Source organism: Scyliorhinus canicula, chromosome 14 (genome assembly GCF_902713615.1).
Source record: "Scyliorhinus canicula chromosome 14, sScyCan1.1, whole genome shotgun sequence".
Taxonomy (NCBI): Eukaryota; Metazoa; Chordata; class Chondrichthyes; order Carcharhiniformes; family Scyliorhinidae; genus Scyliorhinus; species Scyliorhinus canicula.
The window spans coordinates 145,594,137-145,666,225 of record NC_052159.1 but is presented as its reverse complement, the minus strand read 5'-3'; the positions used below and the strand labels follow the sequence as shown (position 1 = coordinate 145,666,225).

Below are 72,089 nucleotides of genomic sequence, written 5' to 3'. Positions count from 1 at the left end.
TGGGCGGGATTTTCCCCTACCCGGCTGGGCAGGGGGGATCCCGGTGCCGAGAACCCTGGAGGCCACCCGCACCTTCAGGGGCTAGGCCCGCCCCGGAGTGGTTTGCGCCCCGCCGGCTGGCGGGGTAGGGGCTTGGCGCCATGCCAACAGGCGACGAAGGGCCTCCGCCGGCCGGCGCAAGTTGCCACATGTGCGGGAGCGCTGGCGTGTGCTGGTGTCATCCCGACGCACACGCAGGAGGGTTCGACTCCGCCATGGCGCCGTCGGTCATGTTGGAGGACCACAGCGGCCGATGCGGTGGGATAGAGTACCGCCACGGCACAGGCCCGCCCGCGGATTGGTGGGCCCCAATCGTGGGCCAGGCCACTCTGGGGGCACCTCCCGGGGCCAGATCTCCCCGCGCCCCCCCGAGAACCCCGGAGGCCACCTGCACCGCCAGGTCCCACCGGTAAGGACCTACTATAATTTAAACCGGCGGGACTGACAATAAAACAGGCAGCCACTTGGCCCATCGTGGGCTGGAGAATCGCCGGGGGGAGGGGAGGGGGGGAGGGGGGGGCTGCCAGCCACCGCCTACTGGCGTGGCGCGATTCACGCCCCTGCCAAATCTCCGGCGCTGGAGAATTGGGCAGCCGGCGGGGGAGTGATTCACACCGCCCCCGGCAATTCACGACCCGGCGGGGGGGTCGGAGAATACTGCCCAATGTCCCCGATGGTGGGGGAGTTCAGAACTAGGGGTCATAGTTGGAGGATAAGGGGTAAACCTTTTCGGACTGAGGTGAGAAATTTCTTCACCAGAGAGTGGTGAATGTGTGGAATTCACGACCACAGGAAGAGTTGAGGCCAAAACGTTGTGTAATTTGAAGAAGGAATTAGATATTGCTCTTGAGGCTAAAGAGATCAAGGGATATGAGGGGAAGGCGGTATTGAACTTGATGATCAGCCATGACCTTCATGAATGGCTTCCACGTGCTTCTATTTTTAAAATAAATTTTGAGTTCCCAATTATTTTTTTCCAGTTGAGGGACAATTTAGTGTGGCCAATCCACCTACCCTGCACAACTTGGGGTTATGGGGGTGAAACCCACGCAGACACGGGGAGAACATGCAAACTCCACATGGACAGTGACCCAGAGCCGGGATTCAAACCCGGGTCCTCAGCGCCGTAGGCGGCAATGCTAACTACTGTACCACCGTGTCGCCCTTTCACTTCTATTTTCTATGTATGTTTCTGTGTAACATAGAAGATTTTCTTCCCTCATCTCTTGTTGGCATGTCAACTTATAGAACATTTTCCTACATTTTCTTTGCAAAATCATCGCTTACATCACTGTAGATGAAATCTTTTAAAAATGCACTTTCAAACGTCAATATTGGTGAACTTGTCAAATGTTCCTGACTCATTGTACTTTGCAAATCATTTTAAACTCTTTTCAATACAGAAAAAGAACATTTCCTTGAAGCATTTTTGACGGGTATTGTAAAAATATTTTCAGCATGCTTTCCACATTTGGAAAGGTTGCCTCCAAACCATCATGTACAAGTCTGTACAAATCAGCTGGTGATCACGAAGCACAGACCTTATTATTATCAATGAAATGAATGAATTGTTTCACTTCATCTTCAAAAGGATTTGTGTCTATGTTCTCCCGGTACAATTCACTTAATTCTTTACTGCAGCTGTTCTTAGCATTTTCATCCAAACTACTGTCAAAGGCACACAAAATAAATCAACAGTTTTCTTCAGAGAATCCCTCCAATTACACCACTATTGTCACAAAAACACTGACAATCTCAATGATGATCTTCTCTTTTCCACTTTAAAATGACTTCATTGTCTCTAGTTTCATCAAAAAATAACTTCCTGCATCTTGTATGCTTCTCATCAGATATATCAGAGGTACCGATGTGTTTTCTTAATGTTAGTGCCTCTGCTTCCACTGAGCCATTTTGAATTTCCATGACAAGCCTTTTAACTCTGGGTAACAATTGTATCGCATTCAATAAATCTGTACCAACATTTTGCACCAATTTGCAAACGGCATCAATTCTTTGAAGTAAATGCTTCTACAAAAGAGTAAAACTACAATATTGTACTTTTCAAACTTCAGATTTTGCTTCGGTTTTCAGATGTGTTTTTTCCGAATTTGATGCTGCTATGTCTAATAAAGTTTCCTTTATATCGTCAAAGTTCATTTACAAAGCCAAAACAGCATCAGCATGAGTGGACAGTCTGCTGTCACAAATTTATTTGACCGTCAAATGTTTTCCATTTGCCTGCTCCAAGCATCGTTGCTTCATATTCCACCGATAGGTGGAAACCGAAGAAAAGGCATACACATTTGGAACAAAGTGAAAAAGATGAACAGTTCCCTCACAGGATTTATCTTCTGCTCAGATGCCAATTACGATCAAGGAGTGACTGGAACGTGGGATGAATAATTAATACACAGTGGCTTGCATTGCTCTGCCTTTCTTGTAGTCCTGAATCATTTCCTGCCATCTTTGCGGCATTATCAGAGATCTGTCCACAACTATTTTTGGTGTCCAAACCTAAATTTGTAATGATTTCCAAAATAGTTGCCACCAGACACTCAGAAGTGTGGGATTTTGGGACATTATCGCACACCTATCGCTGGCCTGGGGGAGGGGGGGAGTGGTTGGGGTGTCATTGTGCACTGTTGCTGGCACGGCTTGGGGAGAGGGTTGAGGGGGGGTGGTTGCTCCATTCTGCTGCCAATGCAAATCTGCTCCTGCCCTGCTCGGCTTGTTGTCTTACGGCTTCAGGGTGTCTCGTGACTGAGGGGACGCAAACCTCAGCAACTTCCCTCGTTGTGGCCGTCTGCCAAGCCTCTCCCTCGCCTCTTGGCCTGGTGCACACCTGCTGGAAATAATCATTACTTTTCCCACTGTTTGTCGTTCATCCAATCAGAGTCTGATTTTATTCTGCATTTGCTGCTGATAGGCTCACTTGCTTGGCTCTATCAGCAGCAAATGCAGACTAATCAGCCCCTGACTGGATGCCCAGCTAACTGTTGACTATGGCCATGTTGGACTGACGCTTACAAGGTCCAGTGTGGGGCCTTGTTGATCTGGGCCCTGTGCCGCGACACAGTGGGTGGGATTCTCCATTTCTGAGACTGAGGGCGCGATTCTCCGCTGCCCACGACGGGTTGGAGAATAGCGGGAGGGCCTTCCCGACATTTTTCCCGACATCCCGCTATTCTCCGCCCCCCCCCCCCCACGGCCGCCCCACGACACGAATCGCTGCTCACCGTTTTTTACGGCGAACAGCGATTCTCCCCAGGCCGATGGCCGAGTTCCCAGGCCTTTACGGCCGTTTTCATGAACGCAAACATACCTGCTCTCACCGTTCGTGAAAACGGCCGCAAAGTGCCGTCCCGGACAACCATGGCACCGATTGGCACGGCCGCACCACGGCCGTGCCAAGGGTGGCATGGGCCTGCGATCGGTGGGCACCGATCGCGGGCAGCGGGTCCGATACCCGTGCACTATTTGCTCCTACGCCGTCCCGCAGGATCAGTCCGCGGGACGGCTGAGGGGCATGACGGCCCGCGCATGTGCGGGTTTGACGCATATGCGTGATGATATCATCCGCACATGCGCGGGTTGGACCTGTCCAACCCGCTCATGCGCAGCTGACGTCATCGTCCTGACCACCCCCCCCCCCACCCCTGCTATTGCCCCCAGCACAGGCAGAACCCATCCCTGCCAGTGGCACAACTGTCAGCAAACTCTGGCTTTGTTGGACACTTTCCCGTAACCTCGCTCTGTCCCTCAGCAGCCACCACGTCGGTTTCACCATTTTTAAGTGAATCACGGCATCGGGAACTCGGTCCATCAGAGGCGGAGAATCGTGGAGGCCCCGGAGAATACTGGGTCGGGCCCCCTAATGATATGCAAAGGGTGTCTCCTGTACGTGCGTTCTGCAACGCATTGACGCCGCTGTCGAGGTGATGGAGAATTGTGAATTTGGCGTCAAATCGGTGCCTGCCGCGATTTTTGGTGCCAGAACCGATTCTCCGCAAGATCGCCATTCCCGATTTCGGGGTCGGCCAACAGAGAATCCACCCAGTTTGTTTCACTGTGAAGCTGCCTCTGTCTTGTACTGCACACTCCAAAATGGCCTTGGTGAAATTCATACAAAAACTGGGGTTGTGCCTTGCAGCCAGTTTCCTCCTGACCTGGCCCGGTGTGAGGATAGATGTTTGAGGAGGGAAAAAGAGGGCGAGGGTGTACATCCTCCACACCGAGCAGGCTCTGTGTGTGCGTGTGTGCGTATGTGTGAAGCTCTCACACTCACTCACAGAAATACTCACTCTCACGCTAACTCACTCTCACACTGCGGAAGCCAGGATAATATTATCGTCGATGGACTAAGGAGAGGTCAGGAAGGCCACAGATATCATCGACTCGAGGGAGGGACTAGTGGCTTGGAGTGGAAAGGCCCTGGCCGGCACCATTATTGAGGGGCTAAGTGAAGATTGGGAGCAGAGGCCAGGCCCACAGACACGAGGGAGGACTTGCAGGTGAAGTCAGGAAAGGAAGGGATTGTGGAGGTAAACTAAACGGAGAGGCATTCAGCGATTCACCTGGCCTTGTGCTCCAGCCAGGCCTGAAGACAAGTGAAGAAAGCATCACCCAAACAGAATAGTCCACAAGATTAAAAAGATAGGAGGGACTGAGGAATCTGTTGCCTCTACTTGGCCAATGATTGATCTGAATAATAGCAATCATTGACCTAGTAGCGTGTCAACTGGGATTGTTTATATTCTAGATTGGTTGCTTTCGACAATGTAGTGCAGACCATCCCAATTGACAAACTACTCGACCAATGAGCTCAAGAGCAAGGGCCTTAGTGTTTTGCACCTTGTGCATGCCCCTCCCCCTGGACCAGTCACGCTGCGCCAATTTAAAGTCCTGATATAATATCATACCATCATTATCTGCTGAAATTCATTCAGTCAAAGGGAAGAAATAATGGACAGTGTTACTCATCCAGTCTGTGTGAGCTCATTCCTAGCTGACCGTACGTGCTTAGGACAATCAGAAGTGATGGGGTTAAAAATGTGCTGGAAACTGTTGTCTAAATCTCCAGCAGCATGCTGTTAGGAGTTGATTGCATTAAGTTAAAATCTATAATCACCTTGACAACCATAGCAATGCCATCATTGTCCTACTTTGACACTGCAGAGGAGCTGGTTTAGCACACTGGGCTAAATTGCTGGCTTTTAAAGCAGACCAAGGCAGGCCAGCAGCACAGTTCAATTCCCGTACCAGCCTCCCCGAACAGGTGCCGGAATGTGGCGACTAGGGGCTTTTCACAGTAACTTCATTGAAGCCTACTCGTGACAATAAGCGATTTTCATTTCGTTTCAGCTGTGGTTGCAGCAATTGGCAGATTACAGTCACAATCTCTTTTGCGACGTGAAGACAGCTGATCCATTTCTCTTCGGCGAAGTTACGCTCAGAAAATTGCTCTTTATGGACCCTTGGAGTAGGTCCCTTCTCCTCCTCCCTCTCCTAGAAGATTGTTCCACTCTGTGTGGCCTCTCTTTATTCTCCCAGTCATGGCATAACAGGCCATTCATGGCTGGAGAAACTTGCTTCAGCACAAGGTTTTAAGTGAACAGAAATATACTTCAGCACCAGATAGCCCACTCAACTTATTCAAACTTAAGTCAACTGTTGAGAGCTCCAAAACACATACGATTGCTCCAGTAACCAGACAACAAGTCACAATTAACCTATAAGTCTATGGTCTTATTAAATAGTGGAGTCAGGAGTCCTTCATTCTGTTTAATATTATGTTCAGCTGCGCGATGTAAGACAAGAGAGTTCCTGGAGTGTGGAGTTTAAAAATGGCAGCACTGGTGCCATGTCAACCTCATTTGCCCGCTCTGCACATTACTGACAGCCGACAGGTCCGTGTGTGCAAACCTCTTTACCAAGGCGGAATCCTGCCCACATTTCGCCAGAAGTTTGCTTGTTCATTTTGGACTCAGAAGAGTACGGCCTATCGAGCCTGCTCCGCCATTCAATATGCTCATGGAGTTTTGAATGTTAGGTGGGCACAGACCATGGAAAATCAGAATGAGTACTACACAACCTGAATCAGCCTCTGGTTCTGTGAACGCAAACCCCATGCCCAACAGGCTTCCCGGGGGGGGGGGCTCAGACGCACTGTCACAATTTATGAGCGCGGTTTCTCAGTAAAGGGCTGCAGCAACTTTTTCGGAGGGGATCACGCAGGTGGTGAGAAAGTGACTTTGACAGGAAGCTGATTTTCCCGATGAGTGCTCCAATGGAATAATTGAGGCAGCAATGAAAGGTTCACCATGGATCGGGTGCAAGTAGGACGTCTATGTTCTGAAGACCCAGAGGCCTCATCAAGAGCAGCTTTCTGCCTCAACTATCCATGTCAACAACTGTGCCCTCAGAAACTATTATCCTTCAGCTGTTTGCTCCTCCAACACTTACATGGAACTTTAAAGACGACAGTATGCTCTGCATGCCTGACCATGCAGGAAACGGCACATTTGCAGGCTAGCGCTTACATCTGAAACTATCATGCCATTTAAATCTTAGTGGGACATCGCATGGCAAATCCTTCTATCCTATCCCAATTAGTGACACATAAGCTGGAACGCCGGGTGAGAACATGTCTTTTGCTGAATGTGATTATGAAAACTTACACCTCAAAATGTTTTGCTTTCCAGGCAAGTAACAAAAGGAGAGCGGACATAAGTTGAAAGGGTGGGAGAACAGAAACCAGAAATTAAAAGACATGCCTTCCCTTTGAGGAAAGCACTTCGGCCATACATGCCAGAATCTGAGAGTGAGCTTCTCAACCCAAGTGTCAGCTTATCTCCGTTTCACAAGAAAATAATATTTACCTCACGGGGTTGGCAAGTCAACAGTAGAAATGAATCCGATCAACTTAAGAGACAATTGGAGCTCACCAGAGTGAATCAGTTGCAAGTATTCAAACAGCTGATCAGACGCCAACCTGTGTCAGGAATGCTGAAGACGAGTTGATGGCTTCTGAGATGCACAGCTGCTTGCTTCTTTGTTTAACGTAACAGCCGCATTGGCTCGAGATTTGGGTGTCTTAACGATGGTGGGCTGTGAGCATACAGCTGCATTCCAACAACAGGAGGCCCAGCAAACCCAAGGGTACAGTTACTGCAGTGCAGGATTCCAGAACCTACACTGGGCCAACCTGTGTTCCTCCAGCATCCTCGCTCGAGTTAAATCAGGACTAACGCGGAAGGAAAAGGGTATGGTGAAAAATTAGATGAGCCTCCAGAAGCAATCCGTGAATATTTAATGCGCACACAGTTACAGAAGGAACATTTCAGCTTGCAAAACAGCTGTTGGACAGTTTCAACTCTCCTTAAATTTAATGGAGCAGGTTTTTTAAGTGCTTTGATTTATTTTTAAAAGGATTTGTGTGAGCTTTTAAATGTTTAGATATATTTCAACACGATTTATCAGCCTTTTTAAATATTTAAGCGGCTTTTTAACAAATTTATCACGCATGTTCAAATATTTAAATATATATATGGTTTCTGAACAAGGTTCGCATCTTTCAAATGTTCATGAATTTTGAATGTGACATTTTAAATGTTTTAGTTCATGACTTTTTAAGATGATTCCGATCAAACTTTTAAAAATGTGCCGAAGTTCATGATTTTTTAAAATGCTTCTGTTCAAATTTATCCGAATTAATCGTTTGTTTGATATGAATCTTTTGCGACAGATAATGCAGCAACTTACTTTTGGTGGATGCTGTGGTCATGGTTTCTATTTGATGGAGCAAGTGATTTGTCCCTATTGTCTGTATGGGAGGATACTGCAGTACCATGGCGTGACGCAACCCTCCCCTCCCATCACTTATCCCCCTGCCCCCACCGCCCCGCTGCTGCCCCCGCCATCACATTCTGTAAGATCATTCCTGAATTCATGGTCAGTGGTAAGCAACCGTGGCATTGAACAGAAGAATTAGGAATGGCCAATTTGGCCTCTCAAGCCTGCTCCGCCATTCAATAAGGGCCAGAATTCTCCAGTCGCTAAGATTCACTTTTCCTGTTGACAGCGCACGCCGGCAAGCAGGTTTCATGGCGGGTAGCAAGGGTGTGCTGTCAGCCATTGTCATGTGGCAGGTGAATAGAATCCCGCCGCCATCGAACGGCGCGCCGCCGAGAAACACGTTGACGTGTTATGTACTCTGGGATAACACAGGCTGCAACCCGATGCAGCTTTGATCAAAAAATACTCCAGACTTTGAAGTAAGTTCAATGTGATTTATTGAACCACTAGCACAGTTCTCTATGAGTTTGACTCTCCTGCTAATCTTGCTATAGTAATTCAGTCTAACTAACCAGTCTGCTCTAAGCCACATGGTGGGTGTGATGCTTCTGATCTGCCTCTGTCCTTCTAAGTGTCGCGTGTGGAAAGAGGCAGAGTATGTGTGTCCTGTCCTTTTATATGGGTTGTGAAGTGCCCCCCCCCCCCCTTGTAGTAATGCCACCTCTGGGTGTCCTGATTACCCATTGGCTGTGTCCTGTTGTAATGACCCATTGGCTGTATGTCTGCATGTCATGACATCTCTGGTGCTCCCTCTAGTGTTTACTTAGTTGTAGTGTATTTACATTAACCCATTGTGTATATACGGTGATGCATATCACCACACATGTGGCGGGGGTCCGGAGAATTCCACTCAACATCAGGGTTGAGTTGATTGTCTGCAACCCCCAACCTTCCCCCGCTCCTATAACACTTGACTCCTTATAGATCAAAAGTCCAACTCAGCCTTCAACCTCCACCACTCGCAGGGGTAGAGAACGCTAAACACTAAAGACTCTCTGATAGCAGAAATCCCTATCATCCTGTTTTTAAGTGGAGGTGATATTGAAGTCCTCCTCTGCATCTGCTCAAAATGATGAGTAAATAGATGTCAAGGGGAAGACAATCGAGAATCCCTCAGCTGGCAGGTGAGAAGTAATTGGTTGAAATATGTGGCATTTGCACATTATTCCATAGAATTTGTTCCCAATTGTTCAGTTTACCTTTCACATTTTTTACATGGAACTGGACTAATCCAGTTCCCTCCTCGCTATCCTCCCAACATGGCAACCTTCATAAAACTCTGCTAGGCTTCATCTCACACACATCAAATCTCATTCATTCATCACTGGCCTACTCTGGTTCCCAGTCCAGCAATGCCTAAAATCTTTTTATGCCACAGCTTGTCAGGTTTTGTCTGATAATTGTAATATTTTTTACTTTGTCAAGAAGTGCAAACCGGGGTTGAACATTATGCCTGTTGAGTTCAGCAGCTAAGCAAATCCTTCACCCAAGTGAGATGCACTCTGGCCAAAATATTTGCCTTATCCATCTGTCTCTGTATTAACCGGGCATTTTCTCAACAGAGATTTTTATGTTGGATTTCTCAGTGAACCTGTCCTGATCGAGTGGACAAGGCAAAATATCAGTATTTTCAGTGATTGCTCTCGGTTCATCATGGGAATGAGTCGTGCTTCTAGCTGTAGCATTAGGATCAGTAACCAGAGGACACAGATTTAAGATAATTGACCAGAGAATAAAAAGTGAATTAGGAGACTTTGGGCTGGATTCTCCGAAATCGCGTTCGGCAACGGGGCGGAGATTCCGTTTTGGCGCACAAAATCGGGACCGGCGCCGGTTTTGCAATTCTTCGCCCCCTGAAAATCGGTGTACTCGTGGAGTATGCCGCACCGAGTATCCACTGCCTCAGGCCATTTCCTGAGGCTTGCCGCGCGATGCTCCATCTCCGACCGGCCGAATTCCCGAAGGTGTGGTTCTAACATGGGTCCCACTGTCCGTGATCCTCGTGTGGTGGCTGCGGACTCAGTCCGGGGGGGGGAGGGATTGGCAGGCAGGGGGGGGCTTCATTCAGGGCTGCAGGCAATGTGTGCCGGCAGTCTGGGGCGTGCGAGCGGCCGATGCGGGGCAATATTTCGTCAGTCCAGGTCCATGGGCTGAGTCCGCCATTGATCACGGTGGAGCCGCTGGAGGCCGCCGCCGTGCGCATGCGCGGCCCCTGACCTGGAAGTGTGGGGGACCGTATCAGCAGCTAGAGCTACGAGCTCTATGATGGCTACCTACTCGCCCCCTACAAAGTGGGGAATCTGTGGCCTTTGACGCCAGTTTTCCTGCCATAAAAGGCTACAGTTTTCCCGACGGCGTGGGGACATAGTCCCAAAAACAGAGAATCACGGTGATTTGTTCTGATTGCAAGTGTACTATCTGAGATGGTGGTGAAAGCAGATTCGAAGAGTACTTTCAAAAAAGAAGTACATAAAAAATTGCAGGGCAAAGATTTGCTGGGGAACTGTCCTGCCATTCTTTGAAAGAGTTCCAGGGGCTGTGTTAAAAGAGAGGGCGGACATGAAAACATCTGATCAGCAAGACTGCACCTCTGGCAGTGCAGCATTCCCTCACTGGAAAGGCCACCTTGGTTATGCACTCAAATCTCTGTAGTGGGACTTGAACCAGCAAAATTCAGAGACAAGAGTTCCCCAACTGAGCCAAGGCTGATAAAGGAGCGTCTGAGTAATTCATTCTTTCCACACAGGTTGCCTTATTCGCTTCTCCTTTCGATTAGGCCTATTCCTGAAAGGGTTGATCACGATTTGTTTCTGTGGAAAAGACTATCTGGCGAGGGCGATGGATTATGAAGGGTAGACGATGGAATTATTATATATTGCTTGGTGCGGTCCCATTGCAATCTATGGGTCTTGTAACATCACGCTCAGAACTTCAGTTGCAGGAAAAGGACTGTTGGAATTTTGAGGTCTCGCAACTCATGTGTTCAACTGATGGATGCTCGTGTGCTCAAATGGCCCTTCAGCAGTTGGAGGATTGTCAGTCTCCTGATTGCAAAATTTATGTATAAGCACAGGGAGTGTGTATCTTTTTTTATTGTTGCTTGAGACATGGGTATACTGGCAAGGCCAGCATTTGTTGCCCATCCCTAATTGCCCTTGAACCTCCTTGTGACTTACACGGCCATCTCAGAGGGGCAGTTAAGGGTCAACCACATAGCCATGGGTCTGGAGTCAGACGTAGGCCAGACCAGGTAAGGATGGCAGATTTCCTTCCCTAAAGGGCATTCGTGAACCAGATGGATTTTTACAACAGTCGAAGATATTTTCATGGTCACTGTGATGAATGGAGCATTTTAGGACGATTGGATTCCAAGCACGAGGGCAATTTAATGGTTAAAAACTTGGGCTTATAGTGTGTTTGACCGCAGTGGTTATTTTGTTTTTAAGAATCCTGGTTTGCAGGGCCTGGGAGCTGATAGGAGCCAGAAGGTGACATTGACCAGAGAAATGTGTTTTTCAGTCTGGGCTAATGCACTGTGGATTGTTTGGGGAAGATCCCTGGGGCAGTTAAGGTGCTTTCAGTCCTTGGAAAGTTAATTTGTTTTTCAGCTTGGGGAGATGATGTCATTGCTGGGTGGAGCTAAAAGATTCAGAGAGACATTTTGAGAAAGCTTTTGGAGAGGAGTTGAAGTCTGATCTGGCAATCCTTGTCTCGATCTCAAGTAAAAGCAGTTTTCTCTCCCAATAAGATTGTTCTAAAATGAGCAAAAATAGCCAAAGCAGAGCAGTCTTGACTGATGACAAGGAAGAGACTGAAACAACCCAGTTGAAGCAACCATTTGAAGATATTCAGCCAGAGTCTGAAAGGGTTCTAACAAGAGCCAAACATCCGGGGCGGGATTCTGTGATCCTGAGGCTAAGTATTAACACCATCGGAAACGCCGTTGCCTTTCCCGACACCATCAACATGGCCTCAGGATCAACAATTTTGGCCCCTACAGGGGTCCAGCACGGCACTGGAGCGGTTCACACTGCTCCAGCTGATGATCCTGGTGCAAACTGGGCGCCGCTGAATTTGCGCGTGCGCAGTGGCACTGACGCCAACATGCGCATGCGTAGTGGCTTCCTTCAACATGCCGGCCCCGACGCAACATGGCGCAGGACTACAGGGGCCGGCGCGGAAGAAAGGAGGCCCCCAGCCAGAGAGGCCGGCCCGCCAATCGGTGGGCCCTATTCGCAGGCCAGGCCACACTGGAGGCCTCCCCTAGGGGTCGGAACCCTCCTCCGCCCCCCCCCCCTCCCCCCACAAGCCGCCCCCCGACCCTTCCACAACAAGTTCCTACCGGCTGAGAGCAGATGTTGGCAGCACAAGCGGGACTCGGCGTTTTTACGATGGCCGCTGGGCCCATATTGGGCCGAGAATCGGCGGGCTCCCAATCGGCGCCGCGCCAACCACGCATGCCGGCGTCGGGCGGCGTGGTGAGATTCGCACCGGTCGCGGTTATTCTCCGGCCCGGCCCTGGGCTGAGAGAATCCCGCCCTGTTTTGAAAGCAAGTGTTACTTTACGTCATGCTATTTTTTAAAGCTGGATTGAGAGCTGTATGTTTCTTTAGTCGTTGTTTAATGGGGAATTGAGTAATATTGTTTAAGGGGTTCTTTTTGGATGTGAAGTTAACGAGTTTAATATTGTATTTGTAATAAAGTTTTGTTTTAAAAACACAAAATCTCTATTTTTTCATACAATAGCTCCTGGAGCGAATCATTCTTTCTGGACAACCTACAAAATAAACTAAAATATTGGGGTTTTGGTCCAGTATCCCAGCTACTGTTGGGGTCTGGTCTGGTTTTGTAATTGTCACCAAGGCTAGCTTTTTAATTCCAGATATTTATTAATTTAATTTAAGTTCCACCAGCTGCCATGGTGGGATTTGAACCCATATTCCCAGAGCATTAGCCTGGGCTCCATAATTCCTAGCCCAGTGACATTAACATTACACCACTGCTGTCTTCCCTGCAGGTCCTTGTCTAGTTTTACTTGGGAGTTAAGAGGAAAATGTTGAGTGAACCATTAATCTTGTGAGGCCGGGAGGTGAGCCTAGCCTCCTGCCCTCTTCCTGGTCTTACCTTCCTGCTGGATGCATTGGTCTCTGGGCAGCCCAGGATTGTGCCTTGCCGGGTCGGTGATCTGTATCTAAACGCTGTTTGATGACCATAACTCACCAGCAGCAATGTAAAGAGGCCTCAAAGGAAAACTCATTAATATAGAATTGAATTAATCACTTACGGCAGTAAAAGGTGCCATTACAAGGCTGGAGGGTTCAATACACAGAAGCCTTCAAGTGAAGAATAAGGAAGGAATGAGAAGAGGACAAATGCCTCTTGAAATTTTAATGTTCCCACTTATAAGTAAAAGATTGATCATTATGCATAGGTTTCTTATCCAGTCATTGTCAGTTTAGTTCAGCACCAAACTACAAGTAAATCCATTTGATTCGGAGAACATTCTTGATGTGCGACATAGACCTAATTGCTTTTCCTGAAGGAATCAATGCTAATGACACTAGAGTGGATTTTAAAAATGATTATAGGCCAGGAGGTGATGTTTATTGGAAGTACTGGAATGATTACAGTGATAATATAGGTCAAGACTGTTTTTGAGAATATGGGCGAGATGGTAAACAGGGAAAAGCAGCACTGACTACCTAATGGGCCATAGTTTCCTGCAGCGGGGCTGGGTTAGGTGAATTGGACATTTGGAATTCTCCTCAGTGTACCCAAACAGGCGCCAGAAAGTGGGGACCAGGGGATTTTCTCAGTAACTTCATTGCAATATGAATGTAAGCCTACTTGTGACACTAATAAAGATCATTGTTGAAAAGGGAACAGAATCGACCACCCGTTGGTTTAATCACAATTATACCTTGTGTCACAAGCTGCAGGAAGTGAGAACCGATTGCGGCCCAGCCAGGGAAACCAGAGACCTGAGAGGATATTGTTATGGAAGAGGTGTTTTCAGAACCCCAAAATGTATCATGGAGTTCAACCAACCCCCACCTTTAATGGATTGTTGCTTTTGAAGCACATGGCTTGTTTCCCAGGTGTAGTATTACACTTATGGACATGTGGTTTTTAAAACAAAACAATGTTTATTCCATGAACTCAAATTAACCTTTTAAATAAACATTAGATCTCTTAACACCCCTTACTTCAAAGATAACCCCGAAAATAATACAACGCTACCCAATCCTGCAAACTGTTCCTTTACACATCCAGAATTCTTAACAAATCCTTCAAACAGAAGTACATTTGATTTATATTCAATACTGAGACCTTTTTACACTTCTGATTTCACCAAAGGATTAAGAGATAGTCCTTCATGGCAGAGATCATCAGCAATGCAGCTCACAGCCACACCCAAGCTTTCTTCAAACTGAAAGTAAAATCTCCCAAAAAGCAGAAGTGAGCTCAGCCCCCCCCCCCCCCCCCGGTGACATCACTTCAGTAATATGATCAGCTTCATTTCTTAAAGGTACATTTCTTAAACATCCAATTCTTAAAGGCACTCTCACATGACAATAGGGCAAGGAAATGTTGCATGCCTGAACTAATCAGAGAGAAGGGGTTTGAAATAGACAGCACCAGGTCTGAGAAGGAAGTGTAAATTAGAGTGGGGGAATTCAATGTCAAATCAGATCCGGAAAGAGAAATAAAGATTGAATTAAGAGAGAGAGAGAGACAGAATGAAGAGACTGAAAAGAAAAGTAACAATAATTGCGAATACAAATTTTATATTTGAAAAATCTCCAACAATTATTAGCAGCCAAAGGAATGAGACCCAACTTCTGTAAGAATTCATTTTCAGTGCCGGAGAGGTTGATTGGAAGTAATCAATATTTATTATGTAATCCCGGCTGGGTCACTGTGTGGAGTCTGCACGTCCTCCCCCTGTGTGCGTGGGTTTCCTCCGGGTGCTCCGGTTTCCTCCCACAGTCCAAAGATGTGCGGGTTAGGTGGATTGGCCATGCTAAATTGCCCATAGTGTCCTAATAAAAGTAAGGTTAAGGGGGGGTTGTTGGGTTACGGGTATAGGGTGGATACGTGGGTTTGAGTAGGGTGATCATGGCTCGGCACAACATTGAGGGCCGAAGGGCCTGTTCTGTGCTGTACTGTTCTATGTTCTATGTTCTATTTAAGGGGGTACTGAGACTGAAACAGACAAGTCTAAACTTGGCACCTCGTGTTCTTTTCTATGATACAAATACAGGAATTTCACGTCATTCCATGCTTTTTGGGGGTGAGCAGGATGTTGTTTTGTGAAGTTAATGACAGAGTGACACATCTCCGGCAACAACTTTTGGATTTCAGCATTGAAGTTCAAATCTGCCCCCTCCTGAATGGCTGTAGGCTGGCGCATAAATAACGATGACTGTTTTTCACCCCTGGCACTTGCCGGCAAATTAACTTTTGCACAAACAGGCACGGGAAAGGCAGAGATTTAACGGACTGGTTGTGACAGCACTAAAAACAGTCAGAATGAAATGACTAATGTAGAAACCATATTAGAAGAACTGAATTTCTGTCTTAAACTTGCTGTCAGAAGGTTTGCCATTTTCTATTACGCATACCATTCTCGACTAATACCAGTTTACTTGTTGCCGAATACAGCAACATATGCCGTGTATTCCAAACTTATCGTGCTCTCAGCCAAGCCTCAACATTGATTTCATCCAGTGAAAGCTGATTGCTGCTTTAGAGGACTCTTCTTCAGAAGCTTAATTTGGGATCCTGGTCGGCTGACGTCAGTGATGGAGAGTGATCCGGCCAACACATTCCTCAAGTTATCTGATAATATCTCACCATCTCCTACAGGCCTGACTTCATGGGAAAGTCCTTATGCTCGGGACTGTGCCTGAATTAGCTCAGCAATTTAATCGCAATTAATACCTCGATGCAGCAGCCAATAGAGCAAACAGGAAGAGTGTAAGGAACCCAACAGACACATGAGAGGGGTTAGCCAACAGGAAGTACAGGAATAAACTTCTCTGATCATTGGACACTGTCAGCAGAAGACAGAGGAGATAGAAACCGCTTGAGATAGGGTTCCAACTTACAAAAACACAGCCGGAGTATATGATGTTCAGATTTATGCTTAAAAAGCCAATTGTAAGAACTAATTGAAAAGAAACAATGTGAAAAATGTCTCGCATTTGCTGAGAGCTGTTTACTGTGATTATCACATGTTTGTCGGTGTACATTAAAGCTCGTACCAATCCTTCTATTGACCTGCAAAATTCAACTTCAAACTTATGAGGACATTGACTAATTAAATGATTGAAAATTTACTGAGGATGCCTTGGTTGTCCAGCCGGTGACCAGCTGAATTACACCAATTAGGACGATTCCAGGTTCGTGCTAAGCTAGCAGAGATAGCAATTGGAGAATTTTAATTTCCCTCTGTGTACCTGAGCTACAGGTGAGATAATCAGCCAGGGACCCAATTCTTGCTCATCACCGAGAAACCCTGCCAGAAATGAAAGCTGTGTGAGGTCGGTGTTGGGATCAGCCATAAGGAGCTCAATGCCGAATGTGCAGTTTTGATGTAAGGACATTGAATTAAAACCTTGGGCACGATTTAACCATCGCATTGCGCCTGACGCAGATCTGGGCACAACGGTTAAATGGCGGGAAAGGCCAAGATCGAGATTTTGCTATCTAACTGGCCAGCTCCCGATGGCGAGTTCCGGATCTCGCCCAAATATAGCAAGCACACAACCCACATCCTCCACCACCCTCACCCACCCTCACCCCCACACCAGCAGGGGCTGGTTTAGCACACTGAGCTAAATCGCTGGCTTTTAAAGCAGACCAAGCAGGCCAGCAGCACGGTTCGATTCTCGTACCAGCCTCCCCGGACAGGCGCCAGAATGTGGTTTTTCACAGTAACTTCATTGAAGCCTACTCGTGACAATATGCGATTTTCATTTCATTTCATTTCATTCTGAAAGAAGGCAGGACAGGTAAGGGTGGGGAGGCTTGGAGGATTTGAGGGTCCTTGAGTGGAAGCCCTAACTGATTGTTGGTCTCTCTCCTTCCCCAATTCATTCCAGATACCAAAATGGATGGTGGTGTTGTCCCACATAGGGTGCCTTCGCAGTGCTTGTGGCAGCCCAGGCAGCCAGACACCGGAGAAGACAGAAGCGTCGATAAAGGCTGGAGGCGGCACCCCATGTGCAGCGGGCCGCCACACACACCCAGCCGTCCATCAGGCAGAGGACTAATCCAGAGGGAATACGCCAGCGAGGACACAAGCTGCACAGGCGTCTTTGGTCTTTCAATGAGAGGATGGACAGCATGTGCCACAGAAGACTGCGTCTCAACAAAGAGGCAGTGTGGCACCTGTGCCATGTCCTCGCAGATTTGCCACCCCGTGGAGGAGGGCATCCTCTCCCAGTGGCCGTGACCGTTACTGCAGCCCTGGACATTTATGCAAGCAGTTCATTCCAGGGCTCTAGTGGGGTCTTGTGTGGCATTTCACAAGCTACAGCCCATAAGTGTATCCGTGAGGTGCCCGGGAAACAGACTATATCAACTTTGAGCTGGACCTAGCCCAGCAAGATGCCCCGGCTTCAGTATGCTCCGCCAATGCTGGGATGCCCCATTCCCAGGGTTAATTCATAGAAAGAATTATCATAGAATCCCTACAGTGCAGAAGGAGGCCATTTGACCCATCGAGTCTGCACCAACCCTTTGAATGAGCATCCTTCCCATGTCCACTCCCCCCATCCACCCCGCTCTATCCCTATAACCCAACCTGCACATCCCTGGACACTGAGGGGCAATTTTAGCATGGCCAATCCACCTAACCTGCATATCTTTGGACTGTGGGAGGAAACCGGGGCACCCAGAGAAAACCCATGCAGATACGGGGAGAACATGCAAACTCCACAGAGACAGTGACCCAAGGCTGGAATTGAACCCGGGTCCTTGGCGCTGTGAGGCAGCTGTGCTAACCACTGTGACACTGTGCTGCCATGGCATGCATGTCACCTTGCGCACACAGTGGTATCAGGGAGTCCCTTCATTAACAGGAAAGGATTCCACCCCCTTAATGTTCAACTATTGTGCAGCTGGATCATTCATGTGTGTGCACGCCTCTCAGGGAGTGTGCAAGTCAGCTACATCCTGGGACACTCCGAGATCCCTGGCATCTTTGAGGACCACCCCAGGATGACAGGTTGGCTCTTGGGCGTTAAGGGGTACTCGCTGACGCCCTGGCTAATGGTGCTGGTGTAGAGGCCGGAGACTGAGGAGGAGACCCGATATAATGAGGCTCATGTTGCCACCCGTGCTATCATTGAATGATGCATCGGAATGCTCAAAATGTGCTTCCTGTGCCTGGACTGCACTGGATTGCACCCCCCAGAGGGTCTCCCACTTTGTGGTGGTCTTCTTGTTCTACACAGCCTAACACAGCAGAGCGGCGACATGCTGGAGGAAGAGGAGGAGGGACATCGTCTGAGGAGAAGCTGGACCAGGAGGGGATGGTGGATGAGCCTTGGTGGGGAAGGGGGGCTGGAGGATAGAGGACGGGCGGCGGCATGCCTGGGGACCAGGGAGGCCTTCATCCTCACCCGCAACTTATGGGCGGTCCATCAGCTTCCCCCTCCAATCCCGCATATTCCCCTCCTTACCCCCCATTCCTCTCCTACCCCAATTGCCCTCTTTTCCCCCACATTCCCCTCCATCCTGCACCAGCCATCCCCCCCCCCCCCCCCCCGGCCTTTTCCACCCTCCCAGGGTCTGTGGGTCTGTCTCACATCACCCCAGTGTGATGGGCCTGTGTCAGAATTGTCAGGAGGTCAATATGTAAGGCGGGAGAGTGGAGATCACTCTCTGTGGGACAAGCTCTGGTGCTCCTCAATTTATGTCAGAGTCTGACTCCTGTCTTTCTGCTGACAACGCGGTCACGCCCGTCCTCTGATGCATCGGGGGTGTTTGATTTTGGACCACTGTGCCTGGGGTGGTGGAGGGAACAATGGGCAACAGGATGTGGGGGTACAGGTAGGCCTTCTGTAAAGATTAACATGACAGAGGTTTCACATGTATCTGGTATAATATGCTTTCATAGTGAACATTTGACATTCCCATTCTCCCAAGCTACAGATGGTCCTCAGTGCCCACTGAGTGATCCTCTGTCTTCTTGATCTTTCGTGCTCTAGTGCTACGTCTCCGTGTGTCCCAAGGATGAACATCAGAAGATGAGGCAGCCCACTGCTTTCCGCGCCCTGTGGCCTTTGATGCCCTTGGCAGACGCCCTCTGGAGGGCCCGGAGCCAGAGGGCCCCAGCCGACTTACTGGTGCCACAGGCGTCGTCGTGCCACCCTGTTCTGCCCGCTGCACTTCAGATGCGCCGGTGTCGGGAGGGGGGTATTTGGAAGAATTGAAGACCACTTTTGTCTCCTTGGTGTCAGGCCCCGGGTTGGCATCCAGCACTTCCTCCCCCCTGATAGTGCCATAGGGCCCTAGGGATCTCCATGGGATGGAGGGGGAGCTGGCATGAGCTCTGCCAGTGCTGGCACCGCCCCATTGTCTGCACCATGGTGTCGATACCCTCATCGATGTTCCTCAGTGACTGGGCCACATTCTGCGATGCCCTATAAATGTGCGCCTGTGTCTGGGATAAGTCCTGATGTGGAGCTGCCGGCGTTGGACTTGGTTGAGCACAGTAAGACGTCTGACAACACCAGGTTAAAGTCCAACAGGTTTGTTTCCAATCACTAGCTTTAGGAGCGCAGCTTCTTCCTCCGGTGAACGTGAGCTCTTGAGCTAAGTGACATTTAAGAGACGGCTACATTGCTGTGGGTCTGGTATCATATGTAGGCCAGACCAGGTTAGGATGGCAGATTTCCTTCCCTAAAAGTGCTACATAAATGCAAATTGTCAGAGCACAGTTACAATTTCCCTCAATGGTGTTCATGGCACGTTCAAGGCGAGGCACTTCCTGGCCAATACATACACTACCTGGCCAATACATACACTACCTGGCCAATACATACACTGCGGGACTCTCCATCTGTGAGATCCTCCGCTTCGCCGGCAGCGCACCCATACCCACGGGATTCCCGATGGTGTGGGATGACCACAATGGGAAACCCCATTGGCCGGAGGGAGAATCCCCCTGCCAACGGAGGTGCGCACACTGAAAACGGGGTTGGCAGGATGGAGAATAGCGGCCACAATGTTTCACAATGCTGATTCAATAATGCTTCTTGCACCCAGCCCCAGAGGAGTACTCCAGCCCCACTAATATGAACAAGAAAGGTTTTTATAATAAGCGACAATGGTTTCATGGTTATCATTAGATTTTTAACTCCAGATTTCTATTGAATTCAAATGTCACCATCTGCCGCAGTGGCATTTGAACCTAGGTCCCAGGGCATTACCCTGGGTAAATGGATTACGAGTGCAGTCACAATACCATCATACCATTGCCTCCCTTATAACCACTTAGAATCATATAATGGTGCTGCACAGAAGGAGGACATTTGGCCCATTGCATCTGTGCACACCCTTTTGAAGAGTTATCCCATTAGTCCACCTTCCGTAACCTTTTCTCAAACCCTCAGGACATTAGCCCCTTCAAATACTGATTCTGAAACGATTTACTGAAGGTTTTTAAAAATTCATTTTACGTGATGTGGGCGTCGCTGGTGAGGCCAGCATTTATTGTCCATCCCTAGTTGCCCTTCAGAAGGTTGCGGTGAGCTGTCTTCTTGAACTGCTGCCCGCCCTTCAAGTGTAGGTACACCCACTATGCTGTTAGGGAGGATGTTCCAGGATTTTGGCCCAGCGACAGTGAAGGAACGGCGATATATTTCCAAGTCAGGGTGGTGAGTGACTTGGAGGGGAACCTCCAGGTGGTGGGGTTCCCAGTTATCTGCTGCTCTTGTCCTTCTACATGGTAGTGGTTATGGGTTTGAAAGGTGCTGTCTAAGGAACCTTGGTGAGTTACTGCAGTGCATCTTGTGGATAGTACACGCGGTTGCCACTGTTCATCGGTGGTAGAGGGTTGAAACTTTGTGGAGGGGGGGGGGGGCAATCAAGTGGGCTGCTTTGTCTGGATATGTTGAGCTTCTTGAGTTTTGTTGGAGCTGCATTCATCCAGGCAAGTGGAGAGTATTCCATTACACTCCTGATTTGTGCCTTGTAGATGGTGGACAGGCTTTGGGGGGGTCAGGAGGTGAGTTACTCACCATAGGATTCCTAGCCATTGACCTGCCCTGTTGCCACAGGGCGTTCATTGATGAAACAGCTGAAGGTGGTTGGGCCTGGGACACTACCCTGAGGAACCCCTGCAGTGATTTTATCGATCCAGATCTTTACTCTTAGCAGATTATCCAAAGCTAGTTTTCATCTGTAGACTCCGTAACTGGCTCTCCCTCTAGGCATGCCTTCCCTTATCTCAGTTCCTTATGACAGTGATGTCTTTCATTAATCTCTAATTACTGAATCCTCGCCTGACCTTCTTCAAGCTTAAGAAGGTTTATGATAATCCTTCGCTGGTCAGCAAGATGGTAAAGAAAGGATAAACCGTGATGATTATTATGAAAAATGAGGAGGCTACGGAATATTTATTTAACTGGAGGATGGTGCAGATATGGAATTTTCAGGCAGAAACAGTTCCTAAACCAGATTATGTAACTTCCGTTGACAGGGAGTTAGAGATTTGTTTGGGAAAGCGGAACATCAAAGACTATGGGGATTCAGTGAAAAAGTGCAATTCTGTGACCTGCTATTTCACAGCTTCCAGTACAATCAGATGATTAAAGGTGGCAGAAAATGCAACCTTATAAGGTTGGATTTCAAAGCACACAGAATCAAACACGCTGAAGCAAAATCTGGCCGCCACCTGGTAGCACTAAACCAGTTGCTCAATGTTACTGCGATTTCAATGCCAGACACATTCTCATCCTGGAACTGGTGCAGTCTTCCATGTTCCATCCAGATGTGCAACAATGCTGTACCAATGAACCTGCTGGATTCTAGTGGTTACCTCACTGTGGCAACACCCCCTCACAATAGGTTGCTGTGTATGAGTCAGTTTCAACCCTTTGGGCTGCATTCAAATGTTTAAAAATCTTTGCAAAATAAGGACGTTCCTCCGCTGTTGTGTTTGAGGCTGTTGCAGATTTCAGATTCCACCCAAATCGAATGACATGATGGAACAGCTCAAACCACCCTGAGCCTGAACGAATATCCAGATCGGTGTTTGAGGTATTCTATGGAATGCAGTCCGGACTGTTTCTGAGAACTTCCTGATCTTTCACTTCCATATGCTCTTGACAAAATGTTCAGAGACATAGAAGGCGAGAATTTATTTACAAAGAACATGGCCTGCATTCTCAGCCGCCCGCCACCACTAACGGGGTCCCGATGCGGGAGGAAAATCAGGATCGTCGTCGTTGGGCGCTGATCCGAATGGCGCTGTGCCCCTCGCTGGCAGCGGGATTGAGGGGGCCCCTCGCTGGCAGCGGGATTGAGGGGGCCCCTCGCTGGCAGCGGGATTGAGGGGGCCCCTCGCTGGCAGCGGGATTGAGGGGGCCCCTCGCTGGCAGCGGGATTGAGGGGGCCCCTCGCTGGCAGCGGGATTGAGGGGGTCCCTCGCTGGCAGCGGGATTGAGGGGGCCCCTCGCTGGCAGCGGGATTGAGGGGGCCCCTCGCTGGCAGCGGGATTGAGGGGGCCCCTCGCTGGGATTGAGGGGGCCCCTCGCTGGCAGCGGGATTGAGGGGGCCCCTCGCTGGCAGCGGGATTGAGGGGGCCCCTCGCTGGCAGCGGGATTGAGGGGGCCCCTCGCTGGCAGCGGGATTGAGGGGGCCCCTCGCTGGCAGCGGGATTGAGGGGGCCCCTCGCTGGCAGCGGGATTGAGGGGGCCCCTCGCTGGCAGCGGGATTGAGGGGGCCCCTCGCTGGCAGCGGGATTGAGGGGGCCCCTCGCTGGCAGCGGGATTGAGGGGGTCCCTCGCTGGCAGCGGGATTGAGGTTTACGCCCATGCACCAGTGGGAGGATGGAAATTAATGCAAATTGGTCTTAATGACTCATTTGCATCCATTCAGCCGGCACTCTACTCTCCAGCCCTCCGTGATTATCCGGTCCCCTGGGTCGGGAATCACGTGGGCGGGAATTACTACAGTTTCAGCAAATGTGAGCCTGGCATGGTGGACCGCGCGGTGAGCTAAGGGGATAACTCTTTAAGGGCATTGCCCCCTAAGTCCATCCGAGGGCCACCCCCCCCCCCCCAAATGCTCTATGTGCTCATTCCTCATTTATGAAACACCCCGTCCACGGCCCCCCCGAGACCCCAAAATGGGGGAACTGCCCAAGAGACTCCTTTAATCATGAAACCCCCCCACAGAGTCCCCGTTAATAGGGAGACGCCCCAGGCACTCCTAACTGAAGGAACCCTCACAGAGACCCCTGAACTAAAGAAACCCATCAACAGGGGCCCTCTAAGTATAGCAAAAACCCCTTAGACACCCCCTTACTAAAGGAATCCCCCACAGAGAGCCCTTAACCAAAGTGACCCTTCACGCCCCCACTCCCCCCACCACCCCGATTAAAGAGGCCCTCTCACAACCCAACCCCCTCCCCAGATAAAAGATGCCTGTTTGGAAGCTAGAAAGCAGTCCAGACAGGTGCAGTGAAATAAATTACAGCTGTAACACTTACCTGCACGCTCCACCTGTCCATTCCTCGAAGGAGAAAGAAGTGGTAATCTATGTTTCAACCCTCAGGTCCATTTGCTGTAAACCACACATTCCTTTCTAGTAGTGGGCTGCGATTGTCAGCTACCACAAAACAGCTGCAGCCTCAATTCATTCATCCCCTTTCACGAATGAGAGACTCTAAGTGATGAAACCCCAACGTTTACAAACATCAACCACATCAAAGAGCAGTAAGTGCATTGCAATCACATAGAAACATAGAAACATAGGGCAGCACAATGGCGCAATGGTTAGCATTGTTGCCTCACGGCGCCGAGGTCCCAGGTTCGATCCCAGCTCTGGGTCACTGTCCATGTGCAGTTTGCACATTCTCCCCGTGTTTTCGTAGTTTTCGCCCCCACAAACCAAAGATGTGCAGGGTAGGTGGATTGGCCACACTAAATTGCCTCTTGATTGGAAAAAATGAATTGGGTACACCAAAATGAAGAAACATAGAAACATAGAGGACATGAGCAGGAGGAGGACATTCAGCCCTTCGATCATGGCTGATCATTCAACTCAATAGTCTAATACTGCTTTCTCCCCATCACCCTTGATCCCATTCACCTCAAGTGCCATTTCTAGCCGCCTCTTGAATGTATTCAATGTCTTAGGCTCAACTACTGCCTGTGGTAATGAATTCCACTGGCTCACCACTCTTTTTGTGTGAAGAAATTTCTCCTCATCTCTATCCTAAATGGTCTACCCCGAATCCTCAAACTATGACCCCTGGTTCTGGACACACCCACCATCGGCAACATCTTCCCTGCATCCACTCTATCTAGTCCTGTTGGAATTTTATAAGTCTCAATGAGATCCCCCCTCATTCGTCCGAACACCAGCAAAAACTGGAGATGCAGATCACAGGTTCGTTCCTTCACTGTCACTGGGACAAAATCCTGGAACTCCCTCCCTGACAGCACTGCCGGAGTACCTACACCTCAGGGACTGCCGCAGCTCAAGAAGGCAGCTCACCACCACCTCCCGAAGTGGCCTAACCCACATCCTTTAAATTAATAAAAAAATGTATAGCCTGATTGTTAAAAGGTTGTCCGTTTCCTCAGATGCTGCCAGACCTGCTGAGCTTGCCCAGTATTTTCTATTCTTGTTTCAGATTTCAGCACTCGTAGCATTTTGCTTTTGTCTGTTTCTTATTTGGATGTGTAATGAAAACATTTTTCTTACACTTCGGGCGGAATTCTCCGCTCCCGGGAAAAATCGGGAGGGCCGTCGTGAACTCGGCCGAGTTTCACGATGGCCTCAGAGACCGCTCCTCGCCCCCTATTCTCCCCTTCCGGCGGGGCTAGGAGCGGCGCTCCGTAACTCTCGGCCGCTGGGCGGCGCGCCGAGAGTGACGCGACGGCGGTGCCTATGTGACGTCAGCCACTCAAGCGCGGGTTGGCCGGCTCCAATCCGCGCATGCATGGCTGACGTCACGACGGCTGACAGCTCGAACCGGCGCATGCGCGGTGGCCGTCTTTCCCCTCAGCCGCCCCGCAAGACGTGGCGGCTTGATCTTGCGGGGCGGCGGAGGGGAAATAGTGCGTCCGATTGAGACGTGGCCCGACGATCGGTGGGCAGCGATCGCGGGCCTGTCCCCTCCCGAGCACAGTCGTGGTGCTCATTCCCCACCAGGCCCCCTACAAGCCCCAAAACGTGCATCTCATGGCGATTTCATAACGGCAGCGACCAGGTGTGGTTGCCGCCATCGTGAAACGGTCGCGCATGGCAGGCCGCTCAGCCCATCCGTGTCGGAGAATCGCCGGTCGTCGTGAAAAATGGCGAGCGCCGATTCTTCCCAGCGGGGGGTGGGAGAATTGTGGGGGGCGCTAGGGGGTTGTGAAATTAGTCGGGGGGCCCTCCCGCAATTCTCCCACCCGGCGTGGGGAGCGGAGAATCGCGCCCTTGATTTTTTTTGTTCGATTTGAAGCGTCTGGTAAAGATTTATTTTCTTTTTAAAAGCTGTGGTGCAATTAATTCCTCAGCGGTATTCAATCACTGGTGTGCAGAAAAATTTAGGACTTCCTTCTTTATTCCATTTGTGCAGGTTAGGTGGATTGGCCATGCTAAATTGCCCCTCAGTTTCCAAATGATTCGTTGGGGTTGCTGGGTTACGGGGATAGGGTGGTGCGTTGGTTTAGGTAGGGTGCTCTTTCCAAGGCCCAGTGCAGACTCGATGGGCCAAATGGCCTCCTTCTGCACCGTAAGTTCTATGATTATATTTTGAATATTATTCTGGGGCCAGTGCTTTCTCACTATTGCAAGAAGTGATACGGGAGTTTTGTTATTAGTAGTCTAGACAATGATGACGATACAGATAAGGCCTGTTCCTGTGTGGTTTAACTTTGCTATTTTTCATCTGAACAGCTAAACTTGGTGTAACATCGCTACTCAAGTCTTCCTCAGGTAAAATTACACCATCAGTGTTGATGTTTTGTGCTGTTTGTTCTGTAACTCACCTCCAATCTCACATCACCGTTCTTCACAGGCTCACATCCCTATGTGCTGGTATCTACATATCGTTGACATGCACTTCGAACTCTGCTCATCACTCCAGCATCGGCGGCGGAGCCTTCAATTGCTAAGGGCCTAATCATTGGAGCGCTCTCCCTAAATTATGTCCCCTTTTAAGATACTCCTTAAAATCTACTTCTTCAGGCAGCACGGTGGCCTAGTGGTTAGCACAACCGCCTCACGGCACTGAGGTCCCAGGTTCGATCCCGGCTCTGGGTCTCTGTCCGTGTGGAGTTTGCACATTCTCCCCGTGTCTGTGTGGGTTTCGCCCCCACAACCCTCACGGTAGCATGGTGGTTAGCATCAATGCTTCACAGCTCCAGGGTCCCAGGTTCAATTCCCGGCTGGGTCACTGTCTGTGTGGAGTCTGCACGTCCTCCCTGTGTGTGCGTGGGTTTCCTCCGGGTGCTCCGGTTTCCTCCCACATTCCAAAGATGTGCGGGTTAGGTGGATTGGCCATGCTAAATTGCCCGTAGTGTAAGGTTAATGGAGGGATTGTTGGGTTACGGGTATATGGGTTACGTGGGTTTAAGTAGGGTGATCATTGCTCGGCACAACATCGAGGGCCGAAGGGCCTGTTCTGTGCTGTACTGTTCTAAATTCTAAATTCTAAACCCAAAAATGTGCAGAGTAGGTGGATTGGCCACGCTAAATTGTCCCTTAATTGGAAAAAATAATTGGGTAATCTAAATTTATTTTTTTTTTAAATCTACTTCTTCTAGCAACTTGTTCTTGTACCAAAATTTGTTTGATAATTGGTCCTGCGAAAACCCATGGGGTATTTTAATACTTTGAAGGTGCCAACTAAATTCAAGTTGTTGCTGTTGCCCTCTATTACTGGCTGCCTGGCTGAACAAGGTATTTTTAGTTCTCAGGTAACAAGCACTGCATTTAAATTTCTACTCCTTCCCTCAAAAAAGAACAATCATATATATTTAACTGCTTGCCCAAATATTCTTTTATTTGTCTATTACTATTGAGATATATTCAGAATCTATTTTGGCAACATCCTTGCATTGAGAACTGTCACGTCAGATTTCCAATTACCAATGGCTCATTGCGATTCACTGTGCCGCTGGAGTTAGCCTCCTATTAGACTCTACTGCAATTTATTATGGGTCATTATCGCACAGCCATCTCTCAGAAGGAAACTGTTTCTAATCAGCTTGAATCCTACAGGCCTTGAGAAAGGAAATAGCAGCTGCATTGCGCAAATCAATGTGGTCAGCAAGGCAAGGGCTTCCTGTGTTTCACTGTACCGTCATCCACGTCTCCCAGACACAAACCACATCGAACAGGGGCAAAGTGTTGGCTAACTCATGGCTTATCTCAGTTCGCAATGACTTCAGCGTTGCATCTGAATGAATAGTGCCTGTGACTGGAGTAAAAAAAAAACACAAAAAATATTCAGATGGAACCTGAAACCCGTGCTGACGATAGAGGAGTGTTTCAATTGCTTCTGCAAGCCCTCACGTTTTCACATGCTTATCATTGCTCAAATCGAGTTCTAATCTTGTCACAAAACTTTGATTATGTAAATACCTTTGCACAGAGGTAACAAGATAATCCGTCTACCCAAATCACATGCTGGGTTCAGAATAGGGCCCATGTCGGGTAGCATGGTGGCGCAGTGGGTTAGCCCTGCTGCCTCACGGCGCCGAGGTCCCAGGTTCGATCCCGGCTCTGGGTCACTGTCCGTGTGGAGATTGCACATTCTCCCCGTGTTTACGTGGGCTTCGTTCCCACAACCCAAAGATGTGCAGGCTCGGTGGATTGACCACTCTAAATTGCCCCTTAATTGGAAAAATGAATTGGGTAATATTAATAAGAGCTTATTGTCACAAATAGGCCTCAATGAAGTTACTGTTTGGGGAGGCCGGTACGGGAATTGAACCCGCGCTGCTGCCTTGTTCTGCATTACAAGCCAGCTGTTTAGCCCACTGTGCTAAACCAGCCCGTCTAAATTTATACCCTATACTCTAAATTTATAACAAAAAGAATAGGGCCCATGTGAGCTCATCCCTCCAGAATCTAAAATGCATGTCAATGTCTCCACATGCACATCCCAATGAACATGCTTACTTCAGGTTATCTATCTATCAATCATGGCCCAATTTGGGGTATTCTGACCTTTGAATCTCAAGATTCTGGGTTCAGGTCCTGCTCTCGGGTTTTTAGCACTTCAAGTAGAGTACGGAGGGAAGACTGAGACCCTGACACCTTGATCTTGGTGGATCAGATGGTATTATTTGAAGAAAGGTAGGGGAGTTCTCCACACAGGCCTGACCAACATTTATCCCTCTGTTGATGTCACTAAAATGGAAAAGCTGGTCATTATCTCACTGTTTGTGCGCAAATTATTTCCTGCTAAACCTCTTAAGTTCTTTCCTCCTTTAAGGCATTCTTAAGAGGCAGTAAAGTGGAGTTAAGGCCACAATCAGATCAGCTGTGATCTGACTGATAAGCAGAATAGGCTTGATGGGCCAAATGGCCTACTCAAGATTCTATTTCTTACAATATGATGACCATTTGTGCACCGCCCTACCCCTTTGAACAGGTCAACAACCTGAACATGTCCTTGTGCCGGTCTGTGTCAAAGTTTAGTTTCTATGTTAATGATGCTATATAAATGCAGGTTGTTGCTGGACATTGCAACAGGGAATCTGCTTCCTAAGTATATCATCGGCTGTGAAGCACTTTTGTCAAGACCCGTCAAGGGGAATGTCAGGGGCCGACACGGTAGCACAGTGGTTGGGGCTGCACGGTGGTTAGCACTGCTGCCTCACAGCGCCAGGGACCCAGGTTCAATTCTGACCTTGTGTGATTGTCTGTGTGGCGTATGCACGTTCTCCCTGTGTCTGCGTGGGTTTCCTCCGGGTGCTCCGGTTTCCTCCCACAGTCCAAAGATGTGCAGGTTAGGTGGATTGGCCATGATAAAATTGCCCTTTGGTGTCCAGGGATTTGCAGGTTAGGTGGGGTTACAGAGATAGGGTGGGAGAGTGGGCCGAGGTGGGATGCTCGCTCAGAGGGTCAGTACAGAATCGATGGGCTGGATGGCCTCCTTCTGCATTGTAAGGATTCTATGGTATTATTCCATGGAGTCATGAAAGGTGTGATATAAATGTCAGTCTTTCGTTGTGTTCCTTTTTCGTAAGAGGTGTTGATAGTCCGAAGTCAGTAGAGGCGCCAATTGTTATGAATGGAAGAATTCAACTTGTCTTGTAATATTGCAATGTATCGTGTTCAGCAGGATTTCACTCTAAAGCTTTCTGAATTAAACAGGAAATCTCTGGTGTACTGGTACAGTGTCTGATAGCACTGACTGGACTATTCTGACTTCAATACTTGTGCTATCAGAAACTAGCATCAATTGCAAACAGCTGTCTTCAAATTCAAAATGCTGCCAACATTAGATATTCAATGCTGCACCAATAAAATGTAACTTTTACGTAAGGTTCTAATAAAAGGCGTTGTGACTGAAACATTCCTCTTCACCACAAACGCTGGACTGCACAAGGCTGCAGGCTGCATATGTTATAAAGAAAAGACCAAATTAGTTAATTAACTTTCGTCCCCTCGGGTCGTGTTTCTGCTCAATTTTATTTATTCATCGCTCGCTGGTTGAAGAGGGCATTATCCATATTTAAACTGCTGACGTCACGACATTACAGTCGCACATTCGGGATAGGATGTCACACGTGATTTGACAGTAGGGCTGAAGAAAAACTGTTTCCGCTGGCAAGTGGCTCAAGAACAAGGGTAATCTTAAAAGTGGAGCCACGGTCACCTTGAAACCAAATCAAGAGGATTTTCTGCAGGTGAAGGATAGTGGAAATCTGCAATCCTTTGCTGGAAAAGAAGCTGTGGTGGTTTTCAACACAATTTTAGTTGTTAGGTGTGGGTATCGAGGGATGTGGAGCTTTAGACAGGGTAAATAGAATTGAGCTACTAATCTAGCTGACTCTAGTGACATAATTGAATGGCGGATCAGTCTTGAGGGGCTGAATGGCCTAATCCTGTTCCTCGGATAGAGTTCCTTCGGAGACTACTGGTTCAAATTGCGGCAATAATTGCATCGCTTAGTCCCCCTGGATTTCTGCTCAAACTCATTTGCATATTGCCAAATACCAGGGGCTCAATTCTCTGCTGTCGGGCTTCTCCGTTGTGCCCGCAGCCCGGGGATTTCCCGACGGCGTGGGGCTGCCCACCATGGGAAACCCCATTGGCCGGCTGGCGAGGCGGAGAATCCCCCGGCGCACCACACCAGAACTCTGCTGCGGCGGGCCAGAGAATCCCGCCCCATCACTTGAAGCAATCAGGCAGCATTTTAATTTATATTTATGGTAACATTTGCTTTGAAAAATATTCCTTGATGAGTGGGAGTGCAGTAAACTTTGATCAATGCAGCAGAAAATTAGAACACCGCGCAAATTAAGCATTTTCTTTGGAATTTGAAGTATCCAATTAATTTTTTTTCCAATTAAGGGGCAATTTAGAGTGGCCAATCCACCTACCCTGCGCATCGTTTGTTTTCCGGGGGTGAGACTCACGCAGACATGGTAAGAATTTGCAAACTCCGCAGGGACAGTGACCCAGGGCCGGGATTGAACCCGGTTTCTCGGTGCCGTGAACAATTAAGCATTCGTAATCACAATGTCACGGAGTGTGAGTAAACCGATTTGAAGGGTGCGATTCAGTGGCCTCGTCACGCACGACTTGGTGTCGGGACACGGCCATTGAATCTCGGGCGAGATTTGTGGAGCTCGAAACATCTCGCGACTTTCAACGGCATCTCGCGAGGCGCCACGATCTGCATCTCGCCTTCTCTGGGTGTGAACCGGATCAGCATTTTTAAATGACTGCACGGCTCATTTGATTAGACGTTCACCGGATTCTCCCAGTGCCTGGGACTCAACGGCCATGCCTGGGCGAACTCGCTAGGGCGTTGTTTAGTACAGATCCACAGAAACGTGGGCCAGGTATAATAGCACCTGCCAGATCCCCCAAGCCATTAGCGGCCCCCGGGTGGTCGGGGACAGCGCAGGGTGGTATCCTGACTCTTCCACTGGCAACAGGCATCTTGGCACTGCCAATCTGCCGCCATTGCAATGCACCCTGGCACTGCCAGGGTGCCTGGGTGGCACTTCCAGGCAGGCAGGAGCACTGCCAGGATGCCATGTTGGTGATGCCAGGTTGCAGGCCTGAGGGGGCTTACCAGGTAGCGATGAGGGAGGGGGGGGGGGGGGGGGGTTCCTGGGGACCTCCCCAAGGTGGGGGAGAAGTATGAGGGGGAGGGAGGACGGGGCAGCCTTCCAAAATTACATCCCAATCTGCGAGGAGCCATTTCAGCTGGCGAGCTGAACCCCACCAGCAGGAAATGACTCTAAATGCAGCCTTGGTGAAGAGATCCTCCCCGGGCCCAAACGTAAACGGCAAAGTGCGTTGAATAAGGACGGTATCACAGCGCTGCAGCTGCCAAGAAGCATCCTGCCAAAAGCGCCCAAAACCTGACATAGATAAATGTCGAAAAATGGCTTTTAAAATTATACAAAATGAGTTGCTATTTAAATTAGAATACAAGAATCATTTCTTCGTAAATTAAAGAAAAATCACATTCAAGTTAGTGGCATTGCGCGCAAAAGAGTCAGCTCAATTTTTGGAGCTTCCTCGCAAGTGAACACAATTGACAGAAACTCTGAACGCTGATTGATTTCCGCTGGAGTTATGGCTAGCTTTGTGGCACGGTCGGTCTGCTTCTCGCGCCATGGCGTTGTACAAAAGATCACGGAAACCTGTGAACTCAATTTGTGCTTAAAGTTCTGCAATGTTCTGCTCTGGTTTGGCTATTTCCAGGCAAACTCCAGTCCGGCATGAGTGATAACTCGAATGTGATCATGTACCCTCTGCCAGCAACGCAGAAGTGAAGTTTGGGGTTCGCCTTTCCTCTGTTACAGGGAATCCAAACCAAATGGTGAAGTATGATTCTCGACCCAAGGCCTTTTCTTTGTTTTAAAATATATTTAGAGTACCCAATCTTTTTTTCCAATTAAGGGGCAATTTAGCGTGGCCAATCCGCCTACCCTGCACATCTTTGGGTTGTGGGGGTGAAACCCACGCAAACACGGGGAGAATGGGCAAGCTCCACACGGACAGTGACCCAGAGCCGGGATCGAACCCGGGACTACGGCTTGGCAGCCGTACAGTGGCAGCAATGCTAACCACTGTGCCACTGTGCTGCCCTACCTTTTCTTGATGGTTGGTTTCTTCTCATATTCCATATCTCAGCCTCCTACCTACTAACCAAACAGCGCAGTGTTTTTAAAAATTCATTGATGGTAGATGGCCGTCGCTGGTTGGACCAGCATTTATTGCCCATCCCTAATTGCCTCTGTGCGGAGGTGGAGGGGGGAGGGGAAGGGGGGAGAAGCTCAAAGTCAACTACCTTACTGTGGATTTGGAGTCAAAGGTGGGCCAGACCAGTAAGGATGGCAGATTTCATTCTGCAACCACATTAGTGAACCAGATGGGTGTTTACAACAATGGTCATCATTAGACTTGTCTTTCCATTTTAAATTTAATTCAGATTTCATCATCTGCCATAGTGGGATTCGAACCCCGGTCCCCAAACCATTACCCAGGGTCCCTCGATTTAGGGTCCAGTGATAATCCCACTGAGCCACTACCTCCCCTTGAGTCCTTTTTTTATACATGCCCAAGATAATTAATCAATCTGTACTCTCCATCTGTTTTTCCTTCACGTTATCAATACAGTGGACATTATATTAACGTCATCATGTGTTTCCATTGCATGAAAAAAAAATGGGCAGGAATGAGCAAGCGAGAACATGGAGTTGAGCCAAAGATCAGTCATGATCATTTTGCATGGCGGAGCAGACCCGATGGGCCATGTGGCCTTATGTTCTTTCCATGTCATTTCTTATAGAACAGTACAGCACAGAACAGGCCCTTCGGCCCTCGATGTTGTGCCGAGCCATGATCACCCTACTCAAACCCACGTATCCACCCTATACCCGTAACCTAACAGCCCCCCCCCTAACCTTACTTTTTAGGACACTACGGGCAATTTAGCATGGCCAATCCACCTAACCCGCACATCTTTGGACTGTGGGAGGAAACCGGAGCACCCGGAGGAAACCCACGCACACACGGGGAGGACGTGCAGACTCTGCACAGACAGTGACCCAGCCGGGAATCGAACCTGGGACCCTGGAGCTGTGAAGCATTTATGCTAACCACCATGCTACCGTGCTGCCCCAAATGTTCCTATCATGTAAGCTGGAGAAAGCAAATGGAGGTCCAAGTTAAAAGGATTCTCAGGTATCAGGTGGAGTGCCAACGTAAGTGTATCGAGCTCAGCAGAGATCTTCACTGGCATGTTACAAATGAGGAACTTCAGTTGCAGGAGGCATTGACCTCTTCCCTTATTTCCCCCATGTTTCCAAAGCTGACACTGTGACCTAAATGTTGAAACAGACAAGATGAGTCAAAGGGTCTTTCAGCACTCCTATGGCGCCTGAGGAGACCCGATTTCACCACTACCAAAGCCATGAGGGGAGACCTCACAAACATTGTCCAGGTACCTGCCATCTGCTTTGGACATCGATGGATAACAAACTGGCTGATTTACCAAATACCCCTTCAGTGATCAAATACGACTCAACAACCATTTTATTTGTTGAATAGAACCTCGAATGCTGAACAATTGCAGCACAAGCCCAGCTTTAACAGTGCGAGTTCAACAGGTCAAGTCTATGGATCAATCTTCACCCACTTAATATGAGAAAGTTGAGTTCCCAGGGTCTGAAACTTAACAGAAGAATATGAAAGTGGGGACATGTCTGTTGTGGTTGGAATGAGAATTGCTAGCACTTCTGCTGACTGAAATCTGGCAAGTTTTTCAGGGCTGCAAAAGCACACTGTGCATGACATCAGATTTGTGGGCATGAACACGCAATTTCCTGCTCCACCGTCTCCTACTGTGAGGTTCAGTGGCACTGGTAGAGCCCTGATGTTTGATTTATGTCATTATTACAGTGTGTCAACTACACCAACGAATGGATTAAGAATTCACCTTTATTGAAATGTTCATAATGATCTCGATTCGGAGAAAATCGTCTTCTCCAAAGGTTTTAAGCGCTGAAATATCTGGTACTTGGGTTATGGGACAATTCTTGAAAGACCTACACTGTGAATATATTTAAACGTCGCTTGGGAGTTGCCTCAAACTTGCAGAGCTTGATGATTCGAGGGCAAGTTCAGGCTTTGATGAAAGCGGCTGAAGTTAAGCATGAAGGCCCACAGAAAACCTACAGAGTAAAACTGTAATGAACACCGCCACTGAATGCCTGACATGAATGATGCAAATGACCCACTTGTACAGTAGGGGTTGTCTTCTTCATTTACATACAGCTTTTTGGCCAAGAGAGTATGAATCTGCGTCTAAACTCTGCTTTATGTGACTGTGAGCATTTAAAGAGGGAAATATTTTTAGCCCCTCCAGCACTGTCGTCCTGATCCCGAAGGAAAGACAATTATCAGCCCCCCCCCCCCCACCCCCCACAATCCCTGTCCCCAAACCCACAAGCATGGTAAAGCTGCACAAACAATATACTAGATAAGTTAAAGACCTGCCTGTCGTAAATTGATCTCATCTCCAAATTAATACCAATACGTGCCCATAATGACTTCCCTAATACCAGGCGCAAGGCCTCTGTCAGAAACGTGAACCTATCAGGATCAGTAGCTGTGGGCGGTGCTTTCCAAGTAGTCAGTGAACTGGTATAAATGAGAAAGAAATCCACTAATCCAGCTCCTTACTACTCAGTTGCTGGTTTCAATGTGTCAGCAGCGACTCTGTGATAGCACTCTGACCTTTAAAGCAGAAGGTCATGGCTACAGGTCCCACTCCAGAAACTAAAGCACGTAATGCAGGCTGACACATGGCACAGTGCTGAGGATGCTGCCACACTGTCACAGGGCCTGTCTTCAGGCAAAATGATAAATCTCGGCCGAGCCTGCCCTCTCAAGTGGACATAAAAGATCCCACGGCACTTATTTCAAAGAGCTGCGGACTTCTCCCCGACTTGCAGACTTCTCCCCGACATCTAGGCCAATATTTATCCCTCAACCAAAATCACTGAGCCAGATTCTCTAGTCATTATCACATTGTTTACTCTGAGAGTTTACTCTGTGCTAATTGGCTGCTGTGTTTCCTACACTACAATAATTAGGATAATTGCACTGAAGTGCTTTGGGATGTCCGAGATCATGGAACCTTTCATGCAAATGGAAGTTCTTTCCTTCTTTAACTGTTTATTTATGCCTGTTAATTTTATCAGGTACATTCTACACGACAATTTTTGCAGTGTTCTCAAGGTGAGTGCAGATCAGAGCATTTAGCATAGGGAAGATGGGGCAGGCGAGTGGTTTGTGCACCTGATGTGATTGTAGAAACATAGGAACAAGAGTCCCCCCTCGCCCAACTCTTGAGAGCAGAGCACCCACGGGCTTGATCCCTGGCACAGGCAACCTGGCACCCAGGCATGTTAGCACTGCCTGCCTGGTACCCGGGCAGTGCCGTTGCTGGCCTGGCAGTGCCACCCAGACACCCTGGAAGTGTCTGGGTGGCAATGCCAGTGTGCCTGGGTGGCGGTGCCCAGGTGCCAATGCCAAGGTTCCTGGGTGGCAGAAGGAGTGCCAGGTGCCACCCTGCCCAGAGCCCAAAACTTCGGCTCCTCTAATGGCCTGGGAGATCCCCTTGAGATGCAGTTATGCCTGGTACATGTTTGTGTGGACCTGTGCTAAATGGTGCCATGGTAAGGTCCCCCAGGCGTGGGCTTTTGTTCCTGGGCATCGAGAAAAGCGGGCACTGGCATATTTAAATCAATTAGTATGTTAATATGGATCTCACCCAGTGAGAGCGAGATCCAGATTGCGATGCCTTGCGAGATCTCAGTCTATCCCACGAGGCATTCGTGGGGGGGGGGGGGGGGGGGGACACAAACCTTGCATGATTTAATGCCCTCATCGCGTCAGTGAGTCAGGCGAAGCTGTTTGGTTGCGCCTAAAAGATGAAATTCTCACAAAAAGTTCCCAAGAGTGGTCTCCGGCAGATTCCCTCCGGGTGGATCGGGGCGTTCCAGATCGCAATGCACCCACACTTAGAAATTGATTTGGAGTCAGGGGTGATTAGCGCTGTGGGACACGAAGAAGCCAGAAAGGCTGATCCCAAAGGGTACCCCGATCTCAGAGTAACACTATAGCCCCCCACCCCCATTGCTGGCAAGGCTCTTCACCCAATCACTGGAAAGCCCACCCCCCTGTTGCTACCTAGGCCTCCATGCCCAGTCACTGGCAAGACCCGCCCCCCAATCACTGGCAAGGCCCCAACACCCCAATTGCTGACAAGGCCCCCCCCCCTCCCCCCACAAATCACTGGCAATGCCCCTCTCCCAATCACTGGCAAGCCCTCCCCCCACCCAAATGAGCGACGCTCTGCTTTGGGTTCGCCAAAGGGCCCCTTCCTCAGGGCCGACCTCAGGCCCTGCCCTTTGGTTGTGCCAACCTGGCACTGTCTCCCGGCACACTGGCAGTGGCACCTAGGGGAAATTCAAGCCAGTCGGTAACCAATTCCTTTCACTCCCACCAAGTACTGTCCCTGCCCGCCTTTGAACCCGTTGGCTGGGCCATGGGAGAATACTGCCCTTTAAATCTTTTCTCCCGCCACAGATGCTGCCAGAATGCCTGACGCTTGCTCACAAAAGCGGATTGTTTATGGGGAGCATGAGTCTGCGGTATCGCCTTATGAAGGTCAAAGCAAGAACATTCTGAAGATGGGAGTTTTGACATTGACTTGGAGTCCTGGGAGAATCCCGCCCAGGATCATTGCACCTGGCGCCACCAAATGAAAGAGGATTTTTCCAGCTCTATGCAGCCTCCTTCGAAAGGAAGCATACGTCAGAGAGAAAAGGTAAGTAGAGGCAATCCTGCACCAGCAACGCGTCCAAAGCTCAATCGTGTGTCCTATTTATTTGCAACAGAATCTTCTGGGCGCAGATGGTCCTTAGCAGTCTCCTCTGTACCCACCACAACCCTACCTAACACCCCAACGCGGCACAGTGGTTAGCACTGCTGTCTCACAACCCGGGTTCGATTCCGACCTCGGGTGACTGTGCAAAGTCTGCACATTCTCCCCGTGTCTGCAGGGGTTTCCTCCCGGTACTCCAGTTTCCTCCTGCAGCCCAAAGATGTGCAGGATAGGTGGATTGGCCATGCTAAATTACACCCTTAGTGTGTCCAAAGGTTGACTGGAGTTACAGGGATAGGGCGGAGAGTGGGCCTGGAGCACCCTCTCAGAGGGTCGGTGCTGAATGGCCTCCTTCTGCACTGTAGGGATTCCATGATGGTGTGACCTATGATGGACATGGTTATCTCCGCCTTGAAGGGTTAATAAGGTTCGCGTCACCTCTGATTTAACAATCAGAAGATAGTGAATAGTGCGATTCAACATGCTGACCATCGCATCCATTCCTCTGATTACCATTCCCACCCAACAAGACTTTGCCCGGATGATAAAATTTCCACTCATATTTTTGAGAAAGGTGAAATTCTTCACGAATAATTTATTTAAAAAGTAATTTCATTTCAATTTAGATTCTTGTTGCAGTCACCTTTTCCTCATGTTGAAAAAATGAAAATGAAAATCGCTTATTGTCACAAGCAGGCTACAAATGAAGTTACTGTGAAAAGCCCCTAGTCGCCACATTGCTACAAATTGCAACGGTGTCGCCCTTATAACAGAATGTTGCGAGTGAGTGGTTAAGCAATATAAGACGCCTACAACAGCATGCGTAATGCTGCCTGCCTGTCTATCTCTTTATCTCCTGTATCTAGGTTTCCTGTATCTACAAAAACGGCCCAACCTTGCAGCAAACCTGACGTCAGCGAGACTCCAGTGAGTGACATTCTCATTGTGAATGCAAAATGCGTAGACCTGGAATGATTGGCTCAAAATACGTCAATACTCTGGAACAAAGAGCAAAGGGACTTTTTAAGGTGTAGAATTTCAGCGCACCACAAACCATTCAGGGATAGAAATAAGAAAGAAATTGGGGAAATCTTTACAGAGTCAAATGCATTAATCCTCTCCTGACAGTTTTTTGGAAGACCTGTGATTAATGTTTAAATAGTAAATGCCTTATATATTTTGGGAATATTTTAACAAGTTTGGGTTGCATGGATGCAGCGAGCAATATTTTTAAGAATGACTGTTCAGATAAATGAGGAGTCAACATAACATGAATGCTGCCCTGTAGGCAATCTTTTATACACGATGGACTATGGGCCAGATTCTCCTCTTCTGAGGCTAAGTGCGGAGGAACTGTGGCGTTTTACATGGACAAAATCGGTGCCGCCCTCTCACCGATCCTCCGACCGGTGAAGGACTAGCAACTGCGCCACGTATAACGCCCGGCCGGAGAATTGCCGGGTCCGTGGCCACGCATGAGCACGGTCGCGCCGTACATCTCGGAGCTGGCCATGCACGGATCCGACCTGCCAGATAGTGCCCACCTGGACACCACCTCGCCACCCCCACCCCAGTACCCCCCCAATGCTCGCCGAAGCCCCCTCGGCCAGCAGCACGGCTGCCGCCCGACTGTGGTTCACGCCGCGCCGGGTTCCCGTACGGCTCGGACCACACATCCCCCGCGCCATCGTGAACTCGGCCCATTGGGGGGGCGGAGTGTTGTGGGACGGCATTCCGCTGACGTTCTGAGGCCGTCCCAATGGTGTGTGACGCGTGCCGCGATTATGCCGTTTCAGAGGGGGCGGAGCATGTGAAACCCGTGTATAACTGGCGGCGCCCCCGATTCTGTATTAAAAAAGGATTCTCCGCCCGATCACCGATTATGAAATCGGCGCCGGGAAACGGTGAATCCCGTCCATCATCTGTGCAAATTGGCTGCTGTGTTTCCTACATTACAATAATTAGGATAATTGCACTTAACCGGTTGTAAAGTACTTTGGGATGTCCAAGATCATGGAACCTTTCATGCAAATTAAAGTTCTATCATTCTTTAAATGGGATACTTGCCTGTTTATTTTATCAGCAGATCAGCTGCCTTTCATGCAGCGGTGCAGATTCGATGGGCCGAAGGGCCCTTTCTGCACTGTATTATTCTGTGATTCTGATTCTAATTGTGATTATGGCACAAATCTACTACTAAACTATAATGAAATTGAAACATCGCTGGTGGACACCTAATTATTGAGGGACAATATGTACCACCCAAAGCACCACACAAAAAGGATACAGGCTACTGCACTATCATTGTACATTGACAATCAGCACATTATTTTCCTGTCACAGTGAACTACTGACACATGGGGCGGGATTCTCCGAAAATGGGGCTGTGTCCCCACGCCGGCAGGATAACCGGCGCCAAATACTCCGGCGTCAACAGCCCCCGAAAGTGAGGAATTCTCCAATTTCCCGGGGGCTAGGTTGACGCTGGAGTGGTTGGTGTCGCTCCAGCCAGCACCGAAGGGCCGGTGCGAGTTCGCGCATGCGCGGAATGGCCAGCGTGATCTCACACATGTGTGGACCGGCCGCTGTATTTCTGCGCATGCGCAGACCGACCGGCGTATATCCACGCATGCACGGGGTTTCCCTTCTCCGAGCTGGCCCCCGGGAAATATGGCGGTGCCCTGCAGGAATAAAGGCCCCCCCTCAGAACCAGTCCACCCACAGTTCGGAAGGCCCCAATCGCTTGCCAGGCCACCATGGGGCCCCCCTGGGGTCAGATACCCCCACGCCTCCCCCAGGACAGCACACGTACCTGCCAGGTCCCACCATCCGTGAGGTGAGTAATTCACGCCGGCGGGACTGGGCAAAACTTTACGGCCACTCGGCCCATCGGGGCCTGGAGAATCGCTGGGGGGCCGCTGTCAACAGTCCTAGACCGGCGTGGCGTGATTCCCGCCGGCCCCCAAAAAAACAGCGCCAGAGAATAGGGCAGCCGGCGTCGGGGCGGCGGGACGGGATTCGCGCCTCCCGCCGGGATTCTCCGACCCGGCGCAAGATCGGGGAATCCCGGCCCTGATGTGGTAGAAGAAACCATGGAAATTATCACATGCATGCACACCCGCACATTTATCGAAAGGGAAAATGCTGGAAAATCTCAGCAAGTCTGGCAGCATCTGTAGGGAGAGAAAAGTGCTCCCATTTCCAGTCCGGTGACTCTTTGTCAAAGCCCGCACATTTATTCTTGTGGACAGTGCAACTTTCTCAATTCGATTAAGTGTATTGAGGTGGCATGTGGACCAATTTATCTTAAAATCTGACCACCTGTCATTGACCTGAAACAATGGGCTTAATTATTTGGGACCCCGGCATTGCAGTGAAAACCGGGTCCTGAAGACATGCTCGCCAGTAGTGGGGCCACCTCCGCAATTTTACAACAGGCAGCCTCCTAATCAGCCGCCTGAGTGCTTGCTGTCCAGTCAAGGATGGTGGGCAGACTCTTTGGGCATTCTCCTGATGTTGCTGGTCCAATCAGAGGTAGAGTCCGAAGCTCTGCTGTTGACAAAAGTCTGTCCACTCTGTAAGATGGTCCTTAAACGGAGCCTTTAATTATGCAAATCAACTGCTCATTTTCTTGGAACGGGCAGTCGACCTGCATCAAAGGTCGCCTCTGGGATATTCCCCCGGTGGTGGGACTGCTTTGGGGAACAGTCCCAAAATGGTTCCCGACAATTTCACCTGCACCCACTCCAAGCCACCGCCCCCCCCCACCCCACCCCCCTCCCCGCCCACCCGCCCCCCTCAATCCGCACCGCTCCCCCCCCACCCTAATAATTGATCTGAATCAGCAATCTTAATTGATATTAACTGATCTATGGCAAAAATGTGTTAACATTGTGGGCTATTTAGCTGCCTGTGATACAACCTGGGACAACATAAAATTTGAATTCATCTTCCCATTATATTGCTCATAGCTGCACTTGCAGAGAGTGACAAATCTTGGTTTCTTGGTTTCAGAATTTTCTACCAGTGAGGCAGCAATGCCCAAAACATTTTTTCCCCCAAATCTCCAGGTCCACAAAATGACGCAACTGGAGGTTTCTGGAGGAAGCGTAGTCTTGGCAGTGCAGATACTAAATGATCTTGAGTCTACAGGGACAAATGTAAGCCTGTTCTCTGTTGAGATTAAATGAAAGATCTGCTCCATAATAAAGTAAGAAATTGAAGCTACTGCGAATTGACCTAATTCTACAAAAATAACGAGGTAGCAAACAGGAAATACAAGTAGGAATTGGACTGAATTGCCGGGCATCTTGGGCTATATTACTAGGATGCGGTGGGCACATGTACATCAGAGTGTGGACGTTTTCTGTCATTCTCTATATCCCCCCTCCCAGGGGAATATTTTCCTGCGGTGGAGCTGGTTTGCCATTGGCCGCCTATTCTGGTCCTGCGAAGTCAATGGTAATTTATGTTGCTCGCCAGTTGTGCTGCCGGGGAACTCACTACAGAGAGTCAACTTCAATGGGATTGGAAGATCCCACAGGTGGGAAGGGCCTGCCCTTGTGTCATAATCTCTCTATTTTTCTGTCTGTTTTCCATGATTTTTCTCCTCTTTTTGTTTTGTCTTTGCAATGTTCTTGTCAGATGGCCTGATTTATATTACAAGAACACTTCCAGCTAAAGTTATAAATTATTTATTCGCATTAATGTGGGTCAACTATATACAAAACAACGGATGAATAACAGTAAGATCAATAACAAGCAACCTCTCTCCAGCTTCCTCCAGCCAGTCTGAGGTTGCTTGACTCGAACATTCACTTATATACTAGTGAGACTCCTAGTGGTCAGTCAGTGAATTACAACACAACCGTGCTATTACTACAGTTTTCATGCAAACTTCTCATTGCTTATTTCATTATTGGCCTCCAATTCATTTTCTCAATCTGGCTTTATGTAAAACTCTCACCTGCTAAATCACCACTCTTGTTTTGTGTGTCGTCTAGTCTCACCCTTGTACAGTTTTCACACACACCCCTTTACTGATGGACTTCATTTCTACCTTTTGGCATTTTTGAAGTCCAAATCGTGCAACAGACTTTACTGAAAGACCACCATGTATTGGATTGGTGGTGCCATGCAGGGTAAGGATGTCCAATTGTTGCTGGAACATATGTTCATGCAGGAACGTGAGGAGGCCGAGTGCTGAGGCAGGGAAGCAGTGGATGTTTGGGGCAGAGGCACAGCTGTGGGGCATGCATTGGGGTTCAGGACGGCTCATGAGAGACGGCAGGTGAGGGAGAAAAATCCCAGCGCTACTTACATTCCTTGACAGATCAATATTAGGTGTCCATCGCCAATATGTTTACTTCCTTATGCTTTGGTAGTGGATGTGAGTCCAAATCACAGATGGTCTAGTAAAGAGCTTTGCACAAATTGCCACTTAACATCAAACAATGAATGGAAGAGTCAGGGAATGGGGATGCGGGGGGTTGGTCTGGAAGGCCAGCGATCTGAAAGTGATGGTGGTGCTGGGATGGGGGTGGCGGGGTCGGTGGGAATATCTGGGACTACTCGATGTTAGACATTTCTTTAAGAGTCTTAGATCTTGGAGTACTGGGGGAAGCTATCTCTAGGCTGAGTGTGTGAATTGGAGAACTTTGGTTGACGACCCCGCGCGGAGGAACATAGATCCCCCCCCCCCCGAATCAACACGCCCGCCGATCGGTAGCCACCGATAGCGGGCCTGGCCACTGTGGAGGCCCCCCCCAGAGTCGGAATCCCCCCGCTCCCCCACCAGGACGGCCCCCGCAGCCAGAACGCTGAGGTCCCGCTGGGTGGAACATATGTGAACCACGCCTGTGGCACTCGTCGGAATTCAGCGGGAACTCGTCCCGTCGAGCGCGGAGAATCGCAGCGGGGCCGCTTTCACCAACCCCTGACCGGCGCTGCGTCGGTCACACATGCGCGACTGGCGGTGATTCTCCGGTCGCCGGAGAATCGCGTGCCAGTGTGGGAGCCTATTTTGGGTTATTCTCCACCCCCACGCCAAGCGCGATTTTGGCGCGGAGGGTTGGAGATTCCCGCCCAAAGTCTCTGGATATGTTCAATGCCTTTCCAAGTGAACATTCTGCATTTTGGTTAGTCACGAGCAAGGAAGTCCCATGAATTTTCAGGGATGTCTAACCTGTTGAGGGATACTTTGAGGACATCCATAAAGCTTTTCTGCTGCCCTCCTGGGAATCTCCTGCCATGAACAAGTTCTGGGTTGGGCAGTTGCTTTGGGAGTCTGCTGTCAGGTACATGACTGACATGACCTGCCCAGCAGAGCTGGTTTTGAGTGATTAGCTAGACATGTTGGGTGGGATTCTCTGATCCTGAGGCTAAGTGTTGACGCCATTGTAAACGCTGTCGTGTTTCTCGACAGTGTCAACATGGCCTCAGGAACAGAAATTCTGACCCCTACAAGGGGCCAGCACGGCACTGGAGCGACCCACGCTGCTCCAGCTGCCGATCCCGGCATCAGGTGGGCACCGCGGGGTCTGCGCATGCGCATTGGCACCGACCCTAAGCGCATATGCGCAGTAGGACCGGCGCGATTGTCAACCATGCGCGGTGTCTCCCTTCTCCGCGCCGGCCCCGACGCAACATGGCATTGGGCTACAGGGGCCGGCGCGTAACAAAAGTGGCCCCCAGCCGAGAGTCCGGCCCACTGATCGGTAGGCCCCAATCACGGGCCAGGCCACAGCGGAGGCCCTCCCCCTGGGGTCGCCCCCCTCCCCCCACCAGGCCGCCCCAGATGCAGCCATGCCGAAAGTCCTGTCGGTTAAGAGCCGGTGTGAACAGCACCCGGCAGGACTCGGGGCTTTTTTAGCGTGGTCGCTCGGCCCATCCCGGACCAAGAATCCCCGGAGTGGCCCCGTAGAGGGACCCCCGACCGGCGCCGCGCCGACCGCGCTGGTGTGAATGGCGGTGGTTCTCCACTCCCCGGAGAATCGGCGGACCTGCGTTAGGGCAGCGTGGCGCAATTCGCGCCGGTCCCGGCGGTTCGGCCCCGGGGTGAGAGAATCCTGCCCGTTGATTCCGGAGAGGAGGCTGCCATTGGCGTGCCTTTCTTGCCATTTTTTCAGAGTGTCATACAAAGGCACAGCCAGTGGTACTTCTCCGGTGCTTTGTGCTGCCTTCTGTAGGTTGTCCAAATCTCCAAAGCATAGATCACTGTTTCCTACATCACTACTGTCCATCACAAAGTACTCCATTGGCTTCAAAGCGCTTTGAGACATCTTAAGATCATGATGGGCTCTGTAAAAATGCCAGCCTGTTTTTGCCACCATTTACCCTCTATACCAGGGGTGGGCAAACTATGGCCCGTGGGCCGCATGCGGCCCGCCAAAGGTCTTTATGCGGCCCACCAAGTCATTAAAAAAAAATAATAATTTTTCTTTTTTAATTTTTTTTTTAATTTTTAAAAAAATTTTAAATTTTTTTTAAGGTTAATGGGGGGGGGGGGGGGCTGTTGGGTTACTTACTGGTATAGGGTGGATACATTGACTTGAGTAGGGTGATCATTGTTCGGCACAACGTCGAGGGCCAAAGGGCCTGTTCTGTGCTGTACTGTTCTATGTTCTATGAGGCGCCCAGAATCATAACCGGGTGAAGTAATTATTTTACTTAATATACTATGCGGCCCTTTAAAATTGTGAATATCTGAATGTGGCCCTTGCCCGGAAAAGTTTGCCCACCCCTGCTCTATACCATAGTCAAGTTCAGAAAGAATTATAATGCAACGTGGGGAGTTTCATGAATCTTTTTACACAGGTAAATCCCAGACAGCCTGGCATTTCAGCACTTCTGCATAAAGCAATGAAGTAACAATACTTCAACAAAAGGTCCAATCAAATTCCGGGTAATGTGACGAGACATCAAAGACTAAAAGCAAAGTAAAGACTGTCATAATATGCACTCACCCACATCATGTGGTAAAGACAGGCAGTGATAGACACCCAGGTTAGCCAATCAACACACAGGACAGAACACAACCAATTAATGGACAGAACACTTGCTACTATAAAAGCATCAGCACTCCGCCTCTTTCCACTGGTGACAACTGTAGTGACAGTCAGGGTGTATATATTAGTTAGCACCTTCTACACGTGGCTCAGGGCTAGCCTGGTCTAGTTAGTTCGAGTTAGCATACTTAGATTAGTAGAGTGTCAACCCACAGCAAGCTGTGTGCCTTGTTACAGAAGTTCAATAAATCGTATTGAACCAACGTCTAAGTTTGGTGTCTGCTTTCCAGTCTAACTGCATCCAGTTGCAGTTCGTGTTATCCCAGGATCAATAGCACGACAAAGACTTCATGGAAAACGGGATCCTTATAGTGCCTGTTGCACAAGGTCTTATGCCAATAGTTTGAGCAATAACTCATACAACCAGAAGAACATTCCACCCAAGCTTCTATTTAATATTTTTGCACCACTTTTCCACAAAGTGCTAACATAATGATTTCACAGGCACGCAGAAGCTTAAGCGAGCTGCAAATAATATTTAAATATGTTATTAAAGTGCGTATGAAAATTCACAGCAGTTTAGAAGTGACAGCTTGAAAACTCCAGGAGGAAGTGTGAACAATTAAGACAGAAGGAAATGGGTTTTGGAGAACAGTTTTACATTGATTGCTGTGGATACATACCAGAACAATATTGGCAGCTCAATGTGGATTTTGAAAAGAATGCAAAGGAGGCTCCAGTGGAGAAGACAGGCAGAAGAAAAAGCTACTTGTCTGACTTCTTCTAAAATGACATCGACGCTCACTGATCCTCACTGATTTCCTCTCTTGACATTAATTATGTAATCTGAGATGAAGTGTAAAAATTTGTGAGAGAAACTATTATATGTTTTCAAATATTGTGTATAATTCCATGGGGTAGAATTTTGCAATCCCCACTCCCCCAAGGCTGGTTCTGAGGCGGCATGGGGGGGAGTGTAAAATTGGATGGATGGGATTCCACCCGCCCAAACCCAGATACAATTTCACATTTTGGCAGGCAGGGGCCCAGGCAGGGAAGTCACCCATTCACTTATTAAAGCACTTAAATGGCCACTAAATGGCCACTTAAATGGCCAGCCTCAGTTAGTAGCAAGTGTGTGTAGAGTGGGAAAGTGACACTAAACCTTTACCCCATTTCAAGTGGGAAGAGGGAGGAGGGACGCACTATGAAGGCCCCCTCACAGTTGGCGTGGTCATAGATCATAGAATTTACAGTGCAGAAGGAGGCCATTCGGCCCATCGAGTCTGCACCGGCTCCTGGAAAGAGCACCCTATCCAAGGTTAACACCTCCACCCTATCCCCTATAACCCAGTAACCCCACCCAACACTAAGGGCAATTTATCATGGCCAATCCACCCAACCTGCACATCTTTGGACTGTGGGAGGAAACCGGAGCACCCGGAGGAAACCCACGCACACACGGGGAGGATGTGCAGACTCCGCACAGACAGTGACCCAAGCCGGGATCGAACCTGGGACCCTGGAGCTGTTAAGCGATTGTGCTATCCACAATGCTACCGTGCTGCCCACCCCCAGGTCTCCTCCACCCCCAGGATGCTGGAGCTCCAGGAATCCCTCTCCTTCTGGACCCCCCCCCCCCCCGCCCCCGACGCCTCAATCACCCCTTCCCCGTCCATGCCCCCCTACCAATCTGTCCCTGGGAATTCCCGGGATCCCTGGGACTTGGCTTCTCAAAGGTCCTGGGACTTGGTCCCAGGCAGAGCGCTGCAGTACCGCCCCTGGCCACTGCCGCGCTCTGCCTGGCCGGGGTGAAGAGTTGTCGGACAATCTGATTGGTTAACAGCTCTCACGGGCAAGACTTCCTTCCAACAGTGGACAGATGTCTCGCCCACTGCCAAACAATGCTCAAGTAAGTGTTAAATCACAGTGGGAGTTCGAGAGTCGACGGCTGCATGCTAGATGCCAACTCTTGGGATGGCGAGCGCCGATCACCTGCCATCCTTGAAATTCTACCCATAAAGTGTACAATGCAAAATCAAGAAGTTCACCCCAACTAGTGTACGTCAGTATTCATTGCAAACTAACCCTTTTCATCTAATCTTATCTTTCCATTCCCTTCTCCCTTATGAACTTACCGAGTGGATATTCAGAGACTTTTACCCAGGGTAGAGGGGTTAGTTACTAGGGGGCATAGGTTTAAGGTGCGAGGGGCAAGGTTTAGAGGAGATGTACGAGGCAAGTACGAGGGTAGTGGGTGCCTGGAACTCGCTGCCGGAGGAGGTGGTGGAAGCAGGCACAATAGTGACGTTTAAGGGGCATCTTGACAAATACATGAATAGGATGGGAATAGAGGGTTACGGACCCTGAAAGTGTAGAAGATTTTAGTTTAGACGGACAGCATGGTCGGCGCAGGCTTGGAGGGCCGAAGGGCCTGTTCCTGTGCTGTACTTTTCTTTGTTCTTTGTTCTTTCCTTTGAATAAATCTGGACTATTCACCTCAACTGCTCCTCGGGGTAGCAATTTCAACACTTTCATTACTTTCTGGGGAATGAAGATCTCACTGAATTCCCGATTGGATTTGTCATTTATGACCCCTAGGTTTTATCTACCCCACAAGTGGAAACACCTTCCCTCTGTCTACCTTATCAAATCCGTCCATAATTAAAACAGACTTCTGCTAGATCAGCCATCATTCTTCTATTTTCTGGAGAAAAGAGCCCCATGTTGCATATTCTTTCCTGATCAGCATATCCTCCCAATTCTGGTATCACCTTTACAAATCTTTGTTACACCTTCTCTAGTGCCTCTTTATCCATCTTGTTATGGGGACCAGGAGCATGCACACTCTTCCAAATGTAGTGTAATCAAAATTTCATACAAGTTGATGGAACTTCAATGTTTTTCAATCCTATTACAGAAATGAATCCATGTGCTTTGTCTGCTTTTTTTCCCTGTTGGCCTTAACCTTTTCATTCATGATTTGTTCGTCTCCTGTGGCCTTTCTTTGATATGACATTGAATTTATGCAATGCTGACCCTGCGTGAGGTGCTAATTAACTATGTTCCCATTTTTTGTTTGATAGCATCCCCTTGTGCTACTGACTAGGTTCTGGCATAGACTCACACAACCCTATAGTCCTGCTAAAACTGTCAGAAAACCAAAACCGTACTTGTCTAATAGCGACATGCAAATGACACTCTCATGACATTTATGTCACACTGTTTCAATAAGTTTTCAGTATGTTTATGAGCAAGAAACCGCAGGCAGCGTGATAATATGGGTGGCATGGTAGCACAGTGATTAGCACTGTTGCTTCACAGCGCCAGGGTCCCAGGTTCGATTCCTGGCTTGTATCACCCTCTATGCGGAGTATGCACGTTCTTCCCGCGTCTGCGTGGGTTTCATAGAACATAGAACATACAGTGCAGAAGGAGGCCATTCGGCCCATCGAGCCTGCACCAACCCACTGAAGCCCTCACTTCCACCCTATCCCCGTAACCCAATAACCCCTCCTAACCTTTTTTTGGTCACTAAGGGCAATTTATCATGGCCAATCCACCTAACCTGCACGTCTTTGGACTGTGGGAGGAAACCGGAGCACCCGGAGGAAACCAGCGGGGAATCAAACCTGGGACCCTGGCACTGTGAAGCCACAGTGCCATCAACTTGTGCTACCGTGCTGCCCTCCGGGTACTCCGGTTTCCCACAAGTCCCGAAAGACGTGCTTGTTAGGTGAATTGGACATTCTGAATTCTCTCTCAGTATCCTGAATAGGCGTTCGAGTGTGGCGTCTGGGGGATTTTCACAGTAACTTCACTGCATTGTTAATTTGAGCATACTGTGACACTAATAATGATTATTGTTAACTATTGTGTTTTGTACCTTGGAGATATGCAGAGGGGACACTGCACCTGCATTTGGGTGAACAGTAACTTAATTACATTGCTTTTGAAACATCTAATGCCTTGGGTTACATTTTGGTTTCAGTTTCTCTCTAACCACACCACACACAGCAAAGTGACCAGTCAGCAGTAACACACAGTAGCACACAAAACAATTGAACACAGGATAACAGTGAGCAATCCTAATAGGGAAGCCAGAGTTCACATGATGGTGCATTTCCAATTCAAATTCAGTATGTTGGCCCATAATGGGCGGAGATCACTGCTAATAAACTGATCCTTTACTTCCAAAAGCAATTCTTGTCACACTTAATAGCTGAAACTCCTGAACAATTACTGACAGCAGCCAAAACATCAGTTTCTTCCCTGTTACGAGTCAGCCCAGATAGTTTTTGGCTCCTATTTTGTTGTAATTAAATCCAGGAGAGGGAAAATACTATACAGCAAATGAATTTGTTGCACACTACGGAATATATGCAGTGATCCTGGTCTCATTGAGGTGAATTGAGCTGATAAGGAGTGCAAATAGTAAAAGTGCCATTGCACTTCCTGTGTAACTTCACCAACTTCCATTGATCATTGAATTTTTTTCTTATGTATTTGTGTTATCATTTCTTCAATAGAAGCAACAGCCATGTTCAATCCCTGGCACAGCAGTGATACCTGGCGTTCTTAACATAGGAAGAACCAATAGACTTCTAATGCAGTGTCCTAACGAGACAGTTTCAAGGAAAATGTTCAGTGGTCACATCATTACCCAACTCACAGTTTACACTAACCCGAGAGGTGTCACAGAGCTAAATGTTTTCAGATTCCCCATACTTGCCAAGCTCTCATCACAGGATACACAGTGAGATAAAAGTAAGGTCACCTGCACTACCACCTGTACAGTACGTCGAAAGGATCCCTGTTGAAATTGAATGGAAAAATACACTCAAGATCCAACCAGGAGCAAATCTCGTATGGGATTCAAAGCAAAGGACCGTGATGCTGGTGTCAGTTTGCTACAAGGAGATATTAAAGTACCAGTCATGGCTCTTAATTGCAATAATTACCAGGGCGCGGTCTTTTGGAATGAGTTCCATAATACTAAAAATTGTCCATGGTATACTTGTATTTATAAGCAATGTAAACATGGAAGTGATATCTGCATGCCCCCGTTTCTGTAAACTGTTACATTTTCCACTGCGGTGTGCTTTTGTGTGCTGGGCATATCTGTTCTCTTATTTTGAGGTTTTCCAATTTTCATTGGGGCTTGTTGACGGCACCCATTTCAGATTGCTGATTGTGGACAGCAGATAAACTCTCACAAAAGGTTCTCTTCACACACTTTCCTCCGTAAGAAGTCTTACAACACCAGGTTAAAGTCCAACGGGTTTGTTTCAAACACCAGCTTTCGGATTCACCTGAGGAAGGAGCAGTGCTCCGAAAGCTAGTGTTTGAAACAAACCTGTTGGACTTTAACCTGGTGTTGTAAGACTTCTTACTGTGCTCACCCCAGTCCAACGCCGGCATCTCCACATCATACTTTCCTCCAACCAGCAGCACGATTCAAAGTTGCCTTTGTGACCTCCCCTTGGGCAGCCTGGTGTTGCTCGTTCTGGGTGAGTGTGCTTTACAATCAATTGGCTCTGTTTTATCCCTTAGCTCTAGAGTCGCCAGGTATCCTTATGATACCGCCACAAGATTCAAGTTTAAGTTCAGACCAATGACTCAATACACCAGTTAGTAAGTTCAAAACAAGACATGTTTATTATTACACAGTTATTTACTACTCATGCATATAACACTAAAAGACAAGGCTATTCCTACCACTAACAGGCCAATACTTATCTGGAATAAGGGAACTGCCGGATCAGGGAACAATGGCCTCTTGCTTTGTCCTGGATCAGCAGGCTTCCAGTTGGTGTGGACTAAAGGGGTCAGGAGTGTCTACTCTTGTAGCGTGCGTTGTCTGACACTTACTTGATGGTGGCTGCTGACCAGGCCTCTCCTTCTCAAGGTCTCCTGCTGCAAAGGTGTTCTGCTGGGAGGGCCGGCTAGTCAAGAAGAAAGAACCAGTCCTGGGACCTGACTTTTATAGGTCCCAGGGGCTTCGCGCCCTTCTGGGCAGACCCTCTATAAACTTGCAATCAATTGGGTCTCTTCCCAATCGATTGATTTGAATTTCCCCAATAACGGGGCTGTTCCTCGATCACTGGGTGCTTCCTTCCACCTTATTTGTGTCCTTTGTTTCAGACTCCACTGGCGCCGGGATGTCTGACCTTCTATAGAATGTTTCAATCTCTTCTAATCGTTGTGTCCATTATGCCTGGGAATTACCGGGAATCGCTCACTTAATATGCGCAGCTCGTTAGTTACAATGCTGTCTGGTTTCTTTAGCAGCTAGAATACACGTGGGATTCTGCAAACTGCTTGTCTCTTTGCAACTGTCCATTTTTCCCTGTAACCTTTGCGTTCTTCCATTTTGTGTGAGGAAGTGGCCAACCCAGGTGGCTACACTGGTCTTTGTCTTGGGAAGATGGCATGAGCTGCAAAGTTACTTAAATGCTCAAATTATAGAACAGAGGGACCATTACCGCAGTTATCTTTTGCCTGCCCGGACGCATGTAAGTTTGGTCGTCTGTATCCCTTCTGTCTGAAAGCTTATTGGAACTGCACCTAACTTGAACAGATAGTGATAAAGGACAACTCTTTCTGGCGGAGCTAACACAATATTCATTTTTTCTTTGTGTCTTGGTCGCTGCTGTGTTGAAGTGTGTTGAAGCCTGGATCTGCAGTCAATGGTGAAGAAGCAGTGCTCACCATTCACTATCCTGCCAAATGCTTAACGAACCTAAAACTCAGAAAGTTTCAACCTTTTGTCCCAGTGGAAGCTCAAGGTGCCAGTAACATATGGGAAAACGAAAAGGCAGGGTTTGCGCACACGCCGTGGGGTTTGAACTCCACGTTCCATCACTGATAGCTTCCCCGCCTGGAGGATATTCTGAGTGTCTGGCTGAGCTTCAAGTCAGGAGGGAGGAACCGCTTTGCCCTGAGAGTGATTAGAATGTGGAACTTGCTGTAATGTTCTTTGATTGGGCTGGTGTGGAATCTCGATATTGCCGTGTGAACGAAGAATGTTGGGCGCGATTCTCCGCACCCGCGGAAAATCGTAAAACCGTCGTAAAAATCGGGCGCGTTTTACGACGGTCGCGAAGGCTACATTTCCCGACGTATTCACTTCCGGGAAATGGGCTAGTAACGCGGCCGCGTCAATTACGTGCGTGATGATGACGGAACGCGGCGACGACACGATCACGCCCACGTGACGCCGCCCGACGCCGTAAAAAGGCGCGGGCGACCACAGAATCTGTCCGTCAGGATGTCGGAGGCGAGGAGAGCTGCTCCTCGGTTTGTGGAGGCTGACGTAGAGGCGCTGCTCGATGCCGTTGAGCAGAGGAGGGGCATCATCCACCCGCGGAGAGGGCATCACCAACCTGCCAGCGTGAGGTGGCTGCTGCCGTTAGTGCTGTGGGGTAGGCCCCTCGCTCAGCTGAGCAATGTAGGAAGAAGCTACACGACCTCACCAGGGCTGCCAGGGTAAGTGCCAAGAAGGTGCCCCCTGGTCACAACCATCCATCCCCCTTAACTTAATCACCCACCTCCCCCTCTGGCACGGGGGGGTGGAGGGGGATTGGGCAGAGTTATTTGAGGATGGTTCACAAAGTTGTCACAGACCCAGCGCTCTGGCCCCGAGGAGAGATGCAATCGTCTTATGACAACTTGACCCCCCAAACTGTGCCAGTATCTGAACGGCCTGCTGATACCTGCCGTTTTGTAATGATCTACCTATGTTCCCTCCCCCAACAGGCCAAGTCCGCTCACAACCACCGTGAGCGGCACAAGACTGGAGGGGGTTCGCCCAACCTGCACCCCCTCACCACCTTTGAGCAGAGGGCCCTGGACCTTGTTGGGGGGTCTGCTACCCGGGATATCGCGCTATGCGAGGTTGGCGGATCTGCAGCAAGTGAGACAACCCTGCATGACAAAAACCCCCCCTCCCCCATCCCCTGTCCCTTCACACACCCTGCCCACTTGGACACCTCCCCCCTCCTCTGTCCCTTCACACACCCTGCCCACTGGGACACCTCCCCCATCCTCTGTCCCTTCACACCCTGCCCACTGGGACCGTCCAGCGGCCTGCCGAGCAAATCTAAATAACCCGTCTCATTCTCTTCCCTAGGACGTGATGCCGAACAACCAGGGCCGTCTGGCTCCAGACGGAGACAGGAATCTGCCGCCACCTCACCCGGGGCCGCACGGCAGAGGGTGCCCGATCAGCGGGCAGCCCCATCCTCCCCAACCCAATCTGCAGACCAGGACGCCCAGAGGGTTGCGAGACCACAACCACCAGAAATGGCCAGGGACAACCCTCCGGACGCTGAGCAGCCCCACACCCTGGAGGAGGGCCTAAACACTGAAAACCTCGGGCTTGCGGCACTGCTATCTCCCACAACATCCATCATCCCAGAGACACACACCCCGGCGGGCCTATTTAGTGATGAGTCTCCTGGGTCACAGTCTGGTTGGCACATCACAGCTGAGCAGGTACAGCAGGTGGAGGTCGGAGCAACCGAGGGCCCGGACTCGCGGAGGCCAGACCAGGCCCAGGATGCAGCTGGCTCCCAGACGTTTTCTGAGTTCCTGGAGTTTCTCAACCCACCCGCACAGCCGATGCCTCAAGAAACCCAGGGAAACAACTGACGGGATGAGGGCTGCCTTCCTGGACTCTGCAGACGCTGTTAGAGGAGTCGAACCGCGTCCAAGAGCAGGGAGTGGTGCCGCTCATGGCAGAGACCCAGTCCGACACCGCACGGATGGCATCCGCGGTGGAGGCAATGGGTCAGGTTATGCAAGGCATTGGGGTTAATATGCACGCGTCATCCTCGGCCCTGGACAGGGTTGCCCTCTCACAGGCAGCAATGTGCCAGAGCCAAAACGACATTGCCGGCGCCCTATGGGCCTTGGCCAAGTCTCAGCAGGTCTTGGCCAGTCGCAGCAGTCAGTCGCCGAGAGCATCAACCGCCTGACACATGTGCTGGATGGCGTCGTGCACACACAGGTTGAGATCGCACAGTCCCTGCCAGGAATGTCTAACTCCCTGGACTCCGTCTCTGCAAACCTTCGGATCCTGATGGATACCGTTGCAGGCCTCCAGGACTGGCAGCGCCAGGTGTCGGTGGTGCGACGGGGCACCTCCCCGCTCGCACCTCTGTCCCAAAGCGAGGCCCGGGGGCCACCGGGCTCCCTGAGGGAGGAGGAGGTTTCGGGGTCCGTCCCATTAAGGCCATCACGGGACGTCCCGGAATTCTCAGGCCTTCCCCCGTCCCATCCCTGGTGCATCGAGTGGGCAGCAGGCAGAGCAGGGTGGCACAATGTCACCCGAGATGCCCGCAGAGCAGCCTGGCCCATCAAGGCCTGGTCGCCCCAGGAAACGCTTAGCCAAGGAGAAACGAGTCGAGGGGGGCGATTCGCAGCAATCCTCCTCCACTCCTGCTGTATCATCTGGGGAGTCACGTAGATGTAGTGTTAGGGCCCGTAAGGCAACTAAGATAGACACTGAGTAAGTTGGCACGGGTGAAGGGCACAGTTTAGTTGTAGGGGCTAGGGCACCTGTAAATAATTGTTAACATTAAACGCACTGTTCCACCTTACTTGTAATACCGTGTGATTGTTCCACAGCCACAGGAATCGTGATGGTGACCGAGTGTCGCTGGGGTTGACGAGTGGTGAAACCTCGGTGCCGGGTGTGCAGTCCCTGCCCCTACCCCCTCCCACAGCTAGCCCACGCGGGCATGTGATGGAGTGTCAGTGACGATCTCAGCGGCCACCAAGATGGATGGTTCAGCTATTGCCATGGGTCAGATTCTCTCTAACGAATCTGAGCTCACAGCTCTTCGCAGAGCGGGCTGTCATCATTCCACATGGCACTGATCACACCCGCTGACACAGCCATCAATGTTGTGCCATACCGTCTGGACCCAGTGATAAGGGTGATGTCGAAGTGGAGCAGTGTACACTGGGGGGGGGGGGGGGGGTTGTGGTGGTGGAAGTTGTGTGTTGACCCTCTGCACGACGATCGATGCAGGTGGTGGTTTGGTGTTCAGCGGGGACGTCACATGTGATGCGTGAACATGGGTCATGTCTGCGTGCTGCGCCTGCCACTCCGCCAGCCTCCTCCTCCTCCTCCTCCTCCCTCGCCTCCTCCTCCTCCCTCTCCTCCTCCTCCTCCTCCTCCTCTGTGCTGGCACCACTGCCACTAGCTTCTCTCTCCGCCTCCTGCAGCAGGTCATCTCCCCTCTGCATCGCGATGTTGTGCAGCGCACAGCTGACCACTACAATGCGAGCGACCCTTTCGGCCTGGTACTGCAGGGCCCCTCCGGAGCGGGCCAGGCACCTGAATCTCATCTTCAGGAGGCCAAGGCAGCGCTCCACCACACTCCTGGTTGCTGCATGGGCCTCGTTGTATCGTGTTTCCGCATTGGTCTGAGGCCTCCGTATAGGCGTCATCAGCCAAGACCTCAGCGGATAACACCTGTCGCCTAGCAACCAGCCCCTCAGCCGGGGGGGGACGTCCCTCAAACATCGCAGGGATGAACGACTGCGCCAGTATGTAGGAGTCATGCACACTCCCTGGGAACCTTGCACAGACGTTCATGATCCTCACGTGGGGGTCGCATACCACCTGGATATTCATGGAGTATGTCCCCCTCCTGTTTGTGAACACCTCCCTGTCCCCTGCAGGCGGGCGCATGGGGACTTGAACACAATCGATTGCCCCCTGCACCATCGTATCCCGGCCACACTGACAAATCCACGAGCTCGTGAGTCTTGACTTGCTTGGTCCTCGGGAAAGGTGATGTAGCGGTCCGCGATGGCATAGAGGGCATCGGTCACATCCCGGATGCACCTGTGGACCGATGACTGGGAGATCCCGGAGAGGTCCCCGCTCGGAGACTGGATGGAGCCGGTCGCATAGAAGTTAAGAGCAACCGACACCTTGATGGCAACCGGGATCGCGTGTCCTCCCCCCGTTCCACGTGGGGCGAGGTGCGACAGGAGTTGGCAGATATGTATCACCGTCTGCCTACTCAGCCGGAGTCTCCTCCTGCAATTGATGTCCTTCATTGTTAGGAAAGAGACCCGGACACGGTACACCATCGGCTTTGGTCGTCGCCTCTGGCGCCGTGGCTGCACCCTCACTCTCTCCTCTTCCTCTTCCTCCTCCTCCTCCCCATGCTGCTCGACGACTGGCAACTCCTCGGCCTGTCCCTCTGCTGCTGCAGCTGGCCCTGCAGCCACTGCGGGTTGTGGGTGTGGATGCTGCTGCATCTCCAAATCCAGTAGAGCGGCCCCAACCACTGCGCAGAACATAGGCGTTCTGTTCGTAGACATTGTGCTAACCTACAGAAGGGTGGTGGGGGGCAGAGAAACGGGACATGTTAGACGGAGGTTAGTCGATACCTCGGCAGCCGCCAGCCACGGGATACCTGTGTGTCCCGGTGGCCTGGTCGCGCTGCTGACACGAGGGCAGCCTAACCCCTGGTCACTTTCTGCATCCAACGGCCAGTAAACTATGTCCTCCTCACGGGTGCGTCAGTGGCCTGTGGCCGGAAACAACAGGGGAACCAGCGGCCGTGTCCTCGTGACCGGCACGCCATGGCACGCTGGCAGACTTTTTGTTACGGGGTTGGACGGCTCACTCTCTACCTAAACCCCCCCCCCCTCCGTCTCCCCCACTGCCTCCCCCCCTGCCTCCCCCGTCTCCCCCACTGCCCCCTCCGTCTCCCCCACTGCCTCCCCCACTTGCCTCCCCCGTCTCACCCACTGCCCCCTCCGTCTACCCCACTGCCCCCTCCTCTCCCCCACTGCCTCGCCCACTGCCTCCCCCTTCTCACCCACTGCCCCATCCCGTCCTCCCCACTGCCCTCACCCGTCTTCCCCCACTGCCCTCCCCGTCTCCCCCACTGCTCGCCCGTCTCCCCCACTGCCTCCTCCGTCTCCCCCACTGCCTCCTCCGTCTCCCCGCACTGCCTCCCCCGTCGCCCCACTGCCCCCTCCGTCTCTCCCCACTGCTCCCCCCGTCTCACACCACTTGCCCACCTCCGGTCCTCACCCACTGCCCCCATCCGTCTTCCCCACTGCCACCCCTTACGTCTCCCCCATTGCCTCCCCCCCTGGCCCCTCCGTCTCACCCACTGACTCCTCCGTCTCCCCAACTGCCTCCCCCAACTGCCTCCCCCGTCTCACCCACTGCCCCTCGTCTCCCCCATTGCCTCCCCCACTCTGCCCATCCGTCTCACCCACCTGCCTCCTCCGTCTCCCCCACTGCCTCCCCCACTGCCCTCCCCCCGTCTCACCCACTGCACCCTCCGTCCTCCCCCCACTGCCTCCCCCGTTCACCCACTGCCCCCTCCGTCTCCCCCACTACTGCCCCCTCCCGTCTCCCCCACTGCCTCCTCCGTCTCCCCCCACCTGCCCCCCTCCGTCTCCCCCCCCACTCTCTGCCCCCTACTCCTCGTCCTCCCCACTCTTTCCGCTCCCCCGTCGTCTCCCCCCACTGCCCCATCCCGTCCTCCCCCCTGCCCCCTCCGCTATCCCCACTCTGCCCCTCCGTCTCCCCCATGCCTCCCCCACTGCCCCCCTCCGTCTCACCACGTGCCTCCTCCGTCTCCCCCACTGCCCCTCGCGTCTCCACCACTGCCCCCTCCGTCTCCCCACTGCCTCCCCCGTCTCCCCACTGCCTCCCCCGTCTCCCCCACTGCCCCCCGCATCATGGACCCACCCTCCCGTTCTCAGGGATGCCTTCCCCGTTGTGGACAGACTCGAGTGGTGCGCTGAGCGGTGGGCTGAGCGGTGGGCTGAGCGGTGCGCTAACCTCCTCCAAGCAGTCGTCAGCCTGCACGACTGGTTGAAGAACTTAAAAAGCAGGTGTGTTTCACGACGTGCAAACAGGGCGCCATGACGTCGGGACTTCGGCCCATCTGGGCCGGTGAATAGCGGGGGGGGGGCTATCAGTGGCGATTCTGGTCGTGTTGGGGGCGGGAAGGAGGCGTTTGTCGGGAATGGCGACTCCGAGATTTTGCAGGGTTCGGAGAATAGCAGGAGGGTGTCGGAACAGCGTCGCCGTAAAAATTTCCGACGCCCGCTATTCTCCGAACCGTCGTGAGGCCGGAGAATCGCGCCCATTAAACTTTGTTTTCTTTACAAAGCTATTTATTACTAACACTACACTAACGAATAACTAAAATATCTAAGATGAATACAGTTCTAAATAAATGTCTAACACTAACTTACTCTAAGACACTGCAGAATTATTCTAATATGCAACTGCTATCAATCCTTACCAACATCTTCTGCAGGAACACATGGTGCATCTGGATCCCGGGACTGCATACTCGCCTCACCTGCTGGTTGGATGCTAGAATTACAACAGTATAATATATACTAAAACATATAACGTATAATACACATACAGGTGATGATGAACTACTTATATTAGATACAGATGATAGTCTACCTATCATCACACTTGCTCCTACTGGGAGTCATTGAGGAGAGAAGCATGGATACATTCAAAGGATAATGAGATAAACACATGAGGAAATAGAAGGAGATGTTAATAGGGTGAGATGAAGGAAGGGTGGTCCAAAGTAAGCACCAGCACAGGCTAGTTGAGTTGAATGATATGTTTCCGTCCTCTACACTCCATGTGAGATATGGAGGTAGAGGAATTTGTTTTACATTCGGAATAATCTGCTCACCCATTGGCCTGGAGTTTCTGGTCCTGCCTGTGGCAGGAATGGGCGTAGCTGGGATGGAAGATCCGACACACCTGCCAAAGGTCCGTTGACTCCAGTTGGTCACTTCTGGACCCCCAGTGGGTGCCACTAGAAAATCCCACCCATTATTTATTGCTGCAATCCTGATTTTGCTTTCCCTGACAGAGTTTATTCCATCCACATCTAATCTGTTCCTTCCACCAACGCCAGATTATGATGGGCAACGAATTGCGATTGGTGTCAGTCGTTCATGTTCTGCTAGTGGTTTTCCATGCCCCAGGGTGGGAAAGATTGCAGGTGGAATTCCAGCTAAGATCAATCAAAAGCCACTGAAAGATAGCAAGATCTTGATGCTGGCTCTCACTGGGACTGAGGTAGGGTACTCTGGGTGACGTTATACTTTGTGCATGTGTTATCTTACCATGAGGATTACAAGGTCCAAACCGATTTGAAATCTTCTATTTGAGAATATCAGTGCGATGTTTTTTGAAAACATTTAACCATTGCATGATTACGCATGAAAGTGTAGTCAGTACATTTTGTTTTTTCTAAATCTATTTTCTAGATAGCTTCCCCAGTGTCAACTCTTTTGTGTTTTAATTCCTTCCCGAATCAGGAGCAACTCTTTCAATCTTCAGTGAATTCACAAATACTGAGCTTATAAGATTTCACAGGTTCAGGGAATCCAGGGCCGGGATTCTCCCCTACCCGGCGGGGCGGGGGGGGTCCCGGCGTACCGGAGTGGCAAGAACCACTCCGGCGTCGGGCCTCCCCAAAGGTGCGGAATTCTCTGCACCTTTAGGGGCTAGGCCCGGGCCGGAGTGGCTCCCACCCCGCCGACCGGCGCCAACGCTGGCCGAAAGGCAGTCTGCGCATGCGCCGGAGCGTCAGCGGCCGCTGACGTCACCCCAGCGCTGCGCGGGGGAGGGGAGTCTCTTCCACCTTTGCCATGGTGGAGGCGGCGGAAGAAAAAGAGTGCCCCATGGCACATGCCCGCCCGCCGATCGGTGGGCCCCGATCGCAGGCCAGGCCACCGTGGGGGCTCTCCCCGGGCTCAGATTGCCCCCCCCCCCCATACCCCTGGGCCCGCTCGCACCGCCTGCTCCCACCGGCACCAGAGGTGGTTTAAACCACGCCGGCGGGACTGGCCTGTCAGCGGCGGGACTTCGGCTCATCGCGGGCTGGAGAATCGCCGCGGGGGACCAGCCGAGGGGGGTCGGAGAATTCCGCCCCAGGTCTATAGTGGTCATTGTTGAGGGAAACAAGAACTGAAGGAACATCAATAGATTGGCAGATAAAAATCAGGTCCCATTCAGCATTCAGAAGCATAACAAATCTTGGGCCATTTCAACTTCAAATGTTTAAGTTTGATTTACAGTATCATTATAATCTAACAAATTTAATAAATCCTGTGCTTCTTATTCAGTTGCCTTAAATCATCAAACTATCCGCTAAGACTTTACATTATTTCACCAGTGATACAAGTAGAAAGAGTGATAGTGAAATGGTCCAATCTGACATATACCTCAGGCTGTGCTGCAGGCTGTGAATCAAAATCTATGGATGTGTTGAATCAAAATCTATGGATGTAAAGAGCGGGATTTCCGGCCAGGATATCAGTAAGCATCATTATGGACGGGATGGAAAAATCTGAGTTTGGCTCTTTGGATCTTGAACTACCGCCTGCGGCAATGTCTGCCAGTGGGAAAATCCTGGCTATAGTGTTCAATGGTTGAATTGTTCTGTGTTTGACTATGGGAGTCTGATAATTGGGGCGAGATTCTCCGTTGCCCCACGCTGAAATTGGGAACTGCGATCGGGTAGAGAATAGCTCCCGATGATAAAATTGCGGCAGGAGCTGGTTTCACACCAACCCCCTCCAAATTGGCGTCATCGCGATGCGCGGCGTGCGCAGTTGAAACCACGTTCGCATCTCATTATCGGGCCCACCGGTGATCCTCCACCTCTGATGGTTCGAGTTCCCGATGGAGGCCCCCACGTGTGGTCTCAACAGTCATGGGTCTGGCGTGGTGGCTGCGAAGAGAGAGAGAGGGCGTAGGGACAGTGTCCAGCACCGCCATACTTCGCCGATAGTCGTGGTGTTGGCTGGGGACCGTCTGCCAGGGTTGAGGGGAGTAGTGGAGGCTGGCCAGGAGCTGGGCTGTGGGGTTAGGGTGGATGAGTATGTGCTCCAGCACAACCAGTGCCATCTTTTTGGGCATGCTCGGTGCGTGTGAGAGGTGGATACGTGTGCGCACGGCTGCAGCTTGCCAGCCCCGCGTGTGTCTATCACGGACCCGGCAATTCCCCCACCATTTTCCGCGTGTTCCATGGGTGTTTCCCACCGTGTTGCGCCCGCCGCCTCACTGGGTGCATCACGGGAAAGGGCAAAATTGTGGTTCGTGCCGGGTCCAAACCATTTTGCAATTCACCCAGCCCGGTCTCGATAGCGAGATCGGATCTCACCCCAAAATGGCGAGAAGCTCATTAAGCCTAATTGGCATTGATTTCCATCTCATTAGCGGGATTGAAGTTGAATGCAGTGGACTGTCAGCGTCACCCAACTCTCCAGCAAGGAGTCACGCGGGCATAGTTGACAACTCCTCGACGCAATTGGGTCCCTAATGCAATGGCTAACACGGGGAAGTGAGGAGGTGAGTAGCCCTTTCTATTTATCGGCATGCAACTCGAGGGCACCACAGCTTTTGCCCCGGTGCTCAGATAGGGTGGGGGCTGGAGGCGGGGGCCAGCAGCTTCAGAGTCCTGGGATAAAAGACCTAAATGACTGCTGGTCTCTCTCCTTTTCTAAATCCTTCCAGATACAAAAATGCTTGCTGGAGTCAATCACGCGGAGGCTACCGCCGTTGTGCTTGGTCGCAGCCGAGGCGGTAAAATGCTGAAGAAAGCAGCAAGGCCATCGCAAGCTGGAGGCAGCACCACATGTGCCGGGGGCCTCAAGATCCAGCCACCCATCAGGCTCAGGAAGGGACCAGAAGGGGAGGCCAGTGACCTGTCAGGGTGTACAAGACTCGTTGGTCCTTCAGTAGGCTGACGGACAGCATATGCTGCAAACAACTGTGTTTCAACAGAGAGACAGTGTTGTACCTGTTCCATGCCCTTTCAGACATGGCACCCGATGAAGGAGGAAGGCACCTGCTCCCAGTGGGCATGAAGTCCACTCAGCAGTAAATTTCTACGCCACCCAGGTCATTCCTAGAATGCAGGGGCAGCTGGATTGAGCTTCAGAAGCCTATGAGTCATCTGGCACTGCCATTCCTGGAGGCTCCTCATTGTCTGCACCATATTGTCAATGCCCTCAGCGATGGTCCTTGTGGTAGTATGACTAGGGGTATTACGTTACCTGGGAGTGTGAGCTGCCATTGGTGCAGAGGGCTTGCGCCCATTGGCCCAGGTATCGTGTGCCCTTATCTGTATTGGCTAAGAGGAAGGTAGCTCTGCTTACAACGCGGGGTATAAGAACCCGTGTTCCCCTGCAGCCAGGCCATTTCATGTATGTCTGCTGCCGGGCTCACTTCTTGCTAATTAAAGCCTTTCGTTTCAGACTTCACCTACGTTTCATGCCCATTGATTGTGCATCAGTCCTCAGTGACTGGGCCATGCTTTGGAGTGTCTCGGCAATGTCTAACTGCGTCCAGGACATGTCCCTCATCGACTGGAACATGATGTCAAGGCCCTCAACCATGGTCATCCCAATCTGTGCAACGCCGTGGAGACCACCTCTCAAGGCGCGGGCATCATGCTCCAGGTTTTCACTGCGGTCACCACCCTATCAGTGTTAGCCTGGGTGCCACACAATGCTGGCACCATCTCCTGTGGCTGACGGCTTTATGGCTCCTGTAGTCAGCCTTGCAGTCGCTGGAATGTCGTTGACATCCATTCCTGAATATCATGGCTGTATCCTATCATCTGTATCAGCTCTAGGAGAACCTTGTCCGGAGGCTCGACATCTGGCTGGGATCCAGCTGAGTCCTGGGATCCAACAGGCCTCCTTCGACTGCTGTCTCCCTTGGATCTTCCTACCTCCACCTGATGTGCATCAGCAGCTGTGTGGTGCTCACCAGATAGTGCCCCTGAAGCCTTTCCACTAATGTCACCCAATGAGGTGTGCGTGATAGCTGTGATGCATTGCTGGTGTTCTTCTCCGAGACCTCCACTGAGGTATTCCCTTGGACGGCGGGCGGGGAACGACTCCGGATGGACAGACCTCATCATATGGTGATCCCGTAAAACAATATTGGCAGTGAAAGGGAAGGACAATTTTGTGGGATTTCAAAAAGTCACTTGAGACAGGTCATCACCACTCTGCTGCAGGGCACTCTCGCTGTCGGTCACTACTCTCTCCTCGGGCAACCCCGCATAATGCAGTGCGCTTTCCTCATAGGTGGTGAGGACTTGGATCTCTGGCAGCGCCCCCCCCCCCCCCCCCACTCCCCCGCCACCAACCTTTGCCATTTCTTTATTATCATGGGCTATCTTCTCCTGCAGGGACAAAGAAAGGGCATTGTGAGTCGCATGCTCAATGGGTCATGGGGGTCTATAGCAGGTGGCATGTGTGGGCAAGGCACCTGGAGGTGAAAGGGTGTGACGTTGAGTGTCAGGGAGCTCAGAGGAACAAGCGTGGAGATCGAATGTGGGGAGGGTGTCAGCCAGCGGATTGTGAGGGGGTGTTTGGAAATTGAAGGGTGGCAGGTGGGACTGGTGCCATGAGGGATGGGATAACTTACCCTCGTACGAGGTCTTTCTTCTTCTTCCTACATTGGACGGCAGTCCACCTGGTCATGCTGCCCGCCCTCACTGCAGCTGCCATTGCCACCCAGATGGCATTGCTGATCCTACTGCTGCTTCTCCAACACCCTCGGGAGAGAGTCAGGCATGGCAAAACTCGCAGGGGGGTTTGTTTCTTTGCTCTAACTGTGGGTAAATACCAGCCGCAATCTCGCCATTACAGCCAGCACATAACACCCCGCCAGGCTCACCCAAAATTACAATTTTTGGGGGATAAATCCTACCCGATACCTTCAAGGGCTGATCTGAAGTTCATCTTTAGAAGTGTCTTTTATTCTTATCTGCATTGTACGCATTTAGTCAGTGACTCTATTACTTTTGCTTCGATAACTTTCACCAGTAGTTTAGTAATAAATTAACCTTTATCTTGTTTGAGAATAAAGCTTGACTGCTGGTGATTTTTAAATGGAATCATTCACAAATTAAACAGGGGCTTCATTCGGACACACACACATATTGCTGGTTCACAGACCAGTTCTGCAATTGTCTTTTACGTGATCATGACAGTGTGTAGGGCTCAGGAGCGCTTTGACAGGACTGCAGGACGCTCAGCCTGGTTAGCTCTTGGTGCCCAATTACTAACCAACAGAATAAACACGGGTGGGTTCCATGACATGTGGATGATCCAGCAGGAGCATTATCGACAGAGACGTCTCGAGGATGTGAGGAGCTTGGAGCGGGAGAGAAACAGGAGCAGACAGCCTTTAAGGTGTAAAGGAAGACCTGAATTGGGAGTCAAAAAGAAATAGAGGGGTGGATGTAACAGTCCCACCCGCTATGGGAGTCATCGCAGGCAGGACGGAGACTTTGACAGACCGGTTGACCTTGGGTGGGAATTTCCGGTCGCAGGGCGGGATCGATCGGAAAAATCCCACCCACAGAGTCTGAGAACAAGTGGAACAATTTATGCTGAAAGGCAAACATTTTTTTTTGTTATTGAGCAATGCAAGAAGAGATCGGCAAACATTCCTAACATTTCTGTGCCATGAAGGCTGCCGCACTAGTTATTATCTTAAGAAAAATGCCATCTTATAAGATATGGTGACACAATAAGTAAATGTTGACACTCACTTGAAATGAAATTAAATGAAAATCGCTTATTGTCACAAGTAGGCTTCAGTGAAGTTACTGTGAAAAGCCCCTAGTCGCCACATTCCGGCGCCTGTTCGGGGAGGCTGGTGCAGGAATTGAACCGTGCTGCTGGCCTGCCTTGGTCTGCTTTAAAAGCCAGCGATTTAGCCCAGTGTGCTAAACCAGCCCCTTCACTACTCACAGCTCATACCTGTCCAAGTTCGAACCCGCAAACACTGACTCCTCCAAATATGTCATGTTAAACATGGATTAACCCTTGGTTAGACCACACTCGGAATACCATGCACAGTTCTGGGGCAGGATTCTCCAATAATGGGGCTATGTCCCCTACTCCAGCTTCAAAACGCGGGCGTTTGTTTATCAGGCTTGATGAAGAAGAGCTGACAAAGCCTCATAGGAAGCATAAACTCTGGAAGAGACCTGTTGGGCCGTTTAGTTTTTTTCTTTGTTATAAACTCTCTGAAATTCTACGCAATACAAATACAAATGAGCGAGTGGGAATTCAAGAAAATAAGTAAAAGTTCAAATCTAAAAGCAAATCAAAGGTGAAATCATTGTTGGAAATGGAACTTGCCAAATGAACAATAGAACTGAAATGCCAGTGGTACTGAGCACAACTATTGCATTTACCCGTGGCTGCGTTGGCGTGGTTGTCCCCACATGGTGGGGATATGTTGGCATAGCAACCAAACATGCTGAGAATTTTACATCCAGTTCATCAGCTGCCTGCTTAAATCTCAGGGCTATGTGTCAGTCAGAATTGAGGCCTAAATTGATCTGGTCAAGAACGGTCAGCTTATCCGAAGACAAAGAACAGCAAAATGGCAATTACAGAAAATAGCTGGACTGCCCTGCTCTGTCACTGAAAGCGATGTTGCCTAGAGATCATCTTCTATGCAGCAAACAAAAGCAGAACATGAAGGTCTTACAAAAGGAAAATGAATGGGAGCATTGCTGTCAGCATTGAAATTAGGGCAGACCTTGCAAGAAGAAATAATCTATTCATTATCTATTCTCACCCTGGATGGATTCAGGTAGTGCGGTAGTTGTAGAATAGTAGACTGCGCTACCAGACTTACACTTTCAATCCTTGTGTGCCTGAGTGCAGAGATACTTTTTTGTTTAGCAAAGCATCTTTAAATGGTAAAGCTATCTGCTAATATAGTGCAGGAAGGCAATGACTCTGTTTCATAGGGTACCCAATTGCTCGTACCTATTTCTTTGAGCATTTTTGGAAGCTGATTTACACACGTACCTCTGAATATTTGTTCACAGTGGACTGCAACAAGAGACCAAAATGCATTGTATTTTGAGAGGGGTGAATACAATTTAAGCTGAACTGGTATAATCTTAATGAAAATCAATGTCTGACAATCATACCTGGACAATGGAAGAGGCAAAAGAGTTGTGTGCAAATTTTCCCAACTTTTCAAAGTCTTTTTGTTCACACAAGTAGCACTACAAAACCATCCGTCGTCACAATAGTCGCAGGTACATGTATCATGATGGTGTATGATCTATTCCTTGGTTATATGTTTAAAAAGGTTTATTTTCCATGAATCTAGTGCCCCTTTAAGGATACACCTACACTGGCCATTCAAGCTTTAATTAAGTCACTATCATATATCCATAAAACATTTCCTTCAATGAAATGAATGTTGAAATTTTCAACACAGCGCAGTTTATGACTGGTAATTTAAAACGGTAAGCTTGCAGACCATGAAGGTACAAAGAAGAGGTTTATTGGAATGATGTTAACGCTACAGTATAGACAGTCCGTTTGCCCGTGTGATGAGCCATCAATTGCACGAGAGACGAGTTGCTTTACAAAAGTTAGGCTTTAATAAACTAGAACTTAGCCCTGCGGTTGTCTACAATAAAATGGACGACCGCCGGGCGTTTGACTATTTATACCTCGGCAAGGAGACGTGGTTAACTCAGCCTCTCGACCAATCGGAGAGCTGTCACATGACTGGTCTCAACCAATCGGTCGAGATGCACAAGACCGACCAGGGCCAATGGTAAGCCGGTGTTCTGCCCCAATGGCAGATAGCTATGCAAATCATATCACCACACCGTGTAAACAGCCGATGATGTCATCAGTGTGTCACGTGATCGGATTCTTAAAGTGACCTTGTTCCAACTCGGAACAAACATGAATAAACAACACTTTCCTCCCCCTTTACATTAGAGGTTCCTGCAATGAATCACAATTGAACATTAACAATCAAAATTTACAATATGAACCATTGGTAAATACAACAGTCAACAAGTTAGACTTTTCAGAGGACGTCGATTTCTGTGTGGTTATCGGTGAACCACATGTTTTCATGCTGACGGCAACTTTGTGTTTTTGGATTAATTTGGTGCCATCCGTCTTTGTCTCAATCGGAACTGGCATCACGTTCACAGATTGAATCAACGTTGAAGTGTATTCAATTGGGATCTGTCTTCCACAGTTCTTTCTGGTATTATCAGGTTCTCAGGACTGAATAGGTCTTCATTTGACACAGTTTGTTGCGGAGTCTCGGTTGACTCTGTCTCTGCCAAAGTATGATGTGGAGATGCCGGCGTTGGACTGGGGGTGAGCACAGAAAGAAGTTTTACAACACCAGGTTAAAGTCCAACAGGTTTGTTTCAAACACGAGCTTTCGGAGAACTGCTCATGATTCACCTGAGGAAGGAGCAGTGCTCCGAAAGCTAGTGTTTGAAACAGACCTGTTGGACTTTAACCTGGTCTAGTTCTAGTTGATAAAAGTTGATCAGTATGTATTCTCCACACTACATCGTCCCGAGTTTGAACAGTGTAGGTGACCGGCCCTGCCTGTACAATGGCAGGTATCCACTCCCCACTGGTGGTATTGTTCCTTGCCTATATCTCCTGACATTTCTGAAAAAACAGCCCTGTTCTCACGTCGCGAAACCTGACTTTGCTGTTTCCTCTCAACTATTTCTCTTCACTTAGCTAGCTTCAGCAGATCAAACATTGATATGTTACCATGAGTAATGCCACGGAACTTTGGGTTGTCGAATGTGTTGCACTCCTGTACGTCATCAGGAATTGGCTTAGTCATTTAGACAATGATCCTTGCTCATGAGTTGCCTTCAATGAATGCTTCATTGTCTGAACAAACCTTTCAGCCAGTCCAGTTGTAGCAGGATGATAAGGGATGGATCGGATATGCTGGATTCTGTTCTCCTTCAGGTAATTTGCGAATTCTTGCAAAATGAACAGTGGCCCATTGTCAATAACAGGTTGTTCATGGTGATCAAACCTTTCAGAAATCTCACTCTCTTTTTGTTGTTCTCTCCGAAGACATAGTCTTCATAATGATGACTTCAGGACATTGTGAGCCCCCATCAACCGCAATAAAAGACATTCGTCCTTCGAATGGTCCTGCATCATCGATATGAACAACTGCCATGGCCCTTCTGGCCTTTCCCGCGATGGCGCTAACGGTGGCAGGTTTCAAACCTTTGATCAAGCCGAACATTTCACTCCTCGATTTCACTCTTGTGCCCTGGCCACTAAAAGTAGCTTCTGGCTATCTCCTTCAACCTTCCTATCCCACAATGACCTTCATGAAGTTAGTTTAGGACACGTTCCCCTAACAATGGCGGAATGATGACCCTTATTTCTCAAAGGCATCAACCAGCCTCTACGGATAGATCAAGTCTTCAGATAACTTATGGCTTCAACGCTCCCGTGGTCTTGCCATGAAGTACCATGTCCATAACGTTCGACTGGAGTGGATTATTTCTGGTACGCTTCTTGTCTTGCCCTGTGGTTACAGGAGTGTTATTGACTTCTTCGAAATAGAAAATATTACCACTTGAATGATTCATTGACGACTTGTTAGGTAAAGGTGATCTGGAGAGTCCATCAGCATTCCATTTGATTGACGATATTTTATCATGTACATTTGTACTGGCAACAGCAATGCCCACCTTTGCCTCCAGGTCTCTGCGAGAGGTGGAATACCAGTGTGCAGCCCAAGTATCGTGGTCAGTGGTCGGTGATCCATTAGTAAAGTAAGTTTCCTTCCATAAAGGTATTGGTAAAAATGTTTGATTCAGAAAATGAGGCCTGGATCGTCCTTTTCTATCTGTGCATAGTTCATTTCTGCTTTATTCAAGGGCCTTGATGCAAACGCTCCTGACCTCTCTTTACGATTGGGCTTCATGTGAGAAACTACTGCTCCCACCCCATAAGGTGATACGTCACAAGCCAGTTGCAATGGTGACTTTGGATAAGAGTGTGTCTGAACTTCTGACTTTAGGAGTGCCTTCTCCCACTGATCCACCCATTTCCATTTCCTGTTTTGACACAATAAATTGCATAAACACTTGAGAATAGTTGCGAGATTAGGGGCAAACCTTCCATAAACGTTTACTAAGCAACAAAATGATCAAAGTTGATTGACGTTTTGAGGTGCAGGTGCCTCAGTTGTGGATTTTACTTTTTGAAGGTGACCTTTGCGTCTCTGATGTGCCCCAGGTACTTGATAGAAGATTTGAAGAATTGAGACTTCCGGTGGGCGGCTATGAAGGAGTAAGTCGCACATTTGGTGGCTCCCGCTCGGGTCTGACTTTTGGACCTTTCCCCCCGAGTTTTTACCGGAATTGATTTGAAAAATTGAACACAGAGTCAATTGTGTACTGAATTCCCACATCGGAGCATGGAGAGGAGGACTCGAAGTGCTCGTAAAGGCAGAAACAGAAGGACAGAGAAGGCTTGGGCTGAAGCGGCACCGGGAGTAAGCATGGCAGAGGCCCAAACTCTGGCTTGTCGACCCAGCAGTCAACGGAGCAGCTGATGGGGCAGCACAGTGGCGCAGTTGGTTAGCCCTGCAGCCTCACGGTGCCGAGGTCCCAGGTTCGATCCTGGCTCTGGGTGACTGTCCGTGTGGAGTTTGCACATTCTCCCCGTGTTTGCGTGGGATTCTCCCCCACAACCCAAAAGATGTGCAGGTTAGGTGGATTGGCCACGCTAAATTGCCCCTTAATTGGAAAAAATGAATTGGGTACTCTAGTCCGGGGGGCAGTGAAACACAGAGTCTCGCTTTACGCAGCCAACCTGCTCCTGTATGTATCGGACCCAGTAGAGGGGATGGAAGTAATCATATAGGATTCTGGGGGAATTTGGCCGGTTTTCGGGGTACAAACGAAATATGGGGAAAAGAGAGATATTGGCGATCCAGGCAAGGGGACAGGAGAGGCGACTGGGGGAACTGCATTTTCGAGTGGTGGGGGGAAGCTTTAGGTGCCGAGGCATCCAAGTGGCGCAGGAATGGGAATGGCTGCACAAACTTAATCTGGCCCGACTAGTAGATCAAATGAAGGACGAGTTTCAGATGTGGGATGTGCTCCCGTTGTCATTAGTTGGGAGGGTCCAGACGGCGAAGATGACGGTCCTCCCGGGATTTCTGTTCTTGTTCCAGTGTCTCCCCATCTTTATTCCATAGTCTTTTTTTCAACGGGTTAACAAAGTTATCAGTGACTTTGGATGGGCCGGCAAGACCCCACGAGTAAAAAAGGGAATGCTTGAGCGGAGCCGGGCGGAGGGCGGGCTGGCGCTGCCAAACTTCAGTAACTATTATTGGGCGGCGAATATAGCCACGATCAGCAAGTGGGTGGTGGGGGGAGGGTCTGCATGGGAGCGTATGGGGGCGGCTTCATGTAAGGGCACCAGCTTGGGGGCATTGATAACGGCACGGTTCTCCACCAGCCTCATGGTATTAGCGGCCGTGACAGTCTGGGGGCAATGAAGGAAGCATGTGGGAGCAGAGGGAGCATTGGTCTGGTCTCCAATTTGTAATAATCACCGGTTTTCCCCGGGAAGGATGGACGGGGCTTCCGGAGATGGCAGAGGGCAAGGATAGAGAGGATGGGGGAATATGTTTATAGAGGGGAGCTTTCCAAGCTTGAGGGAGCTGGAGGAGAAATTTGGATTGGCGAGGGGAAATTAATTTAGGCACCTGCAGGTGTGGGACTCCCTACGTAGACAGGTCTCAACCTTCCCGCTCCTACCACCAAGGGGGGTACAGGATAGGGTAGTTTCCAGAGGGTGGGTGGGAGAAAGGAAGGTCTCTGACATCCATAAGGAGCTCTTGGGGTCAGAGGACACGCAGACAGAGGAGCTGAAGCGCAAATGGGAGGAGGGGTTAGGAGGAGAGATAGAGGATGGTCTCCGGGCGGATGCATTGAGTAGAATCAACACGTCCACAACATGCGCCAGGCTCAGCCTGATACAGTTCAAGGTCGTGCACCGGGCTCAAATGACAGTGGCCCGGATGAGCAAGTTCTTTGGGGTAGAGGAGTGCAAGGTGTGCGGATGGGGGCCAGCGAACCATGTCCACATGTTTTGGACATGCCCAAAGCTCAGGGGATCCTTGCAAGGGTTTGCAGACGTCATGATGCCATGGTGTGCCTATTATTAGCTTGGAGGGACTCAGAGCCCCCAAAGTCGGAGACCTGGCTGTCGGATATGACTAGCTTTCTCTGTTTGGAGAAAACCAAGTCCGCCTTGAGATGGTCACTGTTAGGGTTCACCCGGAGGTGGCAACCGATTGTCGACTTCTTCGCAGAAAATTAATCGTCAGCAGAAAAGGTGGGGGGGACATGGGGAGGGGGGTTAGTTTAGCTTATAGTAGGGGGTTAATAAAGGTGGGACCTGTAAGGGAGGAAGCAGGCTTTTTGCACCATTTTTATAGACTCATTTACATTGTTTATTTTGTCGTTGTTGTAAAACCAAAAATACCTCAATAAAATTGTTTATTAAAAAAAAAAGGTTTGAAGAATTCACATTTATCCTTCCGTACTCGCAGTGCATAATCTAGTCACTGGAGTGTAGCATCTAAATTTCGAATATCTTTTTCTTCATTTTTTTTCCAGTAACTAAGATATTGTCTGAGTAGCACTGGACTCCTTTTAGTCCATTTATAATTTGATCCATGGCACATTGGAACAACGCAAGTGCGGACGTGATGTCAAATGGAAATCTTTTCTATCTGAATGTCCCTTTCTGTGTCACAATTGTCAAATATTGTTGTGAATCTAGATTGGTATTTATCTTGAGGTAAGCTTGACTAAGGTCAACTTTACTGAAATGCTGGCCTCCAGCCAACCCAGCAAATAAATCATCAATTGAAGGCAGGGGCCAGTGCTTTGCACACAGTACCAGATTGATAGTGACTTTAAAATCAGCACATATGCATACCAAACCATATTTCTTCATCA

At 49.8% G+C, this 72,089-nt stretch overlaps 1 long non-coding RNA gene across 1 annotated transcript; it reads left to right on the top strand.

Annotated features, from left to right (window-relative positions):
* The first annotated feature begins 26,027 nt into the window (after positions 1-26,027).
* Positions 26,028-50,151, top strand: LOC119977836. The gene is made up of 3 exons (XR_005463291.1): positions 26,028-26,061; positions 36,919-37,159; positions 49,752-50,151. It is a non-coding gene; the product is annotated as an uncharacterized LOC119977836 (long non-coding RNA).
* Positions 50,152-72,089: the final 21,938 nt, after the last annotated feature.